The sequence below is a fragment of the Corylus avellana genome, chromosome 2, assembly GCF_965113065.1.
Source record: "Corylus avellana chromosome 2, dhCorAvel1.hap1.2, whole genome shotgun sequence".
Taxonomy (NCBI): Eukaryota; Viridiplantae; Streptophyta; class Magnoliopsida; order Fagales; family Betulaceae; genus Corylus; species Corylus avellana.
The window spans coordinates 2,993,515-3,065,234 of NC_142491.1; the positions used below are offsets into that span (position 1 = coordinate 2,993,515).

The 71,720-nt window shown below is 34.7% G+C and overlaps 5 protein-coding genes and 1 long non-coding RNA gene across 11 annotated transcripts in view; 5 read left to right on the forward strand and 1 right to left on the reverse strand.

Moving 5' to 3' along the window:
• Positions 1-548: 548 nt before the first annotated feature.
• MHK (Protein kinase superfamily protein) lies at positions 549-11,585 on the forward strand (the record flags this gene model as incomplete). Its single annotated transcript, XM_088513259.1, is given in 16 exon segments — positions 549-668; positions 1,990-2,058; positions 2,190-2,279; positions 4,187-4,325; positions 4,450-4,552; positions 4,719-4,771; positions 5,655-5,721; positions 7,469-7,580; positions 7,667-7,732; positions 7,859-7,927; positions 8,002-8,059; positions 8,183-8,287; positions 9,219-9,253; positions 9,358-9,403; positions 9,899-9,974; positions 11,230-11,585. Coding segments are annotated over 16 exon segments (1,377 nt in total), but the record flags the coding sequence as incomplete, so codon positions are not given.
• Positions 11,586-16,878: 5,293 nt separating this feature from the next.
• Positions 16,879-23,320, forward strand: LOC132192033 (myb-like protein X). 4 transcript variants are annotated; one of them, XM_059607229.2, is made up of 5 exons: positions 16,879-17,972; positions 18,139-18,439; positions 20,965-21,844; positions 22,189-22,923; positions 23,026-23,320. In XM_059607229.2, the coding sequence occupies exons 2-4, from the start codon at positions 18,362-18,364 to the stop codon at positions 22,761-22,763; spliced, it is 1,533 nt and encodes a 510-aa protein (XP_059463212.2). In that variant the 5' UTR covers positions 16,879-17,972; positions 18,139-18,361; the 3' UTR covers positions 22,764-22,923; positions 23,026-23,320. The 4 variants fall into 4 exon arrangements, with proteins under 4 accessions (XP_059463212.2, XP_059463204.2, XP_059463220.2 ...); XM_059607221.2 differs by having other exon boundaries at positions 16,879-17,800; positions 17,890-18,439; XM_059607237.2 differs by having other exon boundaries at positions 16,879-18,439; positions 22,189-22,836.
• A 2,316-nt stretch (positions 23,321-25,636) lies between these two features.
• LOC132168168 (P-loop containing nucleoside triphosphate hydrolases superfamily protein) lies at positions 25,637-33,954 on the forward strand. Of its 3 annotated transcripts, XM_059579278.2 has the most exons (10): positions 25,637-25,748; positions 25,915-25,984; positions 26,294-26,491; positions 27,295-27,476; positions 27,880-28,051; positions 28,145-28,356; positions 31,128-31,253; positions 31,362-31,465; positions 31,625-31,645; positions 33,622-33,954. In XM_059579278.2, the coding sequence occupies exons 1-10, from the start codon at positions 25,709-25,711 to the stop codon at positions 33,808-33,810; spliced, it is 1,314 nt and encodes a 437-aa protein (XP_059435261.2). In that variant the 5' UTR covers positions 25,637-25,708; the 3' UTR covers positions 33,811-33,954. The 3 variants fall into 3 exon arrangements, with proteins under 3 accessions (XP_059435261.2, XP_059435262.2, XP_059435263.2); XM_059579279.2 differs by lacking the exon at positions 31,625-31,645; XM_059579280.2 differs by lacking the exon at positions 33,622-33,954 and having other exon boundaries at positions 31,551-31,639.
• Positions 33,955-35,075: 1,121 nt separating this feature from the next.
• Positions 35,076-40,812, reverse strand: LOC132183164 (GTP cyclohydrolase I). The gene is given in 3 exon segments (XM_088513774.1): positions 35,076-35,463; positions 35,465-36,639; positions 39,978-40,812. Coding segments are annotated over 3 exon segments (1,407 nt in total). The 5' UTR covers positions 40,192-40,812; the 3' UTR covers positions 35,076-35,445.
• Positions 40,813-58,361: 17,549 nt separating this feature from the next.
• Positions 58,362-62,042, forward strand: LOC148587202 (uncharacterized). The gene is made up of 3 exons (XR_015911606.1): positions 58,362-58,445; positions 59,981-60,106; positions 61,843-62,042. It is a non-coding gene; the product is annotated as an uncharacterized LOC148587202 (long non-coding RNA).
• Positions 62,043-62,113: 71 nt separating this feature from the next.
• LOC132173957 (uncharacterized) overlaps positions 62,114-71,720 on the forward strand; it is an 18,480-nt gene continuing 8,873 nt past the window's right edge. The window contains exons 1-5 of the mRNA XM_088513533.1: positions 62,114-64,404; positions 65,411-65,979; positions 66,445-66,909; positions 68,391-68,933; positions 69,191-69,667. Of these exons, the coding sequence (XP_088369659.1) occupies positions 62,136-64,404; positions 65,411-65,979; positions 66,445-66,909; positions 68,391-68,933; positions 69,191-69,667 (4,323 nt within the window). The 5' untranslated portion in view covers positions 62,114-62,135. The remainder of the gene's footprint in view (positions 64,405-65,410; positions 65,980-66,444; positions 66,910-68,390; positions 68,934-69,190; positions 69,668-71,720) is intronic.

The window sequence follows — 71,720 nt, forward strand, 5'->3', positions numbered from 1 at the left end:
GATTTGTGGCTTTAGCTTATGCAGCACTTTCTCTTTTTTATTTTTTTCCTTTTTCGGGGATTGTTAGTTCTTAATATTTTGGTAGATATTATCTGCTTTCAATGTTGAGGGATTCTGAATGTTGAGAATCATACTAATTTTTTTTTTTTTTAATAATTTATTGCAGCTCAAGTGCCCCCCATTTTATTGATGGGATTTCATTGAAGTAAATGTAAATAAAATGGATTAACATTGGTGCAGACTAAGTGTTATGCTTTTGGTGGAGGTTGGGTGGAGGTTTGCAACATGTTGATAGATACTTCATTGATTTTTAGTCACTCCTACAATGAGAATTGGATTTTTGACGACATCAAATGTTTCATGCTATGTTTTGGAACTATAGAATCTCTACAAGCTATTTGCAGACACTGTGCTGTCAGTGCAGGCACCTCTGTATGGAGGTTGATTGAATTCCTTTGAAATAATTCTGATTATAATTTGCTGCAGCTTAATTATGGAAAGGTTAGTTTCTTGCTTAGCTTTGGATTGTGTATGATCACCAGGTTTTTTCCTCTTTCTGTGAGCCTATTGCTGTGTTTCTTATTTCCAGATATAAGATTTTGGAGGAGCTTGGAGATGGTACTTGTGGTTGTGTATATAAGGCCTGGGATAAGCTAACAAGCGAGATTGTAAGCTTCTCTTTACAAAGCAACCTTATGTCCTTAGTATATCTCCTAACTATATGTGTTTATTAATTTTTTTTTGCAATTGATTATCCTTCCTAAATTGTGTTAGAATATAAAATTTTTGTCATTCTTTTTTCTTGCATAAGCAAAAGGACTTCTGTAAAGTGGTACGTTGATTTTTAATAGGTGTCTTTCACATTTATTTGGGAAAAATATGGAATTCAGATCCTTCATTTTTTCCATTGACAAGTAATTAGAATAAAATTAGTCTGAGAATTTCCATTAGAAAAAATCTACAAAATTTGAACTATTAATGCTGAATGTACGTATTTTTTTACTTATTTAATCTTTAAATCTGTAAGAACTAGAAGACATATCATAAGTAGGCCACATATCAAACTTGGACCATTTTATGGCATCTTTATCATCTCTAAGCTTGCTATGGGAAGATGTTGATTGTGACTGGGTTTAACAAAGTTGTTGTTTTGCTCCTTGTGAACTTCTCTGATGTCTTGAAACTAGTTGATGAATGCTTGACGCTGAGAAATTTGTGTGGAGTGGCTTCCAATAAAAGATTGATCTAAAGAAGTTGAAAGAGGCACATCATAGTGATGGATTGGTATTGCATGTGTAAGAGGAGGAAACCATTGATCATCTCCTGTTGTACTGCAAAGTACTAGAGATTTGCGGGTATCGATTTTTTGTCTTTTTGGGATAGAGTGGGCTATATCCCAATGGGTAGTGGAACTGTTGGCTAGTTGGAGAGGTTAGTTTGGAAGCCACTAGACTATAGAAGTCTGGAGGATAGTTGTTTTGTCCTTAATGTTAGTATATTTGGAGAGAATGCAATTCTTGAAACTTTAAAGATTGGGGGAAATTGATGATAGAATTAAAAACTATTAAGTTCAAATCTCTTTATGTTTGGATGGTTGTTTATAATATTTTTCGCTTTCTAATTTTCTAAAATTTCTGGATTTGTGTTCTTTTTCTTCTCTCTAATTGGGCGTCTTTCTTGTATACTTCCTGTGTACTTGAGTTTCACTAGTTTGCGTTTTCTAATAAGATTGAATTACTTATAAAAAAAAAAACAAAGAAGTTGAAAGATCAAATCCACATTGTGCATTGGAAGGGATGGAAATCGTCGCTAGTTTTCGTGTTGCCTTTTCAAGTGCTGAACAATCAGTCTAAACTTTCTATTATTCTTTATCCCACATTCTCTAGTTTTCTTTTCTTAGAAAGTATTATTCCTTGGGGCCTTTTTTTTTTATTCATTTGGAAATCCTTCTATAGTTCTGTGGTTCTTTTCTGATATTTCTGATCTCAGGTTGCTGTCAAGAAATTGAAGAGAAAGTTTTATTTTTGGCAAGAACACACAAAGTTACGAGAACTTAAGGTATGAGCTGGTGGCAATTTGAATGGTAGCATATTGCATATTGTACATACATAGGTACATGCATTCATATGGATGTATATTGTGTGTCTGATTGTATCATTGATAGAAGTAGCTTTTTTGTTTTTTTGCAGGCACTTCGAAAACTGAATCATCCCAATATCATAAAGTTGAAGGAGGTTGTCAGGGAAAACAATGAATTGTTCTTCGTTTTTGAATATATGGTAAGAGAGTTTTTGTTGCTACTTTATACATTTTTTGATATGTGATTCTTATGCAGAAAACGACAAATTAACAATTGATGTTTGTATGTCATATCCCACTGACCGAAGGCAATGGTGCATTATATATATTTGCTATATTTTTATTCAAACATGTTTGTCACTCTAATCCTAGGGCTGTTAAGTGAGCGAAGCGTCTCGCGAGCAAGCTCGGGCTCGGCTCCCATAAGCTCGGCTCGTGCTCGACTCGAATATTAAATGAAGCACTTCATGAACACAAATCCTAGCTCGAATATTAAACGAAGCAAGCTCGGCTCGACTCGGCTAAGCTCGTGAACAGCTCGTATAAGCTCGAGTGTGTGTATATATATATATATAAACTAAGTAATACATAATTAATTATAAATCTCATAATTATTAAAACCTTAAAATTACATTTATATTTAACCATTAGAGAATGAAAAATTCTAGACCCTTCGTGATCAGAGAGAGAGAGAGAGCAATCATTAAAAAGACCTCGATTTAATTAGAGCATATTCAAACGAAAGGAAGAAGAATCAAGCAGAAACTATTGAGGAAGATTGCGAAAGGCATAAATTATTGAAGAATCAAACAGACCCAAATACTATCACTACCTGTCTGGTGAGTGAGAGTGAGAGAGTGGGAAACGAGAGTTTAGGTGGAAGATCCGTTGTGACTAGTGAGGGGAATTGAGAGAGAAACGTTAAAAAAATATTTTTTTGTAGGGGGCGTTGTCCCAATGCAGTTTGAATGCAACATGTTAACTTGTCCCACATTGTTAAGAAAACATCAATTTCCAAGTTTGCTTATCTATAAAAGAATGCATATCCTCTCTCTTTGAAACAAAATGTCTTGCTGTATTGATTCAGGCTCCATACTCGACTAGTCAGGCTAAACAAATGCTCATATGCAAACTAACTTCTTAAGCCGTTTAAGAGTACTTGAAGTTAAAAAAAAAAATTTAAACAAAAATATTAAATATAAGAGCCAGCTCGCGAGCTGGCTCGGCTCGACTTATTATTAGCTCGAGCTCGATTTTTTTGGCTCGCCCTTAAGCTCGACTCGAGCTCGAGCTCGAGTAAAATTTAAACGAGCCAAGCTTGAACAAGGGAAGCTCGCTCAAGCTCGGCTCGTTTACACCCCTATAGACTAATCCTAATTGATATGGTTCCTATTCCTGGTTACTTTCTAATAAAATAATCACATCCTCTCATATGAAAAACATAGCCATTATCTTTGGTAAAATCAAATCTTAGAGGAATGAAGGTTGAAAGTTGTAATCAATTGTTGGTAGTAACTTTTGTTGCACAGTTGAAAGTTGGATGCATTTAGGCTGATATGAAGATCTGGGGAAATGTTATAATTAATGATCTATGCTCACACAAAAAAGCTAAAATGAATAGTGAACTTATTTCACTTAAATCATCTGGTTGTATTATCAATTGCTAGATGGAAATTTGGTTTTAATTTAAATTTGCATTTTATTTAGTGTTGCCTTCTCATATCCTTTCTGAACCATCAGTTGCCTATTTAGAACCAAGGTTGTTTAAGGATAACATTCAAAAAAAAAAGAGCTAATGTTAAATCTTCTGAATAGGCAGTAGTAGGCACCACTTTTGGAAGGGTATTTTCTCACACTTTATGCCATGTTTTGGCTTAGGGTGCATTAAAGCATATTGTACTGTTTTATTATGGCTTTTCTCCTGTGAAAAGTTTTCTATCAGTACAAGTATAATATTGCAAATTATAATTGCTAGAAGTATGGTATCCTATGATTCTTCATGAAAATCAATATCATGCTCTGAATTCTAAGTTTTGATGAACCAGTGCTCAATTGAGTGCAATTATTCTCTCTACTAAATGCTTGATTCTGGACTTCGTGTCTTCAGGATTATAATCTGTATCAAATAATGAGAGACCGACAAAGGCCCTTTTCAGAAGAAGAGATCCAAAACTTTATGTCTCAAATGTTGCATGGACTTACTCACATGCACAGAAATGGATATTTTCATCGGGATCTAAAACCTGGTAATACATTTTCCTATTGTTGTTGCTCATACATCCTTGATTTGAGATTTGTATTTGCGTTTTCGTGAACTTTTACGATTTTATGTTATCAAGTAAATAATTAGAGACCATTTCTACCTTGAAGAAAATTTGCTGGTGACAAACGACTTTCTTAAAATTGGCGACTTTGGACTGGCTAGGGAAGTGTCATCATTGGGTCCTTATACTGAATATGTTTCCACACGGTGGTGAGTCATATCAAATTACCTAATCTTACCTATTCTGTCTGTTGGTGTGCACAGTTTTTGGGTGTGTTTGCATGCCTGAACATGTGCTCTGACTGATTACTCTGAAATTTGATCCTTTGAGTTAGTAACTATTCATATTTATGGTTTGTGCTTTTATATATGCTAGGTACCGGGCACCGGAAGTTCTGTTGCAGTCTTCATCCTACACTCCTGCAGTTGGTAAACATTTTTGAATTCCCTGCTCATTGCAAAGTTCTCTACTCCTCTTTGTTTCAAATTGCTAGCTGCTTTCTCTCTCTTAGACGCTGGGTATGGGTTAGATTGACTCGTTAAGCATATATTTTCCATTTGGCCAAACCTATATCCAAAATTGAATTACTTTGATAAGTCTCAACTATTTTCAATATTCTTATTAATTTCCAAAATTTAAACTCTAACAATGTCAACTTATAAACTAACAGTAACCATTTGAGCGATCATGACAAACATTAAGTGAAATTTTTTGTAGTTTTATTTAAATATGATGATACGTCTTAATTCGTCTCTCTCTCTCTCTCTCTCTCTCTCTCTCTCTCTTACAAAAAATAAAAAAGACAACGAAACAGAGTCAATGGGTTTATTGCTAAATCGTTATACCATGATCTTTTCACTTCACATATACTGAACAGACACTTCTTCCCCTAACATGTTTGTCTGAAAAGATGTTTGAGCCTTATTATCCCAAAACCCAGCATAAGTTTTCCCAATTTTACTTTCTTTTTCCCTTGCCCTTTTTGGCATTGAGGTGGAAGGATCATCGTGAGCATGATAACATCGATCTTTCCTGGAACCCTTAAATTGCTGTTGTTGATGCTTTTGTAAGAGTAATCCTTTGTGTGTGCATGTTTGTGTGTCTTTGTGTAAGAGAGAGAGAGAGAGAGAGCAAGGTAGTGTGGTAATTGATCCAATATTCCAGCCGCTTTGATGATTGTAGAATTTACTTGAGCAAGGTTGTTTTGTTGGGGCTCTACTAGACTTTCATTTGATATGTCAATTTTGAGTTTACTTATTCTTGGTTTGTTATCGTACTTGAGTGATGACTAACAAATATAGACATGTACAGACATGTGGGCAGCTGGGGTTATACTAGCTGAGCTTTTCACTTTATCCCCTATTTTCCCTGGTAAAAGGTGACTATTTCCCAAGTTTATCATCTTCTGTCTTCGTACTCTAAAGGAATGATTTCTTTATTGTATGTTAAGATTCAAATATCAGTAGACTATGTTCATGATTAATGTGATCAAATTTTGACAAGTTGTGGTTATGACTGGTGAAATAGTAACCATCAACCCATTGTTTTCAAATAACTAGTATAGGTGAAGTTAATAATGGGAGTGGTGAGGCTTGATTTTTATTATTTTGCTTTTATGGTGGTTTGCTCCAGTTTTCTGTATGAGTTATATGAAAGTTATGACCATTTCCATAACAAATGCTGATGCAGTTGATTCACCTCTCCGTGATAATGTTTCTATAGAAAAAAAATCGATCATCTCCTTTAATTTTCGTACTCAATTTGATATTGTGATTCATGAATTTAATACTTGGTCATTCCTGTCTATGGCTTTGACTGTATGTTCTTGTACACTTCTATTGAACAGCATGCTGTATTATTTAATGTTCTAATTGCTGCCTGCTGCAGGTTTGAGTCCATCTATGGTTGTCCCATCAAAAAGATGTCCATATGTTATTTCATGTAGACATTTTAGCTGAACTGCATACTGTTGGATAATATTTTCTAATATTGATGAAGTATAGAGAAGTCAGGAAGTTGTCTTGTAAGCTGTACGCTTAAAATATTCACAAGAATCATCACCTGAACATTTGTTTGTTGTTTTATCAAAATCTGTTTATCTTTTGCTCTTATATACATATGCAGCATATGAATTTAGCCTGATTATTTTTTTATAAAAGAGTAGATGCACTTCCCTTTTTTTCTTATACATGCAATGTTATTCAGCATTTAAATAGAAGTAGAAATATAAATATTTTGCTGCACTAATTTAAGCCAATTTTGGAAGATGTCTGCCTTTATGATTTGTTAAATTATTTGAACAGTTTAGATACACAAGTAATCCCAGATATATGTGAAAATGGGCAAGGCTCTAAAATTGTTGACGGGGCAGTGCCCAATCATTGTTTATCCCATATCTGTACATGCACAAACACAAACACAAACACACATGAATAAATTTATGCATGTACATCAAATATATATTGTGTTTCGTCTGGCTTTAGAGGGAATTGTATTTTCTAATTTTCTTTTGATGTCAATTCAGACTAAGGGTGTACAAGTGGTTGCGGTTAGCGGTTATTGATTAAAACCGCTAACCCCAACCGCCTACTCGTTCCGCTTAGGCGGTTAACGGTTATTCGAACCAATAACCTGTAGTTTTATAACTGCTTTTTTATATGGGCTTTTAGAGGTGTTTTGGGCCTTCATTATGCTTATTTTAAATAGTTTTTGGTCGAAGTGTTCCCAAAAACAATGAATATGATGAAACCCTATCCCTAACTCATGTTTAAAACGACATTGTTTTTGTGTTTAACACCAAAATGGCATCATTTTAATGTTATATTTTTAATATAAAATGTATATTTATATTATTATATATAAGGGTAGGCGGCTAGTGGTTATTAACTGCTTTTCCCTACCCTTAAAACCGATAACTGCCCCGCCATAGGTGGTTATTGGTTTTTTATAACCGCCTGCCAAAGCGGTTATGAGGTTAGCGGTTACGGGGTGGTTATAACCGCCTATAACCGCCTCGTTTGTACACCCCTAATTCAGATTATAAGAAGGTTATGGAACTGCCTGATGTACCATAGTAGTCTAAACTTTTACGTGTGATCTTATATAGTAGTTTCATGCATGGACAGTGAAATAGATCAATTGTGCAAGATTTGCAAAATACTTGGTGTGCCAGACTTGAATATTTTCCCCGAAGGGACGAACACCTCTCGATTACTCAGCATTTTTAGTTATGAAGAGGTAAGCTTTTGTTTGGAATGTTCAATTTTTTGTATGTTTGACTTTGCTATCATTATCATTTATTGATAATCAATTCTTTTTTGTAGATTTCGCCTGCAAACCTTGCTAATATCATCCCAAATGCTAGCTCAGAAGCTATCGACTTGATTTTGGTGGGTGTTGTTAATACAGCTTACAACTTTTTACCATCATCACTTCTCGACTCATTTTGAATTAATTAAAGAAGACTAGTAACATTATGATTTCATATCTGATACTTTCTTCTTGGCTGTCCATAGCGACTATGTTCATGGGACCCTTCAAGGAGGCCAGCTGCAGATGAATCATTAAAACATCCTTTTTTTCATGTAAGATGCAGTTTTCAAGTGTTGTTTTCTCTATCTCATCAAATTAGTTTAATGTACTAAGATGTACTTGACAGGTGGGTTGGGTTCCTTATCCACTTCGTGATCCACTTGAGCTGAAATTGAGCAACAAGGGTAAGGGCTATTTGTTTATTTATTCTTTTTAAATTTTTATAAAGCTCACTTCTGGTTTCCACAGTAGTTAATTCAATATTAGTATTTTTCCTTTAATTCTTTTTTTCCTGCACTATTCTTCAGGAGAAAAGACAAAACTAGAGTTAAATTTACAGGACTTTGGCCCTGAACCTGAGGACTGTTTTCTTGGTTTGACATTGGCTGTGAATCCCAGTGTTTCAAACTTAGGTAAATAGTGTTCTGCCTCTGGTATTTTGTAGTTTAGCAATTTGGTATGTCATTTAGCACTTTAATGGAAAGGAAAAACTTGTATTTTCTTCACTTCACAATCGCTCCACCTTTCACCGTTAAATACACATAACTATGAGTGCGATCAGATGTTCTGGTCAATGCCAAAATTTTGATCTAATTGACAGGGCTTTCCCTGCCTGCTTGGCCTTGCTGAAATGGTCCATCTTCTGTTTTTGGTTGTTTTGGCCAGATATTTTGTTCATCTAATCAGGCGAGTTTGGCCCTCCTTGTCCATGACCCTGTGTCATTTCAACACTTAATCCCGAATGTTGATATTGGCTGACCACTTGAAGTTTAATGTATGCCCTTTATGGGCTTAGAAATTTGTCAGATGCATGTCAGTATGGCCTTTTCACTGTATGGTGCAGTGCTAAAAAGTCTGGCTGCTAAATGGGAATATGGGGATACGAGTCTTGAGAGCGGCTACTTCATGCAAAATATCAAAGGGTAGGACTGTTTCCAGTCCCCCCTCCCAGGACCCCATTCAAGGGGTACCACCACTGGTTAATGACCCTTGATGGATTAGGAAATTTATTGAAAGAAGATAATAAGTGACCATTTTAAGAGTCCCATGGATTACTTTATATGTATTTTTTATGATAGCATATCATTTACATTTCTATGGCAGCAACCTATATTGCTTCTAGAATTAACCATCTTGTAGTATTGTATCCTGTTGGAGCAAAGTTCTTTTAGGTTCTATGAATGGCTGGTAGTCTTTCTGTAGAACATTTGGGCTTTTCCATGTGATCCCTTCTTTTTCTTGATTCTTTTTGTTTTTGGTCTTTCATTAAAACTTCACTTTTTCTCACTTGTTTCGGACGGGATGTATTTCACTTTTATCTGACAATGGTACCATTTCCTGCAGAGATGGTACATAATGTTTCTCAGGGTATGGGAGAGGTGAGTCAATAGTTCTACTGTTGAGCAGCATATTGTAGTTAAAGCATTATATCCCTCTGTTAGACACTCTACTGTATTTGATGTACATTTACTTTATTATGCAGAACATACTGTTTTGTTCTGGTTTGAATGATCATTCAGAACGGTCAGGTAAGGCTCTTCTATATAAGTGGACTCTGCCTTGAACGGCAAAAATATCTTTTCCCTTATACTCTTGCTTCCAATTGACAACATTGTTCCTGAAAATACTTTTTCTGCTTTGAGCATCCAATTATCTTGTGGAGTTTTTGTTTTGATGCTGGGTAAATTAGAAATTTCTCCTTAATTGATTGCTTCTCCCTGAAAACAAATAGAACCTAGTGTAGGAGGAATATGAATGCTGTAGGCATTAGCTAGAGCAACCTTAATATCGGATGCACAATAGTCATTAGGAGTAGCGTGGTACTTCAAACATTAAGCTGGTATTATCTATGGTTTCTCTTTCCTGGACCTTTGGACTTCTTCAAGGCAGAAAGAGCAAGTTTCATTAAAATTCTGGTTGTTGTACTCATTGATATAGTCCAATTGTTTCCTGGAAAAGACACTTGCCTTTTCAATTTTGTTTCATGTTTGCAACTAACGTGTCATGATTACTTTGTGTTCCAGTTTTTTGGCCACTAATTACGCCTGATCGAACTAGAATTCAACCCCCAGTTGAGTCTTCCTTGTCATTATCATTCAGGTTAGTTTATTTGCACCCAGAGTCATTTTTTTCCTGCTCATTGTGTAAATGTTGTATTTAGTGGCAACAGAGAGGGGTCTAAAGATACTCTCAATTTTTACTGTCCCTGCTGTTTTAATACTTTGATTGTTCTGTTTATGTAGTTTCTCTTTCAAGTCATGATAGTCTTCTGATATATTGTTATGCATGCCAAGTGTAGCGGATACTGTCAATTGAGAGCTTTAGCTATCTTTAATATTTTAACTTGATAGTTTAGTGGCATTTTGTCCTGGAAATTTCATTTTGAAATCACTTTTTCCCCTGGAAAATAATTTTGTTTGAGTTTGTGAATTCTTCTTTTCTTCCTGGATTTGATCGATTATTGAGAGCTCAAACCTGAGTATTTTCATTCAAATTTCAACCTTAACTGGTTATGAGGCCCACCTTGGATCCAAACTTCTCTTCTATGTTTGTTTGCATGCTGAACATAATTTCTTCGAATAAAACACAAAAATACAGGCATATGCCAAGTATATGTTTTAAGATGTCAGTAGTCAGTAGAGCTTGTGAGTGCGTGAGTGGCTGAGGGGTGTTTGCGTGTTTGTTTGTATATTTGTGTGTGTGCATGAATGGACACATGCACAAAATTTTTTCCTAGCATTGCTCGTATGCGTCACTGTGAATAAAATTACATTCATATATAATTTCCCAACATTGCTCTTGTGAAGTCTCTGAAATTAACTTGCACAGATGAAGATCCCTCCTGTCAACCTTTTTCTAAGAGAAAATTATTACTAGTCTTCTTTTTAACTGAGGGTGTTCTATATGCAATATTATTTGGTGCTTCATAAATTTCTGCAACTCAATTTTTCAAGGATCGTTAATTTTATAAACCCAGTTTTTCGAGGTTTTTAAATCCCAATTTCTTTTTTTTTTTTTTGGTATTTTTTTTATGTATGTCATATCATCAATGGTTCTTATGAATCCACTACTGGTGTTCGCATGAAGTCGCTAGCAGTTTTGACCGCCTTTGGAGGTTACTAACCATTGTCTGCTGTTGCTAATTTTCCATATGAGCCAAAAGCTGAAAATATTTTTCAACGGAAAACATTTTATGTTGAAACAAATGTCATAATAAGAGATATAGATTATATAAAATAATTGTCTGAGTTTTATTTATTTAGTTTTTTATATATATTGTGTATGGTTTCAGTAGTAGATACATAGATTAACATCATCTCTGCCTTTTCTTTTGAACCATTTTCCTCCTTCACAGTTCAATTCAACATCCATCACTGGGAGTCCCATAATGGGCAGGATTCTCCATTACATCTATGCAGCCTAATCTCTTAGATGGCCCATTTTTTTCCATCTCCTCCCCCTGCCAGCAAGGTCAATGCCTTTGGGTAATTGAGTTAATAACAAAATGGTATTTTCCTGTGTAAATTATTTATTTTCTTTGTGTAAATCTCTTTTCACTGTTATCGTTTCTGCCATTCACTTATGCTACTGTAGAGTGCACTTTCCGGAAAATAATACAGGAAGAAATTTTTGAAACATCCCTTAATGGATGGTTGGACTCAACTCACTGAAATTTCATGCATCTTCAATTGATATTCTGAAGGTAACATAGATGTATATTCTCTTTGTTCTGTTTTTCTTTTTTTCTTCTTTTTTCTTTTTTATTTATTTATTTTTTATTTTTATGTTCCCTTGTTGCTTGAGATGGTTCATGCTTGGGTTTAATTACTCTTCATGATGTGAGACTTGAAGAGATTTTTCTCTTTCGATCTTACCCAAATTGGAAATCATTGTCACTAGATGACACCTAACAGCATTTTATGGGATAAACGTTTCAACCATATCACCCCCCATAAGAAACAGTTGAATACTAGTTTTTAGAAGTTCTTCAAGAATTGCCTGTTTACCAAATGTCTTGTGTTTCCTTGTCCGACCACCTCTTATTTTCATTCAGTTAAACTCATGCTTCCATGATTTCAAAATGTACAATTTAAAAATATCAATTTGAAAACGTGCGATATGAAAAATTGATTTTTAAAAACATTGTCGAGTGTTTGGTAAAATTGTAGTTTGGTATTTAAAATCATATATATGTTCTTAAAAGCACACCCTCTTGTCTATTATTTTGAAAATGCAGATTTTTCTAGAGGGAAAACTTCATTTAACCTCCTTGAAGTCATCACTTTTGCAATGTCCTCTCTAAAGTTCAATTTCTCTCAATTTAGTGTATTCATTTTTCAATTATTTCTAATCTCACCCTTCCGTTAACTTTTTCCTTTTTTTTTCTTTTTTTTTTCAAATACCTCCATTTGTTTTAGGGAAAAAAAAAATATTTGCAAAGATTAAGGCGTTAGTCCGAATTTAATGGTATTTTCAAAAATACTCATGGCTCAATATTTGCAAAAGAATTTAAATATTTTTTCTAAAAAAGCGGGGCGGAGGAGGATAATTTGAAATTTTTGTTGGGATTTAATGGAAATTCCTAAAGGAAGGGGGATATTAAAAAAAAAAAATTAAAAGTTTGATATAGTAAATTGAGAGGTTTTGAATTTTATGAGTACATTGCAAAAGGGGTTACAATTTATGAGAGGTAAGTGAAGTTTCTTATTTTTCATTGTTTTGACATTGTAATTTTAAAAAAATTCATTTTCAAATAAGACATTTTTAGCTATTTGACTTTAAATCACACTTTTGAAATACGAAATTGCAATGCTAAACACATTCTTAAACTAGGTCTAATTTGCACAAAAATTCTGAGGAGAAGCACATGAAAAGGGAAAACTCAAAAATGCTTGTACTTCAATCTTGGAGAGAATTCTGTCAATCTTGTTTGTGTTTATATGACAGTGAACCCTAATGGCTTTAAAGATGGAAAGGCGATACACGAATAAATAATAAAGAAATTAAATGGCTATTCTTCAAGTGGGCTGGTTGGCCCATTCAACTGGGTGTAGTAGGCCGAACATGGCCGGACTCCCGTTTTAGGCACTAGAGCGGTAGAGCCCTGTCTGAACATTATGATGAATAAATAAATAATTTATCTTAAACATGATGTATTACTGGCTAATTCTGGGATAATTTTAAGTGTTATATTGCTATTTTTTTTATAAAAATTTTAAAAAAGAAGAAGAAAAAAAAAAAAGCTTAATGTTATACATTTGGGGCGTAGAATAACTATTCCATTAAGAAAATAAATAGTTATTAGTGAGAATAGAGGTGGGTGAAATTTAATAATTATTATTATCCTTCAATTTGGGGACAATGCATATGCTTTCACTATAATTTAACTAAAAAAATTATATATAAAAAAAAAAAAAAAAGACAATATTTATTATTTAAAAAAAAAAAAAAAAACTCAAATAATTTTATTTATACATAGGAATTCTGTTGGGGTGGTTGGCCATTCATACTAGAACTCGTGGTCGTGGGTGGACAAGACCACCCTCAACGAGCATCTAGGTTGGTCTTGGCTACCCTTAAATGCACTGAGAGTAATTGCACCATCTTCATAGTCTCTTGGGGTTCACCACAAGGGTTTTCGGGGTGGTGCAATCACCCCCGAGTTTTGTCAACCACCTACAAAATTTTTTACCTTTTTGTTTTATTTTATTTTGAAGCTCGAAAGAAAATAAAAAATAATGTAAAACACATTGTCTATTCATACTATTCCTATAGGATAGTTATTCCTATCATTTTTAGATGATTTAATGTAGATTCTAGGAACGAAACTGTCAACGAGAGGATGACTCTTTGTTTGCTTGAATTTTCTTGGCAAATCCTGATGGGAATTGAATCAATTGATGCATCGACGGTGTCTTCAAACCAATGTCAGAATCTGTCTTCAATTTGTCCAACCAAAGGAACCAAGAATCTTTAGACCACGAGCTATTGTTCACTACTCTACCATATATAGTCCACTTGCTTCTTGCCTTGAGAGCTTGATAAACAAGGTTTCTTCTTCTTCTTTTTTTTTTTTTAAGAGAGAGAGAAAGGTCTAAGATTCAACACCAGAGTTTCTAAAGTTTATTAAAAAGAAAAATAAAGAAGAAGAAGAAGAATGATGTTGCAGCACAATTTGGCACAAGAGGTATGATTTTCTGATAATTGTTTGTATAATTTATGAAGTAGGAAGAAATCATTTTTCAAATAAGGCCTTACAAAATTTTTAAATGATGTAAAAGTTCTATTAGCGAGACAATCCTACCTCTTTTGTATTTGATAGAAAAAGTATATTTATTTCTGTGGTGTTACAACTTATGATGATGCGTTTAGATTATATGTATTTTTGATGATGACTCGGATTAATTATGCCCTATGGCTAGTACTTAGGCTTTACTTATTATTGTACATGATCAACTTATTGTGGTACTTGTGTTCTAATCTTGTTATGAATTTTATGATTTGATGGTTTGATAGTTGTTTTGGTAAGATGATTATATAGTGTGTGGTTTCAAAAAAAAATATATATACATGTACACTTTTCGCTGCAATTATCTAGTGACGAGTTGTTAGTGATAACACCTCATATTATTTATAGTTAAATAATTTTGAGAGCGTTACAACATTGTGATAAACTTCTATTCTAAATGTAAAGAAATGTTAGCACTGGAATTGTTGACATTCAAAGTACAAAAGTGCTAAGAAGATGCAAAGACTATGGGTGTGCATAAAAGATATTATTACTTTGACCTTATTAAGACATTCACATTCTACTCAGCAAAGTCTAGTTAAAGAATCACCTTTTCCTATTCTCGTTACCAACTTTTTCAAATTACTTACATACTGATGCTACACTTCATTTTATTTATCGACTTTTATTGTTCTATTTGAATATTATTTCTTCAACAGTTATATTTTTAAAAAATTATCTTTTATTAACGGTCATATTTTTAAATTTGTCTTTTTTTAACAGCCATATTTTTCAAAATTCAACCTTTTGTAACATTCATATTTTTAAAAATTCGTCTATATATAACAATCATATTTTAAAAAAGCTCATCTTTTCCCAATGATCATATGCTTCCAATATAAATAAGACAATTTCTTCTTCAATTTTTATTCACCTAAACCCAAGTTTCTTTCCCATTCAATCTCCATCTTTTCTCTTATAACTTGCTTATTTTTTAGGGCTTGCTCTTTTTTTTTCTTCTTCTTTTTTCCCCCCGCAAAATGCTTCTTGTTTATGAGTTAGAGAAAATTATTGGTGTTATGGAAGAGGAAGAATCAACATCACATCGCCGTACTATTCAACGTCGCAGGTACACATGCGTAATCATTTGCAAGGCCAATAAAAGCTTTTTCTCGAGTATTTTGCTTAATAATTGGTATATCCTCCCAAAGTATTTTTTAGGAAGTTTTCAATAAGATGGTCTCTTTTTCTCTGTATTCAACCCCATGAATAATACTTTGTCCAAAAAATAGATAATGTTGGAAGACTTGGTTAATCTTTTCTTCAAAAAATATGACAAATTTTTAAAAATCTGATTGTTGGAAAAAGAATAAATAAAAATATTTAGATAAAATAGTGAAAATGAATAGTTAAAATAGATAATAAATTTTGAAAATAAGTAGGTAAAATTAAAATATTAGTAATTATTCTAATTAAAATAGTGTGGAAATTTGCTCAATGGGACTTGAATGCTAGCTATTGAAAGAAATATAAACAAATAGAAAATAAAGAGAATAGCGGAAATAAAAATAAAATAGAGACAAGTGATTTTACACGGTTCAGTCTATAGCCTACGTGCACAGTATAAAGCCGTAATGGATTCATTGTGCTCTTATTCAATTGATGAATTTATAATACAAAAGGTCCATATTAATAGAGATGTGGAGAGAATACAAAAAGGTATTGGAGATCAAATTAAATCAAATTTAAATGTTTTCAAATCTGAATTAATTTGATTATAATGAATGGTGAAAATTACATCTCATAAAATCATATCCAAAAATATATTCAAACCTTCCTCCTCAAACTAAAGGCAGAAGATTTTGGAAGCTTGACTTTAATTTTTCCATTTCATTGCGGTTGACAGTGCTAAAAATTATATCTCATAAAATCATATCTAAGAATATATTCTAACATTTGGTAGGGAGAAAATTTTTAACACAACTCACAAACCTGAAACGAACTCAACATGAAAGTAAAATGTTATAGTTAATGAGTCTAACCTGTCTAATTAAATAGGTTATGTTAAGATTTACTCATATAGTCAGTCTTATATCCATTTCTCGACATTACTCGAATCCAATACTTAATATAATGGCCAACAATTTTTGACATAATCTGCTAACTCGACATAAATTTAATATAAAATTAAAAGGTTAAGATTGAAGAATTTGATCCATTTAATTAAGGAAAAACTTCACTGAAGACCCCCGAACTTCTACCTATTTTGAAATACCCCATAAACTTCAAAATTCCTCAATTTAGTCCACTGAACTTTCAATTGCTCTCAATTTGAACCATTCCGTTAATTTTAACAATTAAAAATTCAAGAAAAAGGCCAAAATATCCCTGATTTTTGTTTTTTTTTTTTAAATAAAAAAACATTTTGAAAGTTGAAATTTTATACAAAAGTCAGGGTTATAAACGTCATATGACGTTTAAAATCTGACGAAGGGGCTCAAATTGAAAGCAATTGAAAGTTCAGAAGACTAAATTGAGAGATTTTAAAGTTTATGGGGTATTTCAAAATGGATAAAAATTCGGAAAATTTTAGTGAAGTTTCCACTTTAATTAAATGAACCGAATTGAATTAAGATTAAGTTATATAAACTTATACTCATTTCTTAACCCATCCAAAACTTGACACGCAAACACAAATAGCGGCCGGGAGCATAGCAAAAGGGGTAAAAGGAAGTAAATCCTTGCCCCCACATTGTTCCCTCGAATCGTCTGTCATTCACTCCCTGCTGTCTGGATTCTTCTCTTTTACTATGTTAATCATGTAACACGCTCTTCTCTCTCTCTCCCTCTCTCTCTCTCACATATAAATACCCTTGACGAAGCTTTATATTCTTCTCTTCCCTGTTTGGGGGGGTCTTATGTTTGAGAGACTGAGAACAACCAAGACAGAAGAGAGAGAGAGAGCCTCCTCACCCATACCCAATAACCATTGAAGATCTGAAATAAGTTACACTCAGAAACCATATTGAGGCACAGACTCAAGAGAGGTAGACAGGCACAGATAGAGACAGACACTTCGATTGAATCTCGCTTTTTTTTTTTCTTTTGTTTGAAATAAAGATTTGCTTGTCATTCTCCTTGGACAATGCCCACGTTGTACCCATCAATTTTGTAAAAGAAACCCACAAATTCTCCTTTCTGTTTTCTCTCTTTTTCCTTTAAATTTTCCTTCTTTTTCCACCCTCTAAAGAAAGCTCTTGAGCTTATATTTGCAAAAATTTGTTTTAAATTAATGGGTTTTTTTGGGGTTTAATTTCTTTGTATATTTGGGTTTGGGATATTGAAATTAGTTTTTTTTTAAAAAGAAAAAAGTGGGTTCTTGACATTCTTTGGTGGTAGTTTTTCTAGGGTTTGGTCAGATCGCCACTGGGAGAAACCCTAATTCTGATTTGTATAATATTAGGGTTATAAGCAGAGGACTAGAGTCTGTATATATAAGAAACTGGGATTTGGATTGTACAGCTAGATTTCAATTGTTCTTGGAAGTGGGAATTGTGGGTTCAGTAGCTTTTGTTCTGAGTTTTCGCATTGAATCTGCAAGATTGGATTTTGGGGAAAGCTTCTTATTAAGAACAAAGAGGAGCTCTGAGTAATATACTTAATGGTTTTGAGGCACTGAAAATTCATCTCTCTCAAGGTTGTGGTGTGTGTTGCATTTGTTGTATATAGGTTATCGATCTTTATAGTGAGGAAATGCTCCTGATACTGGCTTTTGCTGATGAGCAGGTGATCATTCTCTATTGGCCTTGTGGGAAAAACAGAGGGTCAGATTGCTTGCGAATCGCTAAATTTGTCGACAAACCGTTCAGGTGGACATATCTTGATCGAATATATTTGTCTGGCTACATAAATTCGAGCTAATTCAGTGTTTATTACGGTTGAATTGAGCATTGAGCCTTGTGGCTACTCTTGTTTTTTCGTCTTGAGTTTTGATTGTTTTGTGGAGTTCGTGAAGTTGTGTTGTTATTGGAGCAGATTTTGGATATTGGGTATCAGATATTTGTCTGAAGCGGTGATTTTGGAAGGTTATAGCCATGGGGGTGGTTTTTTTGACCCGCAAATGAGTACAGGGACATGGTGCATGGACGGGAACATAGTTTCTTGTTTGTTCCTTTGTTGGAACAACAGCACTTGAAACTGGGAGAAGCATTTTTGCCGGTGAAAGGATCCCACTTCTCTATATCAAGGATCACGTGCAATGTCTCGCTGCTTTCCATTTCCTCCCCCAGGATATGAGAAGAGAGCTAGAATTGATGATGCAGACCTACTAAAAAAGGTTTATATATAATTATTTATTTATTTATTAAAACTGCCGTTGTTAGCTTGAGTTAGGTTCATTGCTCACTGACTCTTGCATATCTGGCTTCTGTATTGAACTGTATAGTTGTATCAATTGCTTAAAATTTATACTCTTAAAAGCCTGCTATGGTTTTGAACTTTGACACAAGAAAAATGGAATTTCTATGAGTATAGTGGAGGAAGTTTTTGGGGGAATTATGGACCTGAAACTTTTCTCCAAGACAGAAGAAACCTTATTAGGGACACTCGAACAATGTGGAAGCAGACTAATTTAGGAATAACAATCCTGCTCAGTGAAGCATAAAGTACCAGGTGATCTACAATGACTTTAAGATTTACAAAGATATCCATCCTCTTTAGTTTTGCGTTGGCATTGAGATCATTTTTCTGTGACCAATTTTTTCCATAAGATTTTGGAAACCCTAGCGTTTCAGATAAGCTGGCCTTGATTGTACCATTTTTATTTTATTGCTCGACTAATTACTTCTCTAATGTTTATTCCTTCTTCTTGGACTGCATTATATGTTTGAAGTGCTTTTCTAAATAGGAACACAGGCATTGCTGCGGTTTATGTGTGCAGGTGCAGCACGCATATTGTTAGACACTCATCAAGTAGGTTTGTCCAGAGAAGGACAAGGAAAATGTATGTTTACTTTACCTAGGTTATGTCCCATCAAAAAAAGCCAAGAAAAAAAGGGGGTTCCTTAGGTTTCATTATTGATTTGATCAATGTTGAGTGTATGCTTCAAAATAGTTGATTACTTTCAAACCTAATTAGAAAAACCATTTGTTCAAGCCCTAGGATTTTGGAAGAGTAGCAACTTTGTTGAATTTGACACCTTCACACTCCTGCACACAGCATAGAGGCTCAAGTACATGTAATGCAATTAAGAGACACTTGAATCGCATTTGATACTGGCTCATGATAAACTTAACACTACTACATGTTCCTTTATTGCAAGCTGGTAATGTCTTCATGGGTTTGGCATAGACGTGTTGAGGAAATTCTGGGAGATCATTAATGTCAGAAAGTCATAGCCTGCAAGAGCACATAACCATTACCAAGACAAACATGATATGATTGGAACCAAATGAGGTTTGTGCATAATTTACTAGCCATCCTTTAGGCGGTCAGTGAGAGGTTTTAATTTGATTTTACTACACAATGGATGATCTATTGAAGAGTTAATAATAGTTTCCATATATGATACAATATTTGGTAACCTAAAATACGGATCTATCTGTTTTATTTCTGGAATTTGTTATAATGTCAAACTTGATGTATGTACTTCCAACTATGCAATATAAAGTCCCTTGTTTTGATCGAGTTCCAAAGTTTTAAAAATACAGTGTTATATTGATTTATTATGATATTTGTATGATGAAAAGCAGACCAATCTATATTCTAGTTGTCATAAGGCGTTTAAAATATCCCATTTAGAAAAACCAATTATACTGGTGTTGTGTACTCGGAAAAGAAAAGAATTTGTAGGAACTTTCATTCTGTAATTGTCTTTACATGACTTGCTTAAGGAGGAGGAGAAGGACAAGATAGGAAAGCTTTGAACCTGATGACCTTCAGCATTCTAGGAGTCTTACTTAGTAGAATTAACAAGAAAAAGAAAAAGAAAAAAAAGAGCAGTATTAGCAAAAGCTTTCCTGATAAAAAGCTTATGTATTGAGGGTGATTGTGATTTGAAGCCTTTGTGGGAAAACACGTTTGTACTGAGCATTCTCCTAAGTTTTGTTCACTGTATGATGTTTTCTTAAATTTATAACAACCTGCAGAACATTGCTCTCTAGTTGTTAGTGGACTCTAAAGGTCCAGAAATGATCTCAATTATACATAGGTCTGGATCTCAGTCGATAGCATTCTCTTCCATTATAGATCATAGGTTGATTGATTGAATGATGGCACTTGTTCGAGTGTTTTATGGTTTGTTCTTAAGAAAACGTTAGAGAGGCCAAATTTGCCCAACTTGATAGGCTTTTTATTCTTCTTTCTTCAATAAAAGAAAACCAAGTAGAAAAAGGGAATTCGTTAAGGGACAGATAAAGTGTCTTTTATGAGCAAAATGACCCAATCAAGTAGAGAAAGGGAATTCGTTAAGGGGCAGATGAAGTGTCTTTTATGAGCAAAGTGACCAAAGGCAATTTGTTTTGTAATTGACAAAACCATATCTGGTCATTGGAATTGGAAATTTATTGGTACTGCATAACCATGTCAATAAGATCCCTGTTGATATGCGACAAAAATTTTACATTGATTGTCAACTTGCCGCAACCCTCCTCCTTTATTTGGCCTTGGCCTCGGCCTTGGGACTGGTTATGCAGAAAAAAAAAATATGACACTAAAATATGACATAGTTGCAGCTACCCTTTGCATATAATCCTCATGGCTCTTTTTATGTGTTTTGTATCAATTTCTCATTTTGCTTTCGCAGTGCTAGCTTGTGTGGCGTTGTGACTTTTTTTGGGTCTCTAATTGTAATTCTGTTTCAGGAGAAGCAGAAGGAGAAAAGGAATAAAAAGGATAAGAAGGGCAAAGAAAAGAGAGAAGGTAAAGAAAAGAAGGACAAAGAGAGAAGTAAGGAAAAACATAGTGACAAGAAAGACCGAAAGGAAAAGCACAAAGACAAGGACAGGGATAGGGATAAAGAAAAAAAGGGGACCTCGGATGAGAAGAGAGTTGCAGGGCAGCCGGATAGCTATAAAGGAGAGAAGCTTGTTCCAAACAATCTTCAGAATGTTGAGGTTAAGGATGCTAAATATGTGCAGGAGTTGGCCAGGAGAATCAGGGATGAAGAAAGTGCTACTACAAGCCAAATGGTTCAGAAGATTACTGTTACTGGTCAAAGAGGATCTGAGTTTCTGGGTAGGGTGGTGGAGAGCAATCTTGCCAATCATTCTGGAGAACAAAGGAAAATTAAGGAAGCAAAAGACGATAGTAGGCAGATCAATGGACAAAGAAATACGAGAAGTTTGGAGAGTGCCATTGGTGGAAACTTCTCTGTTATGGATCACAGAAGAGTTGGACTTGCTTTGCCAGTGGAGAAAAATGTTGAGAAGCCAAAGGATGGGAAAGAGAAGAACAAGCACAAGGATAGTAATGGTAAGGGTGATAAACCTAAGGATAATGATCGAGAAAAGAAAAGCAAATCAAAGGTTAAAGATGAAGCTAAAGAAAAGAAAAAGGAGAAGAAAGCAAAGGAGATAAGTGAACATAGTAAACAGCAGCCTAGATTGCAAGAAAACGGCAAGGAGTCCCTTGACTCTAGCAATGCTAAGCAATTTTACCTTTCAGAGACGATCAATAACAGTACTTTTGGTGAGGGAAATCTTGGAAAACGTAAGGAGCTTCACAAAAATGGACCTCTACTTGGTGAGTCCTTCCTATATTGTACAATAATCACACTGCAGGACTTCTATTTTGTCTGGTGATTGGAACCACAAATTTTATTTTGTTTGTCCCCATGGATGGTAATAGAGGCTTTATACTACTTAGTTCGTCCAGTAAGAACCCATTTTTTGTGGCCTACTATTGTTGTATATCTCTAAAGCTAAAAAGACTTTTTAGCTAAACTTGATCTCCAGTTACTATGTTTGCTTTTCGGGCTGCTGGTCAGATGATGTTGTCAAGTACTTGTTTTTTGGTTGTTCCTTTTCTGGGAGATAAATTCTTTTGGTTGTAGATTTTAGCTTCTTACTCTTTTAAGTTTCTCACAGACAATGGAATTCGACCCCATAAGTTGCTGAGACCTGTTTCATCCTCTGAACGAGTCATGGAAAATGGAAGGAAATTGGAACCTTGCCAAACTGATATTCCGTCAACTTCTGGGAGACAGGGGGCTGCCAGTAATGGTATAGTGGGCATTAAGGAGCATAGGCCTAATGGTTTGGTGGAGCCTCAAAGACCCAATGCAGGCTCAATAAGGTCTTCATCTACTACCGTACAGGTCAATGAAAATGGTGAAGCATCTGCAAAACCACCTTTGGTAAGGCTTCAAAGACCGAATGCAAGGCCTTCCCCTACTACTTTACAAGTTAATGATAATGGCGAAGCTTTTTCAAAACCGCCACATCCCGATTCCAAATACCTGATTCAGATACTTTCTATACCAAAAGTGGAGGATTTGTCTGATATTGACGACCAAGAATGGCTGTTTAGCAGCAATTGTCTGCTGTCAAAGGAATCCAAGGCAGGTTCTCCTCAGGTTGAAGGGACACAACACGTGTGGGCGAAAGCCTTGCAGATAGAGTCTGCTGATGTTTATGCTCTGCCATATGTCGTTCCCTATTAATCAATAGATGTATAGAACTTACCCCTATATCATTCCCTAGTGAAGCTGTTACACCAATGTGCTTACCAAGGAGGTATTCCAGCATCTGGGTCCTGAGCCTATCAGTTTGTTGCTGTTTTGTTTTGTTTTTTTATTTTCTTCCCATATGGGTTCATTTAAGGTATAGATTGCACCGATTTCTATTGCATTTGGTAATGGTGTCTTGGCTATTCTTATACTGACATCAGTTCGTCACTAATAATTTTCTGTGGCATATTTTCAGGACCCTCTGTGTGGATTTGTGCTTATTTATGAGAATTGCATTCAGGTTTGTATGGAGGAAACCTTACCCAAGTGCACAGGATAGGAGAATATGTTAATTGGAAATGCCACGATGGGAGTTTTGTTAGCTTAGATCTTAGAAATCAAATACAAACGAGTACCATAGGGTTCCAAGGCCTGTTCACTCTTTTAACGATTTTTTTGATTTGTCTTATGGTGTCATTTGATCAAATGTAAGGATGACGATCATAAGTAAATTTGAAATAGAGAGCAAAAGAAAGAGACCATTTTGTTCATTTGACATTTTTTCTGTCTTATAGCGGAATTAAATCTAAACTGTTGAAACAAACAGCACCTTAGCCAAATCTATAACTGACAGTGGCTTAGATATTTCTTTCCCTTCGATGTTCTTGTTACTAGTTGAAGCTGCGCTGTATTTTTTGTGCAATTAATTGACTCAGAAAGACAATTTGGTGCATATATAGGATATGTTTGGAATTGTGTTTGAGAAATAGAGCTTTTAACTCAAAAAACGCTTTTCGGCAAAAGTTAATTTTTTAGCTTTTGCTAAAAGTACGTTTAAGTCATTTTTAGGTTTTTTGGACTTTTAAAAGTGCTTTCAATTTTTCAATTAAAATGGTTTTTTTTTTAAAAAAACGGACTTTTTAAGTGTTAAACGCATATGTATATCCAAATAGGCTCTTAGTGTTGCACATAAAGTGTAGGGCCACGTTTCACGTTTCTGTCATAGAGGATCATCCATGAATGCCACCTTTGAAGGTGTAGGCAACTGTTTATCTAGTGCCTCAAGGCAGGTGAAAACCGATCCAAGGCAACCTTCTCATTGTACATTGTGCACTATTGCCTTAACATCAAATAGAGGGTCCAATTAGACTCCCCTTTTTCTCCTCTCCCGCATCGATAAAAAAAAACAAAAAAAAAAAAATTATGTACTATTAGACCTACTCAAACTCAACCTACTAGAGGTAATGTACAAGATTCAAGTGTCAATACAATAACACACACTTGTAATTTAGTTTCATTTTTAATGAAGCCTTTATCTCACCCTTTTTTTTTTTTTTTAAGTATGTATTGGATACCAGATTTTTCTTATTGTTTTAGGAAAAAAAAAAAAAAAAATCCTCAGCATTCCATTAGTTTTGTTCTGATCAGTAACCAATCATTTTTTCAAAAAAAACTTTGGGCAATATTCCATTATCTTGATTGGATATTCTTTTCTCCCTTATCAACACATGATCCACTCGTAGCACCCTTACATTAAAATAATAATAATAATAATAATAATAAAAGTTGCGACATTAGAGCATTCCTAAGAGCATTTCCAATGAAATAGCCAAATGTTACTTTTATCTAGAATAGCTCTTCAAATGTTCAAAAAACCTCTCACATTGGATGAGCCAAAAATATATGTAAAATAGATATTTAATTAGAAGAGCTAAAAAAAAAGTTAAATGTAGCAGCACTTTTTAAGGGAGCCATTTTATTTTTTAGTGTTTCTCTCTCCTGCTTTATCTTTTTCCCAAATCTTTTCCCACTTATTTTTTAGAAATATAGCTAATCGGATGTGTAGACACTTAAAAATGGCTTAGGTAAACTAAATAAAAGTGAGTTTTGAAGAGTCATTTTACATAAAAATATAGCTCTTCCATTGGGAATGCTCTAATGGAGGAACCATATTTTTATGTAAAATGGCTCCTCATAACTCACTTTTATTTAGTTTAGAGCATTCCCAATGGAAGAGCCAAATGTTACTTTTATCTATAATAGCTCTTCAAATGTTCAAAAAACCTCCCACATTGGATGAGCCAAAAATATATGTAAAATAGATATTTGATTAGAAGAGCTAAAAAAAAGTTAAATGTAGCAGCACTTTTTAAGGGAGCTATTTTATTTTTTAGTGTTTCTCTCTCTTGCTTTATCATTTTCCCAAATCTTTTTTCACCTTTTTTTTAGAAATATAGCTAATCGGATGTGGAGACACTTAAAAATGGCTTAGTTAAACTAGATAAAAGTGAGTTTTGAAGAGTCATTTTACATAAAAATATGGCTCTTCCATTGGGAATGCTCTTAGTTAAGCTATTTTTAAATGTCTCTACATCCGATTAGCTATATTTCTATCTATTCTATTAAAATATTATTAAAAGTAAGAAAAGTTTTAGGAAGAAGAGAACATGTGAGAGGAAAAATGAAAAAAAAAATTGGGAAAAAGAGAATATGCAGAGAAAAAGTAGGAAATAATTTGAGAAAAAGATAAAACAAGTTAAAGAAACAATGAAAAATAAAATAGCTCCCTTGAAAAGTGCTGCTACATTTAGCTTTTCCAATCAAATATCTATTTTACATTTTTTTTTTTGTGGCTAATCCAATATGAGAAATTTTTTAAACATTTGAAGAGCTATTTTAAATAAAAGTAACATTTGACTTTTCCATAATACTCTTACAACACAATATATAACTACTCTCCATAAAACCTTAAACATGTCCAAAAAAGTCAATGTCGCCGCATGGCATGGAAGCACACGTGGCATTCAGTTGGCACATCACTAACCTTCGTCAACCACCTCTTCAATTCAACTCAGGTGTCTTAGCAGACAAGAAACAACTCAGAACTCAAATCAGATTCCTTTGTCACCATTTCTCCTCTCTCTCTCAAGCAAGCAAGCATGGGTGGTGATACGATCACCCCTCCCACTTCCACTACTGGTACACTTCTCTCTCTCTTTCTCTCTCGCGTTTGGTTTTCTGGGGAAAGTTTGAAACGCTTGAAAATGTTGCTTTTTCGCTCGGGTTTTCCCGGGAACCAAACAGGGTGTTTGACTCTGTAAGCCAATAGTGGGAATTTAACTAACCCCATTTGCTGATTATGCAGACGAGGACTTGTCCTCTCTGGAGGAGCAAGACTTCCCACAACTGCCACCCCAAACACCTACTTTTCTCGGGTATGTGATGAAAGAGATCATTTTCTTTTTCCTAATCCTCTGTTTGTGTGGGGAGAAAATAAATAAAATAGAATCCTCAGAAGTCAGAATCGTAGATTGTTGTTTCGGTTTATAGACAAGCTGACAAACTTACTGTGAATATAACTCATTTGGTTTCCTTAGGTTCATTTTGGGAGTTAATCTCTGAGTACTAAATTCTAAACTTTGATTGTTATTTTTTTTTACCTCACTTTCTTAATAAACCAAAGGGGTTTATTGGAAAATTGTGTTATGTTGGTGGAAGTCTGAATCTGATTTTCAATGGTTCAGGGATGAAGTTGAAGACAGTACCACCAAAGAAGACTTGGGGGAATTTGATGAATTGGGCAGTCGGTTTTCTTCAGCTGCTTTGGATTTTGAAGCCAATCGGAGGAGGAGACACAGTGCTTATAGAGAAGTCCTGCAGAGTTATGATGAATTGCGGATTCGTTGCGAGAATTTGAATGGGGCGAAGAGCAAAATCTTGAGGTACTAATATAATATGTTGTTAGATGAAGCATGTAAGTGAGAAGTTTGACCCATACTTTAGTTCCAAAGGAAACTTTTCTGGTTTCATTACTTGAATTTATTTTTTTCAATAGTATGTTTGAAATTGTTTAGTTTTCTTTAATGGTGGTCATGATCTAAAACTTAGTGTCACATCACACTCTCTTACAAATTTTGATGAACAAAAATAAATGTCTTGAGGTATGTTGTGAATATGAGGTTAAGCCTTGAATTTTCTTGTTCTTTGGAGTAAGAAGTTAATTATAATTACTTAGGCGCATGATGTAGGGCGCATGCCCCTATGTTCAAATGCACATGCACTCGCACTTGTGCGCGCGCGACGAATAGAAACAAAGAATATGTTAAATTATCAGTTATTCTTAAAGTTTAAACTGATAGGAAGAGATAAATTAATCATTACTCTATTTATAAAGAAAGAGTGAACGTTATAAGTCTTTTCTACTTTTACATTAACAACAGTAAAGTTAATTAATCATTTGTAACTCTTGTCTCAATAGAATAGACAGGGTGCACTTCTGTTTTTGCACGGTATGGTTGTGTGGTAAAAGAAACTAGAGAGGATAGAGAAAAATTACTAGTATTTATGGACTATAACTAGTTAATGGATAGGTGCAGTTTTCATTACTATAAACCATAAAACTAAACATTAAAAACTGTCATTACGCTGTAAATGTTATAACTGTCCTTAAAGGACTTTACTGTTCATCGTAGTAGAGACTGATATTATGTTTAGCCTGAAATGACCTGCTAGATGAACTTGACAGCTATGTCCCTGGAGCATGGATTGAGAAGGTGGGTGGCTTGCAATTGATTGATTATGATGTTCCAAAGACAACCTCGCTCATATTAGTTGGTCCAAAAGGATCTGGAAAAAGCAGTCTTGTAAATAGAATCTCCAGGGTGTTTGAAGAAGACAAGTTTGTATCGGAAAGAGCACAAGTATCATGTATGATTCTTTAGCATATCTGATATGAGTTTCAGATTTGAATCATGAAAGGATGCTGTCTATATATTTTCTTTGAATAAGGGGATGAACTTAGTGTTAAATCACCATTTATCCCCAAAGTTTAAGTTGATAGGAAATGTTGATTTTAATCATTTAATTAACATTTTAACACTCCTCCTCACATGTGGATCTAAACTCCTCTCTCAATAAGTGAAACCCAAATATTATTTAATTGAAATCTTAGGTAAATTACGAAGGCAGGATCTCTGTTTTGATACCATGTTAAATTATCACTTATTTCAAAAACTTAAGTTAATAGGAAATTGTGAATTTAATCATTTAATTAATATTCCAACACCTTATTTCTATAGTTTCAATCTCTTGGCGTGTCTTCTTGTGCCAGATACATCTGTTGGAGATGGGACCTACTTCCTTCAGGAATATATGATTCCAAAAAGCTCAATGTCATTTTGTCTTTATGACACACGCAGTTTGTCTAATGATTCATCTGAGAACACTGAAATACTAAAGCGTTGGCTGACAAAAGGTGTTCGTCATGGGGATGCTGTTATCAGGTCTGACTTTTGAAGTTCTTGTATCCTTACTTCCAGGGTTTATGTGTTTTTTTCAGTCATTGAATTACCTCACTTCTTTGAATTGCTTGTCAGGGGTTCTGATAGTCCAAGTTTAAGAATCAGTATGAAATGCAAGGCCCGCTGGAATGGTTTTCTGATGAGGGAGATCAGGAGGGTCAGTTTTGTCATATTTGTTGTTAATGCGATTTCAGTTTTGAAATCAATGGATAGTAATGATGATTCAGACATGAAGTATATCCAGACGATTGCTGAAGCATTTAGCTGCCCATACTTGTCATTCAAAGGTATTAGGACATGAACATCCTTGACTTCCTTTTTCCTGGTAACATCTTTTAGATTTCATGCAAGACTTTGGATTTCATAACTTCTCAGTCGCTTGTCTTTTCCTCTGTGTTTTAAAAATTAATAAATTTAGTACTAAGAGGAAAAAGAAAATACACTATGGGCCGGGGTGACTATAGTACTGCCAAAAGAAACATATATAGTAGAAGCAGGGAATTATATTTTACATCTCCTCTGAAAACAAAGACACTTAAATATCAGGTACTGAAAGATAAGAGTAACATCAAGCAACAATTATAAAACTAGCAAAAATCTTGCTAAAGCTCTTGTTGGAGGGATGCAGGCTCAAATAAGGTGCTGCAAAATTAAATCAGTTTTTACACAAGGAGCTAATTTCCACTTTGTTTTAATGTTTTTTTTACCCAATAGATTGTATTGTTGAATTCAGTTGATTTGCAATTTCTCTTGTTCAAAAGAAGGGTTAATTTCACGTTTTCTCACCGGTTGTATAGAGTGAGTTGGGCTTCCCAACCTGTGTGGTCTAAAAAGTGACACTTTACCTTAAAAAAAAAAAAAAAGGTGATACTTTATTCAACTGAAGTCTACTCTGTTAGTACTCGACGATAGCTGACTTCAAAAATTGCATGTGCATACATGTGCATCAAAAAAGTGACATGCTACCACATGTGATTGAGAAAAATAGCACCTTACCCGCCTTTGTTTTAGGAAAATGACACTTACCTATTAATATTTTATGCAACTATTGGTTGCTCCATTGTATTTAAAATATCAAATTAACTCCCAATGATGTAGGCTTTTATCAAATAGCTCCATAATTTTTAATTTTATCAAATAGCTCCAAGTAGATCGTTTCATCCATTTTTTTTAACAGAATGTTGTGAAATTCCAATTATGCCCCAAAGAAAAAAAAAAGTAGAAAAAAAGCAAATAAGTGCAAATAAGAGAAAAATGCAATCCAGTGGGCTGAGGTGCCATATGGGCAGTCGACCTTGCCTGTACTCCTCGTGAAGGGGGTGTGTCACCTCTCCTGCCTCCCCCTCCTACTTTCATTTTTTACTTCTTCTTCTTCCTTTTTATTTATTTATTTATTTTTTTTAATTTTTTTTATGTGCTTTGGGCAATTTTTGTCTTTGGAGGTATGATTGGAATTTCACAAGTATTCTCTTAGAAAAATGGATGGAAGGACTACTTGATGAGTCAAGACGTTGGGAGCTATTTGCTTAAATTGGAAACTTACGGAACTATTTGATAAGAGCCCAAAGCACAATGAGCTAGTTTAATATTCTACCTTATTTTAGTAGATGCTAATAGAACATATCTTAGGATAAAGTTTTCAAAACCAAAGGTTGACAAATCAAACTCAACCTTTACCATAGGTTGGGAAAATATGCTTTACCCTTAAAGAAATATTCTCCTGGGTCCTTTAGAGGCTTCAACACCAATTTCACTTGATTATGTGATGTTTTGAAATTTGGCCTGTTTCCTTGTAGTAAGAAGATAATAAAAATTTGAAGGCAAAACTGGTTGATTTGCTTACTACTTGTTACTGCTACCAAATTCTAAATCAGAGATGAACTTGGTCTTAAGAAATTTCTCACTTTGACAAGCCTTAATTTATTCACATAGTTGAGAGGCTGAGAATATAAAGGAGTAGTAGGATCTCATCTTTTATGGGCAACCTGGCCATTGGCAGATTATCTCAAAAGATGCTTCCAATGCCCTGAGTCACTACTGAGGCATTGGACAACTGTTTCTATAATTTTTTATGACATGTTTTTAAGGTTACTTGCAAGGATGCCTCGGGAGAAATAAAGACACTTGTTCTGATTCTGGGCTACTGGTTAAAGTGGTTGCTTTGGACTTCTTGTTTCCGGAGTTTTATCAAGTGTCAAGTGGTCCAAATGATTTTTGATAGTACTTTTTGTTCCTATCTCCCTCCATGAAACAGCGAGGGGCAATGTACATTATGTTTACACTTCAAATTCGCAAAGTATTTAAACAATCCTGGTCTTAGACTAAATGTGTTTTATGGATAATTAATGATACTTCCAGATGAGCCCTTTTATCTTTTTTTATAATTGCTTTTGTCTTCATTTTTCTTTTTTTACCTGCATAGTTGACCCCAACTGGTAGGAACTAAGGCTTGTGGGTTGTGGCTATCCAACAACCTTCAACATACACTGTCTTTATCCATGTAAAATCCTTAAATACATCTTTTGCTTTAGCAAAAAAAAAAAAAAAATCTAAAACATTTATAGTCTCGTACTGACAAATTGAATACCAGAACCAGCCTTCTTCACTCTTTTTTCAAGTGTACCAAACCTTCGATCTGCAGCAGTCACATTCAATAAGTGATTGTCTGGAGTCCAAGGTGACTCAACAAGGCTTCCCCCAACAATGTTCTTTGGTGGAGTTATGGCTGAGTACCTTTTTATCAGAAACTGTAATACTGTAGAGTTTTAGGGCGATGATAGGCCAAGATTGCTGCAGCAATAACCTGGTAAGGAAAAATATACCCTTTTTGGAAGCCTAAGACCAGTCCTATGGACCCTACAACAATCAAGAAGACATTTTTGGCCCCAAATAAAGTGTCTGGGTTAGGGTGTTGGTCTTTCAATAGTCGTAATATGGATCAGTTCCAGTTTGTGAACAGTGCAGTGCTTTCTGTGATCATTGTTGGAAATGAAATATAACATGTTTTTATGCATAATTGTTGGGTACTAATGGCTGGATGCTCCAATTTTCCTTACAGATGACAAGCCTGTTGTTGTTGTTACACATGGTGACCTACTTTCGCTTTCAGACCGTGCTCGGGTCCGTGTCCATTTGGGAGAGCTGCTGGGTATTCCACCTGCAAAACAGATTTTTGACATTCCAGGTGACAGTTTAAGTTATCTAGCTCCCATTTTTTTTTTTTTTTTTCTGCTTTCAGATAAGGTTTTTGATTAATAAATTTATGGTTTATCATTTCCCTTTCTTCTTGCAGAAAGCTGTGATCCAGTAACTGAGTTGACAATCATTGACATGTTACGCTTTTCCCTTGAGCACGCCGATAAAAATCTTCCTCGTAAGAGCTGGATAATGAACAAGGTGTGGTCTTTCTTGCTGTATTTATCTAAAGAGTTTCAATTCTCTTTTGCGTATTTTGAATTTTTTCTTACCTTCCAAGGAGCAGTATATATGATGTGACTTGAATTCATTGTTCTTCTACATCTTGGGGATGTATGACACTGCTATGAATATTAGCAGTCTCACAATCATTACATCAAGGTATAGTGGTTATAAGCACCTAATTCAATAAGTTTATGGAACTCCAGTATGTTTTCAATGACACTACAGTTTACAAGTCATTCTATACCCTAAGTCAACTTATTAAAATTCCGAAATTTCAAATATTTACAAAACAACAGCTTATCTATTTTTTTTTTTTTTTTCTCGCTATGTATTGTATTTCCACTCAATTTATGTGCACACTTCAGGCGGACTTCTGCTTTCTCTTGGTTCTTAAAGTAGTAGGCAGTATTGGCAGTGTAAAAACTCTCTCATTCTAGATTGCCATTTTGTTACTGATCAGTGAGTTTTTGAAGTTGTGTTGCAATTTAGAAGTGCTTCGTCGAGAAAGGTGAATAAGCAAGTCATTGGAGAACGATGTTTTATGAGTTGAAACTTACATTTAGCATGAAGAACTTAATTACTAGATGGTGAATAAGCAAAGAATGCTATTAATATAGTGATTTTGGTTGGGTCTCTTGTATACCTTTTTGGTTGGGTGTTTGGTTTGACTGGGTTTTTCTGGGTTTTTTGGTTTGTTAGGGTGTTTGGTTGGGTTCCTTTGTATACATTATTGTGTACTTTGATTTGTATACATTATTGTGTACTTAGAGGCACTTTGCGCTTTTTTCGATATATACTACATTACTTATCGAAAAAAAAAATATAGTGATTTTGGCCTTCCCTTATACTTGCCTGAATTCTGCGATGGATCTTACTGTGTTGATATATCGGTCTAAGTTATACATTCTGTGACATCCGACATGATATTCAAAGGGTCCTTATATGGTCCAGTAGTTTAATATGTACAGGGTTAAAACAAATCAAGCTGAGGCGAGCCAACTTTATGTTGGAAAAGGTTGCATGGTTGAATTTTAACTAAACTTAAACTTTTGGGTTAGCCTGCCTGAATGATGCACATGTAAAAGTTGTAGATACTACTTTTGAAGTAAATGGCAGGTGCAAGCTTTGTGGGTTAGCCTGCCAAGCTGATGCACCAGTAAAAATTGGAGATCCTTAAAGCTAAAGCTATTAAATGTAGGAGCAAGGGGACAGCATGGCAGTTTAGGTTTAGTTCATCTTAGTTGTGCTAAAGTGTATATTAAAGTTTCTAGATCTTTAATAATTTTTGTGTGTTGTGTGTAGGAGGGTGTGTGTCTAAGGGCCTGTTTGGGTGTGCGTTTGAGGAGCCTAAAAGTGCGTTTATCACTCAAAAAGTCAATTTGAAGAAAAAAGTACCCGTTTGATAAAAAAAATTGAAAATGTTTTTAAGGGTTCAAAAAGCCAAAAAAAGGCTAAAACGCACTTTTGGCAAAAGCTTCATTTTGAAGCTTTTTGACTTAAAAGCTCTATTTGTCAAACGCAATCCCAAACATGCTCTAAGAGTCTTGGTACAGTAGGGTATCAGTTATCAGTTAGCTGGGGTTTTAGAATGGTGTAGAACTGAAGATAACATTGCTATAATTATTTTTTTTAAAATTTGAGAAATTTTCAGTGACCTGTAGAGGCATGTGTAGAAAATCAGTCACTCTTGCTTTTGCTGATTCAGATCGAGAATTGTGGCATTTTCTATAGCTCCTAAATTTTTTCGAACAGATTGTGCTCTGAATTCTGAATTTTCAGTGGCTTTCATTAGATTGACTGGAACAAACATCTGGATGGATTTGGGACTGAAATTGCTTTCATTATGCTTTTAACAAGCTTCCAAAATTAGTTCCTTCTCTAGCATTAAGAAATAGTACATATTCCCTTTCGTGCATTGGATTTTCAGTAGAATCTCAATAAGCATCAGCTTAATTTTGTTATCATTGTTGGTTAATACCTGGTGATTTATCGGCCAATTGCATCAGAAGGGATTAAACTATTTCTTGTGAATCATGGAATACACAATACAAATACTCGCATGCGAAAAAGATTATGTTGTATTTTGTCCAGCTGGCTTCAGGAGAGATGCTGATTGTGTTAGGAATATGCAGGTTCATACAGCATTGCTGCGCGGATGTATATTGCTATTAATATCCCTGGGAATCGCCATCATCGTAGCTTACGTGTACCGTGTGCATATTCATCATGTCCGTCGTGCAAAGCCTCATGCAAAACCTCACATAGCTTTTACTCATCCTGAGATAGATTGGCAAGCAATTCGGCACATGTGGTTGGGCTAGAATGTGTAGCCCGAATCTCAGAGTTTGATGCCATGAAGGCCACTGAATATACAAACAAGAATTGTTATTGAATACTTGGGGTGTCTATATGTATATCTATGTATATGGTTTGGTCTATGGTTCTTATATATTCTATATTGTCTAGTACTCAGTTTTTGCAAATTGATCTTAATGATGGTATCAGTTAGGGGTGGGTATCGGTTCAGTTCGGTATAGCCATTTTCGGTCGGTTAACCGAAATTGTCAGCTTAAATCGGTTAATTCACCAATTTCATTTCGATAACAAATTATTTCGAAATTTTAATTTAATTTCGGTAATCGGTTAATCTCGGCAGGTTAATCGGTTAACCGTAAGCTTTTTTAATTGGACCAATGCTATTTTTAAATGGGTCAATAATTAGTTATCTTGGGGGCTCAAATTTTCTTTTTGGGACTAAAATAACTTATTGAACATAAGATGCAAACAATAAGCATATAAGATGCAAAAAACTTACCAAATACTTTCCACAAAACATCACTCCACAAAGTCCATCCTTCAAAGCCTTAATCCGTGTCAATTGTCAAATTTGGCGGTTCGATCCGGTTATGCGTATTCGGTTTGGTTCAATTAATTGACAACAAAAAGTTTATACTAATTAAGCGAACTGAACCAACGTTGGTATAAAAAATTCATAGAGATTTTCAACTCACACACTTTACTATTAATTTCGGTTCGGTGTAGGTGGTTAACTTGCCCACCCCTACTATCAGTAGGTCCTAGCTAATGATGATTGTGAATTTGTGGTGATAATCGCCAAGCAGAATGATAGCAATGCATTTTGAGAATGCTAAATATCTTCTGCATTTGAATTCGAGCTCTTCCACGACAAAAAAAGCACAGCTTGACCAGGGTAGGGTTTGTATTTTGTTTCTGTGGTGGTGCGTCCATACATTGGATGGAAGACAGCTGCCAAGAAATGTTAGTGGGTCAGGTTGTTGGCATGATATGGAATATTTTTTTTACATCGCGTCATCGCGTCAGATGGCGTAAAATGTGAATGAAGAATAACATTACTCTATTTGTAAATAGAACTGCCCATAAGTTGAATCTGAAAAATGTTGAATGGCATTTCAGCATCCGGACGGGTGCGGTTTTTTGGTCAGGAACATCAAACATCATGGGCAGTAACAGAGTAAGAAAACAATGTGCTTTTGGTCTAAAGTAAATATTGATTACTCGATGTACAGCAGAAAAAGCAGTAACAGAGTGAGAAATCTGAACACTAATATAAAAAATTCTTCTTTAATTATCAAACTGGTGTAAATCGATCGTGTTTGCTGGAAATAGTATAAAAAATTAATCATGGAAACAATGACATACCCTTGAAAATTTTCTTTTGAAGGGTTTATGCTACAAGCATTAATATGGGAAAAAAATAATTGAAATCCTAAGATTCTCACAAATCATGCAAATTCTCTGCACCAACTAACACAAAACTTGAGTGAGACACAGATTGTCTCCAAGTCATCTTTGAGAAGATCCATCAAAACTTATTCCTGTCATGACTGCTGCACCACTGCCAAGAAAGGCAAAGAAATTAGAGGATCTATACCTGAGACAAGAAACACATTTAGAGTTTGTATTGGAAAGAATCATCATCCTCCAGTAGTATTAAGTGTTTGGAATGCTCTGCAAAAACATAGCCCTTGCAGCCGGGTCAGTTGAAAATCGACCCAATACGGCAATTGTAGCCGTGCTACTTCCAATCTTCTCAATCCCTCTAGAGATCATACAGGTGTGGTTAGCCTCTACAACTACTATCACATCTCCACCTAACAGTGATGAAACAGTCTCTGCAATCTGCCTGGTGAGTCTTTCCTGAACTTGGAGCTTGCATCCATAAAAATGTACTATCGAGTGTAACAGGGATTTTCCAATAGGATTGAGTCCCTCGGTACAAAAGTATCCTACATGCACAACCCCATGAAAAGGAAGTAAATGATGCTCACATTGAGACCAGAATGACAAGTTCAGCTCAGAATGGATCTGCTTTTCGCTCGGGGTGACTTCCCCATTAGGTTTTAGAAGATCCATCCCACCACAAACAAAGCCATTCAGCTTCATCTCCAAATTATTGTTTTGGAAGTTCATCAGCCACTTCACAAAGCGACAAGGAGTTGCTAAGAGCTCTTTCCTTAATGGGTCCTCACCCAGAGACCTGAGAATTGAAGTTACCGCAGTGACCATTCCTGGATTGGCTGCTCTATTGTTGGAGGAAGTTTTCTCACTTGAAGAAGATTGGGATGGGCACCAACATTGATTGCTTGAGTCTCTTCTACGGGCTGTCTCCGCATTTATGCCTTTAAATTTTAGAAGACTCAAAAAATCACCCCACATTTCAGCATTATCATTTTCAAAAACCCCTGAACCTGAAGAAACCAGAACCTTTACCCATCCTTGGTGATTTGAGTCGAGAAAGGCAGATTCCAGGTTAGGGAAATGGATGTGCAAACATTGGAGAATGACAGCAACACCTGCCGGCTTGATACCATGGTGCAAAGCTGAACAAACTTCATTGGCCAGCCGCTGTGGATCTTGGAGTCGTTTTGCAAATACATCAGCTACTCGGGAAAGCTTACTTAAGCCTACAACTCGTAGACCTGAAGGCACATAACCTACATGACACTTCACCTGGAATGGAAGCAAGCATGACTCACAGTATGAGAAAAGATCAAGATCTCGAACAATCACGAGTCCACCTGCACCTCCAGCATGACCAACTCCATTATCCAGACCAGCTTCAGGGAATAAAGCACCTTGGACAATTTCCTTCACCGTTTGTCTATAACCTAAAAATAGTAACAATGATGTAGTTTTAAGTAATTCAAGTCACAGATTCATAACTAGTTCAACAAGATATTTTAGCTGACATCAATGTTGATATTGTGTTCTTTCTTTTTTACGTAGAGAAATTTTATCCATGTCTCAAATTTGCAGCAAAATAGCTTACTATTACCATTTTCATCACCAGAAACCTGCTTACTACCTAGGAGTTTAAGCAATGCCAGAGAGCCAAATATTAGAAGAGGATAGGAAAATAGCACATTAGTTTGGTTTCATTCATCCGCGAGAAAATAAAGTTGAACAATATGCAATCACTATTAAACAATGGATGACGCTTCCTGAAAGCCTCAGTCCCTTACAACTGCAAACCTAAAACAGATTTTTTAGCAATCTAAAAAAATTATTCACTAAAAATTATTTTCTAAAATGTAACTGGTATTAACCTTTATGCTATGAAAAAGAAATTTTATACAAATTGAACTGATTAACCTTCAGTGGCCCCATAAATGATCAGAATGAACAGAAATGATGAATATTGGTAATAAACTCGGATGCCCATGCAAAACCAGTAGGGACAGTGATGTCAGATAAAGAAGTTCATCGGACATTTCTACGATATTATTAAGTGAAAGCAGCCAGCCAGAAACATTTGTAACTCTTCTAGGAAGAGTAATGCTATTTAGCCTATCATACAATTGGGATTATGTGACATTAAAAATCAACCCTTGATTTTTTTTTTTTACAAGTATTAACCCAAAGGCTAATTTTCATTGCGATATCATCAAGTTGAATGTTAGTTGTATAACAGTACACTAAATAGTATTACTCTCAAGAAATACAGATACCAAAAGGATGTCTTAGCATTCTTCTTGTTATACCTATACATAGATCCGTCACATTACATAATTGAGAAATGCTACACGTCCCAAAATTTCTTCCCAAGTAATGTGTATAAATCTCATGAGATGGTGACACATCATTTGTGAATTAGCTTTTGAGAAGAAAATTTGGGATGTGTAGCACTTCTCTACATAATTATAGTCTTATACTTTGTGCATGTATGACAAAAGTTGCATCTTCTAGCTAGAAGAAAAAACAAAAAATAGAAATGTATTCAAATAGACGGATATGACTCAAATGCATAATGCAGCAGCAGGCATAAAAGGAATGGTGATGGGCTATCATACATTATGAAGCTCTCTCTCTCTCTCTCTCTCTCTCTCTCTCTCTGTGTGACATTGCTAGCATCAGGTAGAAGCAATATTCACACATTACCAGAATCCAATATAAACTTTAACTTGGTAGACATGGAATCTCAAGGAACAATGTAACTTTAATTATATAGATTACAAAGAGAGTCTTGAAGGAAAAGGTTTTTCAGAAATATAATCAATCTAGCCCGAAATAAGAACTGAGTGAACTTACTTTCTTATGTTATAGCTATCTATATATTGGGCAAACGGGGATCCTTGCTTTTAAACTAACCATCAAGTTGACAATGACAACTTTGTAGTTTAAGAAGGATGGCATGATCCCAATGCCCACTTTTCCAATGATAATCCAATCTACTAAACAACATTTCTACTATCTCCTTCCACTAAAATCAGGGAAGGAGATAGTAGAACAAAGGGTAAGGTTAAGCCCCAAACTCACTCAATGAAAAACCTAGTTCCAGAAGGTCCTACTTGATAGCAAAGTAGACACATCTGGTACGTCCAAATCCTGAATAGAACACTATTGTGCTCAGAAACACGTTTTATTGTAGTATCCTGAGAATTACAACCTTTGCAATCTACAGACAAGAGAAAACAACTTGGATGTCTAAGACTTATATAATGAGACAAAAACACTTCAAGAGACCCAAAATTCTCATACTGCCAGACAATTTAGTTGTAGAACTTTGACAAATAGAGTAGTAGACTATGAAGATGAGTGATATAAGGATATGCTTTTGCTAGGCTCAAAGTAAATGCCTTGATGGGCAGCCTCTAGAGCTCAAATCCCTGTAATTTACGAGTGTGTCAAGCAAGTGCGCCAAAATTTAGTACTTGCATAACCATGATAAATGCATTCAGACCTCTACTAACAGATTCTATTTAAACCACAAAACTGAGACTTAAGCCCTTTTCAAAATATTAAAACATCATTTTTCCATGCCATATCACATGCAATTAGCATTATATAATACTTCTGAGGTCCTAAAGAAACTTCTGCAATTGTTGTTGAGAAGGAATGGAACCAGATTTATAAGTTGAGAATCCTGCTATTCATCTTTAATTGCATAACAAGCAGGAATGGAACCAGTAGAAGTCTTGGGTGGTCCAGGGCGCCCCCAAAACTTTCAAAATCCCTTTTTATATTTATTTATATATTTTTATAGCAATCCCTTAACAGTTAGCATCAAAAAGATTATTAAGGAAAGGTACCACCGTTTACTAGGAAGTACAAATACAAGCATATCACCGTTTCTAGGTGGAAGAGGCATGGAAAAGATAGCAAAAGCTACCCAACCTACTAGATCCTATGCAAGTGACCCACCAACTACCATGTAAATCATAGGTTTCCCATCCAATAAACAAAGCACGACCATTCTAGGCAGGCATTTACAAAAGAAGTAACAAGAAAGCACTTTGTAGCACCAGTGCACCACTGAAATTCATAGAAGAACGCACAAGGACAGTAAAAATATCAAAAATGATATTACTTGCTCATGTGCTGGGTAGAATTAGTGAATGTATGTCAAATAGGGAGGTAACAAAGAGTATAACTTTGGATGGGATAGATTGGCGAAAAGAAAAGTACAAGTTTCTATCTAAGTAATAATTTTTTTTAAAAAAGAAATAGAATGAGGAAAAGAATACATGTGACACGCTGATTAGTTGATGAGGATCTCTAGAGCTGACTCCATTTTAATTGGGATTACGGCTTAGTTGATTTTAGTTGTATAGATGACAGCTCGTGAAGGACCACTAAACCAAGGGACATATGGACAAAAGGAACATATTTTTTGCACTCACTCACGAAAAATATGGCCGTTAGGAACATAAATCAAAAGGCATGTCTGTATTCGTTGAGGACTGCAACAAAAGCATGAAAAAGCATAGACTCCGATTATAAAATAGTCAATATTTTTCATTAACAAACAAAGACAGCAATTATTAATGTATCAACATGCAAAGTTTAAATTATTAACATTAAAATATTAAGATGTTGACCGTTGAGAATGTTTGATTAGTAAACACCAGCTTTCCAACTACCCAAAATCTAAAGAAAACTAAATATTATGTTATGAATATAGAGACAGTTAAACAAAGCTTAGGCAAAAAAAAAAAAAAATACCCACCTCTGGTTCCTTCTCGAAGGGCCTTGGCGACCCGAAGAGGGGTCTTCCGGAGACCTTCTCTGTTAATATCCTCCCCTAAACCATGCAATAGAACTTTCACAGCATCCTTAATGGCTACAGTCTCTGGCTCTTCCTCAAATCCTAGCTCAATGCAACCTAGTTTCACTCCATTCTCAAGTTCCTCATCCAAGTGTTCCTCATCCAAAGCGCCCATTGACAGACCACAAATCCCACAAATAACACCGACCCAGATACCAAACCTTCCTAAGAACCAAAAGCCCGCAATGAATCAGGATAAAGAAAATAAATAAATAAAAATCGGAGGCACCCAGATGAAGAACAAGAGCGAAAATAAGAACAGTCCCGAATTACCACATAAAATCAATAAATCAATCAGAAAGTTCAATCTTTGGGGCACCCAGATGAAGAAGAAGAAGAGCGAAGGAAAAGAATCAACCAAAAACCCAATAAGGAATCAATAAGAACATCCAAAACTTGAGCTACTCGTATCACAAAGAATCCAAACCAATCCCAAATAGGTAGGAGTCCCAGTATAGAATCAACACAAACATCCAAAATCTAAGCTACCCAGATGAAGAAGTAGAAGAAGACGCAAATGGGCCGCACGGATCAAACAAAAACAAGAAGAAGATGAGTATATATAAGAGGCCGAGGAGATGGATGTGTTCGTGAAGAGAAACGTAAGGTTACCGCTGATCTTTGGAATGTGTGGATTCTTAGGTTTCCCTCATCGAAATGTGGGCCCACTTGCACCCACAAGAAAGAAAGAAGACGAGGAGGAGGACGGGTGTGTTTTTTGTACTAGAGCGGAGGATCTGGGTCGGTACACTCACTTTTTGCTTTCCTTTGCCTGACTTCTCTTATTGAGAGGAGGACGTCAGCTGATGTGTCAATTCCAGTCAAATATATATTTTTTTTCATATTTTTTTATTTTATTTTACAAATAAACTATTAAATTTATTGATATATAGAGAATATGAGTGAAATATGAGCAAATTATTAACACCAATCATATTGAGAAGAGAGCTTCAAGTGACGTATCAGTCATTTGTGTCCGCGTGTTAAATTTGTGCCCAAATATAAATATAATATTACCTAGGTTTATCATAAATTGATCTATTAAATTAAATGAGTCGAACTCTCATCTACAACTTCTTAATTTTGTATTAATTTTGTGTTGGATTTATTGTTCTTCTAAAAAATTGTTGATTCTTACAATAGAGCATTATAAACATGATCACCAAATTTTACTTACGAAAATAACTAAAAATACATTTTTTATTTTATTTTAACTACTCATTTTTTTAGAGCACTTAGAAGCCTCATCATTTTAATAATGTACTTTCACTATTCAATTTAAATATATATATATTTTTTTAAGATTTGTTTATTATTTCTCTAACTTTTATATTTTTAAATATTTGTATTTTCAAAGATTTTCATATAAGGGGCGAGAGAAAACTGAGTTTAAGAGCATTTTTTATTCAATTGGTAAGTGAACGGTACTCATTATTTTTTTCCATCAAAGTAGTGAGGCGGAAGGAGAGGGTTTTAGGGCCTTTTCACCAAATTGCCTCATCATTTTAACCAAAATATGATTTTGGTGAGTATATCAATTTTTATTCAAATTATTTAATTAAATAAATCAAATTTCTGTATTTTTGAACTTATTAGTTTCATGTTAAACTCGTGTTTTAAATTGGCCAATTGTGTGAGTTAACACTCTTTAGCGACATGTGGAGGTGGGTGTACGTTTAGACTAAAGCTAAGGAGTGGGACCCAGCCACCAAAAAGATCGTTGAGGGGTTGGGGAGAGAATGGTACATACCACCAACCCCACCCAGGGGAATATGCTTAACCAGATGTATCGCACGCACATCGCAAATCTAAGAGCATTCTCAGTAATTTTTTGTTATTTTCTTTGTATTTAACTATATCAAAATATATTTCAATAGCTTTTCTTAATTATTCTTTATATTATTAAAATATTAATTTTTTTTAATTATATTATATATATGAGAGGAGAGATGAGAGAGAATTGTGAGAAGAGAGAGAATTATTTTTTTATATTTTAATAATCATAAGGATTGCAATAGTGAAACCTAAAATATTGGGTTCCACCGTAGCAATCCTAATATTTAAGGTTCATTTAGGGAGTTAAATGTATGATTTTTTTGTAATTTTTTGAACATATTCCCTAAACTTAGGGAACAGACTCCCTTATAGGGAATCTGCTGAGAATGCTTTAACTCGGATTGCTACTTTATACATACCGCTACCGTATGATCAAGGCCTTTTTTGTCCTTTTGCAATTTACAAAAAAATAAATAAATAAACCAAGGGAATTCTCATCTTATGCTTGCATAGTGTTTATAGATGTTCTTTATCTATTTATTTTTTTATAATTTAATAAGGAAATGGTTATAGAGAAAAATCATTTCTACTCTTAATCCAAAAGGCAGGAGGGAACGATCTTAAAAACGAAAAAAGAGTGGGCTTCCCAACAATAGACCCAAAACAAACTAAAGCAGTACAGAAATAATTACAAAATGTAGAAAATAGGACAAACAAGTGACCCGGTACTCTCAAGGAGCCGCGCAAAGTGGTTTTATAAGTAAAATGGGCACAGATTAAGGCGAATCTATCTGAACTCCCACTTGTAACCAGCAACAACTGCCAGAAGAAGGCTGAAGAGATAAAAGCACTATTAAAGTCCGTAACCAAGACGGTTGTAAAGAGAGGAACCAACACAAATTCAATTACAAAAGTTTCTGCTAAAAAAACAAATCAATAAAAAGGTAAGAGACAATAACCCACAAAACACAAAAGAAACAAAATACGAAAGTACATAAGAAATACAATAGGAAAACAATAAAAAGACCAGAAAACAGTAGCAATGGCCAGGGAGCAGAGTTTGGCGAACACTGACAGCGTGTGGCGCAGATGTACCGGAAGGTGAGATCCACGCGCCGGCACGTGGTGGTCAGATCTGGCTGGAGGAGGTGGCGTTGGGAAGCTGAGAGGCCGAGGAACGAGGTGGACTGACGCATGATGGTGGGAAACTGACCAAAGAGGTTAGATCTAATTTTGAGAAAACTAGATCTAAAAACCCAACCAGTTTCGAGGAGGTGAGCGACTCTGCACAATGGTGAACGAACGGCGACGAAATGAAGGAGGCCTGAGCTCCTGGTCTTGTCGGAGTGCACAACAACAAAAACAACAAAACTTGAAAATATAAACAAAGAACAAGGAGGAGAATGGAGAAAAAACTCTATATCTCCTCCCCAGAAAAACCTCACTAAGGAGGCGGCTACTCTCACTAGGGAGATTACATAAGAAAAAAAAACTTAGGTTTTTAAAATTTTTCTAGAGAGAGGTTAGAGCCTCCCTGCAAATGGCACTTGCCTTGTTTATAGATGTTCTTGATGTAGCACAGACAAGGGTGTTTTTTTTCCCTTGTTCACATGATTGGAATAAAGAAGAATAATGTTCAAAAGAACAGATTTCCTTTATGTTCGAATGGTCATGCCGATAGATAAAAAGATGGTACATAACATTACTTATTATGAAGATTGGATCTCAAAATTTTTGTTTCTGTAATATTATTTAACAGACTGCTACACAACTACATGGTTATTTTTTTCTTACATTTGTGGAGTCATCTTTTTCTACGTGGTCATTGCCAGGTGTCATCCTACGGTTTGACAAAATTTGACCGGGCTTGTCATTTGGTCACTAACTTTGGACAGTCATACCATACCTCCTGCTAGGTGTCATCTTCCAGTGTGGTTCGGTACTGGTGTCAAACTAAATGTCACCTGGCCTAATGGTAGAGCAAATGATTTGTCTTAGTAAGAGCAGAACTAAATTAACTAAATGTAATGATAATATATATTTTTTGGTTTTCTTTTTACTATATTTTTATTATAATATATAAGAGTATGGTAAGTACAATTCAAAATAGACATTATAACACAATATGTGTATCAAAAAAGCATATAGATCATACTTCATAAATATATGTCATACTTCATATATCAGTAAGTTAACATGGCAGTGATAAAATACAAAATAAAGAAAAAATACAAAATATGAAGTATCTAACATGATAAATGCTACATACTCTCAAGTACTTTTTCTCTAACGTGGCAATGACAATCACAATTTGATGCTACACGAAAATCACCATTGGAGCATCCATTGATGCAATTTTAAACAAGGAATGCTATGCATATTTCCAAGTTTTTACTCTCCGATATGGCAATGAAAATCACCATTAAAATCTTGCAGCAAAATATTATTATTATTATTATTATTATTATTTTCTAATAACATCTCACAATCTATATAATACCACAGAGCTGACAAAGGACACTTCAATTATTCTTAGCCATGTTTTGGCAAGAGGTTCAATTACCCCTTTCTGCTCTTTATGGAAAGAGGCAAGAATCCCTTGTTGTTGAGATTCGGTGTAAATATCCTGCTTAAAAAATCATAGATTAAAATGTAAAATCAAATGTAATGTTGATAAATCCAATGGAAATACATGGTAATTGTTAGGGATACTTTCTGTCTTTGGGCCAATTTGGGCCGATTATTAGCCTAAGATATACAGGCCAGCTGTGAGGGACTATGGGTCCAAGGCATTAAGCCCAAAATTTCCTGTCCACCAGGAAGACACACGCCCGGGTGAATATCTATATACCCGGGAGCCAGGATCCTTCTTAATACCCGGCTATGCCATTCATGGGATAGATATGTGGGACAGATAAAAAAAAAAAAAAAAAAAAAAAAAAAAGATATGTGGGACAGATTCGACAACTAGAAAGAGATCTGACAAAGGAATAAAGGGTATCCTTAGGGAGTTATTAAATTATATACTTCACCGGCCTAAGCGCCGGCCTAGGACGGACACGTGATAGAGGTTCCCTTTATTCCCTTTATCCTTAGGCTTATTTTAATAATCCTAGACTTGGTTGTATTAAGCATTAAACGGTAAAAAATGCTAAGAAACAAATTAGTTTTAGGTTTAGACTCCATTTGTTTTGGCGTAGAAATCGGAAAATGTTTTTAGAGAAATTAGTTTTCAAGAAAATGTTTTCTGCTGAAATTATTTTTGATGTTTGACGTGTGTAAAAAATTACAAATATATATTTTTATTAAACCATATTATTAACCTATAAAAATCAAATTTTATTGACAACATAAATAAATTAATATAATTTTTTTTCTCTGAAAATAACATTAAAATTTGAGTTTTGGTGAAGCTTAGGCGATGGTGTGCCAAGACCCCATCATTAATATTTTTTGCTCTCCCAATTGTCTACTGACCTCACTTGCTTTGAATCCTTGAAAGGGTCATACCCCAATGATCCAGACTTTGGGGCGTGTTATAAGGTAGCATTGGACTCACCCACTAAGTGCGATGGACAGTACACCATTATTGATGGTTTTCTTTTTAAAGGAGTACAACTTTGTCTCCCTCACACATCAGTCCGAGAATTTGTCATCCAGGAGCTCCACGCCAGGGGACTAGCTGGACGTTTTGGGCGTGATAAAACTATCGCCCTCGTGAAGGATCATTTTTATTGGTCTCACCCAAAGAGAGATGTTTTTACTGTTACCAAAAGGTGTCGTACGTGTCAACTCTCTAAAGGAACCCGCACAAACGTCGGATTATACAGCTCCCTTCCCTTCGGATCACCCATGGTGTGATATTAGTATCGATTTCGTCCTTGGCCTCCCACAAACAATACGTAATCATGACTTTATATTTGTTGTGGTGGATCAATTTTCCAAGATGGCACATTTTATTCCTTGTGCAAAAACTTATGATGCTTCCAAAGTCGCATTACTCTTTTTCTCGGTGGTCGTCCGTCTCCATGGATTACCCAAGACAATCGTTTCTAATCGTGATGCAAAATTCGTTAGTTACTTTTGGAAGACTCTATGGGCGAAGATAGGGACCAAATGGAAGTTTTCAAGTGCCTTCCACCCTCAGACGGATGGCCAGACTGAAGCTGTCAACCGTCACTACAAAAGAAATGACATTTTCTGACGTGTGCTACAGTATAAGTTTTTTGCCATGTCAGCAATTTTCTGACGTTTAAAATTTAAAACGTCAAGAATTTTTTTCCTAACGCGTGAATAGTAGCACGTCAGAATTTTCTGACGTGTTACGACAAACACGTCAGAAAAATCTGACGTGTAAAATACATGAACGTCGGGAAAATATTTTAGTTTTTTAAAAAATAAACATTGAGATAATTGCTGACGTGGCGGGACTTACCACGTCAGATTCTTGCTGACGTGGGGATGTGCCACGTCAGAAAAATTCTGACGTGGCACATCCCCACGTCAGAATATATATGTATAAATATATATATATATATTTATATAATTAATTTATATATAATTATATATATAAATTATAATTATAATTATAATTATATATTCTGATGTGGTAATGTGGCACGTCAGAAATTTTCTGACGTGGCACATCCCCACGTCAGAATATATATATATATATATATTCTGACGTGGTGATGTGGCACGTCAGAAATTTTCTGACGTGGCACATCCCCACGTCAGAATATATATGTATAAATATATATAAATATATATATATATTTATATATAATTATATATAAAATTATAATTATATGTATATATCATATATATATATATATATATATTTTTTTTCAGATAATTATAGGTATAATTATACCTAGTTATATAATTATATATATATATATATAATTCCTGACGGGCCATGTTTGGCACGTCAGGATTTACTGACGTGCCAAACACGGCACGTCAGGAAATGGTCTCCGTTTTCTGACGCACCAATTTGATGCGTCAAAAAAAAATAAAAAATAAAAAAAGTCCGCCCTTTTTTTTGAAATTTTTTTCTCTTCTTATTTTCCCTCCAACTTTTTTCCTCTTTTTATTCTTCCCTCTCATTCATTTTCCCTACACTCTCTCTCCTCTCTCCACGGCAGATGGAAAAAACACAAAAGAAGAAGAAGAAAAAGAAAGGGAGAAGAGAAGAAGAAGAGATCCAAGTAGAAGAAAAAAAGAAAGGGAGAAGAGAAGAAGAAGAGATCCAAGCAGAAGAAAAAAAGAAAAAGGAGAAGATCTAGAGTTCGATGAAGCAGAGAAAGAAAGGGATCGAGGACAGAAGCAGAAGAAAAAAAAAAAAAAAAAGAGAAGAGAAGAGAAGAGAAGAAGAAGAAGAGAAGATGGAGAAAAGTGAGACCTGGCCGGAGAAAAGAAGAGAGAGAAAGAAAAAATTGAGAAAAGAAGAAAGCCCACAGTGCAGAAACGAAAATTTTTTCTCCAAACTTTTTCTTGGACGAGCGGTACAGCAGAGAAATTCGTTTCTCTGCAACGTTTCTCAAGTGGTGCAGAGAAATTCGTTTCTCTGCACCGTTTCTCTGCACCATTTGATAAATTATAAAATAAAAAATAATTTAAATTAATAAAATTTTTAATTGAAAAAAAAAAGAATCCAGAAAAAAAAAAAATTAATTTTTTATTTAATTTTTTAATTTTCTGACTTGTCAGACAGTAAAACGTCAGAATTTTCTGACGTTCTACCCACTGACACGTCAGGAAATTTTTTTTCCTGACACCTACGTTTCTGAGAATCGACATTCGTCAGAAATGACCCGTCAGAAAAATTTTCTGACGCGTTAGACACTAGAAAACGTCAGAAATTTTCCGTCAAAAAAAAATTATTTTTTTTGTAGTGCGTAGTTTAGGCAATCTTCTGTGTTGTCTAGTAACCGACCATCAAACATCATGGGATCTACTTCTCCCTCATGCAGAATTCGCTTACAACAGCTCAGTTAATAGGAGCACAGGTCGTTCTCCTTTTGAGGTAGTCACAGGAATGACGTCACGTATTCCTCTTGACTTGTGTCCTCTTCCCAATCCTACATGTCATAGTGAAGCAACTGAAGACTTTTCCCACCATATCCAGCAACTCCACAACGAAGTCAAGCACAAACTCGCACCAAGTGCTAACACTTACAAATCAACAGTGGACCCCCATTGGCGACATGTGGAGTTTCAAATAGGGGATCTTGTCATGGTTCGCATCAGGCCCGAAAGGTTTCCCCGTGGAGCAGTTCAAAAACTTCATCATAGGTCCGCTGGGCCTTTTAAAATCCTCACCCAATTGGGTGAGGATTTTAAAAGTTAATGGGGGCAGCTCTTGATTGTGTCTTGACATGCTCCTTCCTTTTGTTGTGCCAAGTTGATATGGTAGTTTCCTATTGAAATGTGTAAAAGACATGTTTTGCATCGTGCCTTTATTGAAGTTATTCTCTGTGTTATTTATTTTATTTTATTTTGGGTTAAATGTCATTTTAGTGTAAATATACAATAAAGAGATAATTCTTTTATTCAAATAAATATTGTCATGTACATGGATATATATAAACAGAGTGTGTACAAAGTAGTCGTTGGTTTTCTAGAGAATTTCCTTGTACAGCTTGATATGTCTTTCCTTATTTTCACCCATGCTTTGATTGTATTTCCTTAAGTCTTGGTGTATGATATTTCTCTGATTGATTGGGCGTGTCTGATGGGATATTTCCTTCTTGATGCAGCACCATATCTTCATGAGCTGTAGAGGAGTGAGTCACGGCTGATTGGTTAACATTTAGTACTTGGGTTTTAACGCTCTTTTTTTTTTTTTTTTTTTTTTTTTTTCACTTAAGTTTTGTTTTCATCATATATGGTACCTTCGTTATCGGTAAATACAGAATTAGTACCTCTGTCTACATTCCGTCAATGAAACTAACAGATTTCCACATCAAACCAATCAGCCACATGTTAACCATTGAATCATTTCTAATTTAAATTTCTAATGGTTGATTTGTATGATAAAATTGAGAAAATACGGGAAAAATATTGACACATATCATTTCTCTTAATCTAAGAGTTAGTTGGGAGTGACATGTCAACCTTGTTGCCTTGTTGGATTAATGTTAGATATATAGACTTGTAGTATTTAAGCATTTCTTATATTTTAATGAGAATGTGTGGAGCCTAGAAAAAAATATATGAATGAATAGGTGTTGAAATTTTATCCTATGTTACACATTATATTTTTTCTCTAATAATTGAGAAAAGTTGTCTGTTTTATTTATTGCCCACGCTAACTTACTAAAAATATGTAGCGAGTTGTCGGCCAGCTTATTCTTTCTAGTTTTTCTTGGGCAAGGGCAAAACTTCACGTGCAAGGAAGATTTATTCCATGTTGTCCGTTGACATAACATCTATTATTCTACTTACCAAAAAAAAAAAAAAAAAAATTATATTTTTAATCCAAATTGACTGGTAAAGACAAACACAAAAGGCAAATTTTTGGTTTGGTCTTTGTGACCTAGTCATATAATTCCTCTTTCATGCCCATATGATGTAATATTCCATAGGATGTTCTTCGTAGATATTTTTTCTATTAGTCTATCTTTCTCTTCAAGGGAGAATTTCAGTTAAGTGGAGTGCAAAGATACAATATTAGCCCTATTGTCCGCTAACCTCTTGATAAAAAAAGAAAAAGAAAGTAGTTTAATAGTGTGAAGAATGGAATCTTTATTGTCTGGCGACCAGTTTTCTTGGCTTTTATTCCAAAAATTTATGAGGCATGTTACATAGAATTCTTTCAACTATCTTTCAATCATATCTTTTTACAAAACTAATAGATTTATTTTCTATTTACCTATACTATAGGAGGAGTAATGATATGAGGAGAATTAGAGTCTTTCTTGAGTCCTCCCAAATGTGACGTGACTTTTAAAATCACTATTGAATTTGAAATAATCATTATTAAATTTTGATCTATTGGTGATTTTAAATTTCACATCACATTTGTGAGGATTCAAGGAGGACTAGTCCTCCTAATCCTTATATCATTACTCATACCGATATAATCTCTCTTTTTTCTTCCTACTCCCCTCACCGACGGCCAGCCACTAACAACCATGAATGCCGAACACCACTAACGACGAGCCACCCACATCTCTGTCGACGAGCTACCTACCGTGAAAATCCTCAAAATCCATCTTTCATCTCCCCCACCAACGGTTGCCCACTGCTAAGCGCCAGTTACCTATCTTTAGTAAAAGATCTTGATTGGAATTTAACAAACAGATAACAAAGTATAGACCATATTGTTTTGTCCAATTCAGAATTTTAAGATGACCTACAATGTCTTGTATTATTTATTTTTTCTCTAGCTAGTTGAGTAAAGACTACCCTTTCGTTATAAACTACTCATCAAATCTGAAATTGAATAATTGGCATATCCTGGAGTCACTTTCTTTTAAAACAAAGACTTCAAAAAATGTTTCATTTTAAATTATTCAAAATGTAAGTTACGCAGCACAAGAGGATTTTAGATCTCGGGATTTTGATGGTGGGTAGCTCGTTGTTAGAGATGTGGGGTGGTTTGTCATTAGTGGTGCTCGGCATTCATGGTCCTTGGTGGCCGGCCATTGGTGAGGGGAGAGAGAGAGAGAGAGAGAGCTTATAACGTTCGTCTAAAATGGGAGAAGAAAGTAAGAGAGACAGAGAGTCCATCGTTCAAGCATTTTCTATCCTAAAATTTTAATTTTTTTTAAAGGTCCTTCGAACGTGGCACAATGGGATAATTCTAAAAGTCTCTTTTGTGTCATTCTTGTATCTCTCAAAAGATGAAGTGGCTTTTAAACTCACAATTTGATCAAAATCTAATAATGATCAATCATTATCCCATTGTATCTCCCAATGATGATTTTAAGAGTCATATCATTATTGGAGTGATACAAGATGGACTTGTAGTATTACTCCGCACAAGACCATATCAGACTTGGCTGATATTAATACAACCAGCGTCCGCCGTATAGACAAACTCGTATCAACTCTCCATAGGCTGCATGCTTTGTTTTTTCTTTGTTGCTTTATTTTCATTAAAAAAAATAAAAAAGAAGAAGAAGTTGTATAATCAATCTTCAATTCAATAAAATATTCTTCGTTTGTGCAATGACTATATATATATAAAAGTTTTGAGTTTCAATCATGTCTTCATCATTAACCTCTCATTTTAATTAAATATTTTACGTTTTGGGACTATTAATAAAGAGTTTGAGCTCATACGTTAAAAATATGATGTAATATAAATTAAATAATTAAATTTATTGATATAGTTTCCGTTATGGTGCAAATGCTTTCTTTGAGCTAGCTTGGTCTTTGCTCTTTGTCTATACGCTTTCAAAAATCTTTGCAAAATAATGAATAGTTAAGAGAACTCGTTGGGGGATGTTCCGCAATTCTCCCTTCCATGCGTAAGTTATATTATTTGAAAAAAGCTCGTCAAATATACGATAATTGAGTCTAAAGTTTATACATAGTATAGGAACTTACTTATAAACTAAATTGTTGTGTGCCCGATATGGTGAAGATTTCCTACCCCTATTTGACTCGGGATCTGCGATTTGACGCATGAGCGTGATTTGTGCAGGATCCGAGCCTTAACTATCATCCTATACTGGTTTGGGAAGATACCGTAATCCCAATCTTTTCGCCGTTACTACACTTCCAGCCAATCGGGGGATTTGATCCCAATCCAAAACTACCTTTCTTGGAAAAAACGCTTGCACCATTCCCTTATCCCGGGCCTTTAATTCCTGAGACGACCTTCATATCCCGGGAGGCATGTGCTCCCAAGAATCCTTCTACCAGCTAATTGGCCATTTGATTCTAAAATGTACGGCCCACTAGTACTCATGACCCCTTGGTTCTGCGGAATTACCCATGGGCCTATGTTGACAATTTTATCCCCCAACAAAATTTACACATTTTTATAAACTTAGACTTCTAAAATAAGTGATAATTTTTCGGGATAGTTTGTTGTGGTAAAAAAGTGAAAATGTAATATTAAAAAAAAAAAAAAAAAAAAAAAAAAAACAACAACAACAACATGAAAAGGTAATGTGAAAAATGAAAATATGAATGAGGTGAGACATGTCACATTGTTTTCCAATTCATATATATATATATATATATATATATATATATATATATATATATATATATATTAATGAACCTAGTGATTTAATCCGTAAAAACCCAAATCTTTCTCTTTTATCTCTAATTCATTTGTAATGACTCAGAGAAAAGCATTAGCCACATTGCGCTATCATCCCCGAAGGACTAGTCAATTTAGAGTTTTCTTAGAATTCATTATAAAGCCCAATTTCACCTAGTAATTAAGCAATGTGGGACTTAGCACCTATGATTATCTTTATAAACTACCCACTCTATGTGAGATTCTTCTCATCTTCTCAATATGAGACCGGAGTGTTACAACTTAAGTATATTAACTACTTTTTTCTTTTATATTTTCTCAATGTGGGACTCAACACAACAATCTAAGTGCAAGAGTTGGTGAAACTAGATAATGAATTACGTCAATTAGCAAGTTAGGTAGGTAATATGAGAGAGTTTATATGAGATCCTCTTGCTCGGGTAGATAGTTGGACAACCTAAAATTTATTTGAATAGGTAGGTTACATATACGCTCTCTTATAGCACTTAATCAAATTGCTAACATTTCGAAGAGGTAATTGTTAGAGCATTGCTAACAGCCTCAACAAATTTTACTTACAAAAATAATCAAAAGTACGTTTTTCTCTATTTTAATTACACATTTTTTTAAAGTATCTTCAACAACCTTACTATTTTAACAATCTACTTTTACTATTCCATTTAAATATTTCTTTTCAAATATTTGTTTTTCTTTAACTATTAAAGGAGGAAAGAGAAACATAAAAGAGAAAGGGAAAGAGAAACTATTTTTTTATTCAATTAGTAAGTGAATTCACTTACCATTTATTTTGGATTAAAATGGTGAGGTTAAAAGAAAAATTTTAACTACTTTCATCAAATTACCTCACTAAAATAACCAAAAACTAATTTTGGTGAGGTTGCAAAGAGTACTCTTATGGTTCCTGATATGTCGAAATGAACTAGTGTAAGTCAACTTATGTCCTATTCAAATTTTGATATATGTTAATGAGTAGGTGTGTGGAGCCTCGAAAAAATTAATGAGTAGTTGATGAAATTTTCTCGCATGTTACGAATTATATTTTTCTTGTAATAATTGAGCAAAGTTGGCTATTTTATTGATTGTGCACGTTATTCATTAAAAAAAAATATATATATTACACATATTTTTGCTCTCACATTCTCGAGTGTATATTTATTGACATGAGAGTAAAAATTATCATTAAATTTTGAATTAATTATTATTAGATTTTATATTTAACAATAATTTTCATGGCTACTTCTCAAATGCGCACTTGAGAATATGAGAATGTGAGTATATGTAGCATTTTTTTTTTTTTTAGAAAAAAAAAACAATTGTTGCAAGTTGTCAGCAGGCTTATTTCGTTATAGTTTTTCTAGGACAGGGGCATAACTTCACATGCACAAGAAATGTATTTAATGTTCTCTTTTACATAGTAATTCCAATAGTTAATTGTTATGGCTCCCATCCCACAAAATTATCTAGTGTAAGTCAAGTTAATGCCATGTTCTACTTTTGCAATATTTTAATGAGTAGGTGTACGGAGCCCAAAAAAACAAGGGAGTAGGTGTTGAAATTTTATCCAATGTTAAACATTAAAATTTTCGTCTAATAATTGAGCAACGTTGTCTGTTTTACTGATTGCGAAAGTTATCTAATAATAAAGAAAATGTAGCAAGTTGTCGGCCGGCTTATTTCTTTATAGTTTTCTAGGGCAAGGGCCTAAGTTCAGGTGCACAGAAGATGTATTCTATATTATCCTTTGTCATAACATCTATTATTATATCTGTTTTAATCAAAATTAAGTGATAAGGATAAGCACAATAATGCCAATTTTTTTTTTTTGTATAGAGTAATGATATACGAAGGATTAATATAATTTTCTTAGAGTTCTCTCAAATATGACGGAACTTTTAAAATTACAATTGAATTTTTTATACTCATTATAGAATTTTGATTTATTGGTAATTTGAAATGCCACATCACATGCATTTGAGAGGACTCTAGTCCTCCTTATATTATTACTCTTTGTATGATCTTTGCGACTTGGTCATATCTTCCTCTTTCATAAGGGAGAATATGAGTTCATGGAGAGCAAAGATACAATATTAAATAAGGGTGAAAAGTCGGTTACGGTTAACGGTTATTGGTTAAAGCCGCTAACCATAAGCGCCTAGGTGGTTAGTAAAATCCACTAACCGATTATGTGGTTAATTGATGGTTAGCGGTTAATAACCTTAATAAAAGCTACTCAATTTAAAAAAAAAAAAAAACTAAAACGACATCATTTCTAGATTTATATATATATAAGGTATTATCATATAACCATAAAAATGGTGTCATTTTGGGTTTTTTTTTTTTTTTTAATTAACTTTTAATTTTTTTAAAACTGTTAATCGTAACCGCCTAGGCAGTTAACGATTTTTTCTAACCGCTTTCAAAAGCAGTTAATTGTTAATGCGGTTAACAGGCGATTAATAACAGCCCACATTTTCACCCTTATTATTAATGGTCAATGTTAGCCCTATATTACGTTAACCGTTTGATTTTTCTCTTTAAAGTCGTTCATTAAGAGTGAATAGTAGAAGTTTGCATCTAATAGCTACATGTGTTTTCCCCTACCAAATTAGAAATTTTCATAACAAAAATTTGTAAGGTACTCATTTTGTCTTGTAAAAATTTGTTTCAGAATACATTGATACAATCTATGACGGATTTGGATTGGATGCGGTAAAAAAACTATATCATATATGTAACCATTCGGTCATATAATACTCGAATTTGAGGTCTACATCCGACTGTGGTCCTGCATGCTTGCAGATTGGCTAGTCGGTCATATAATAGTGTCTTGAAATTTTAAGGTGGTGGTGGGGTGGGGCATCATTGCTCGTTTGTTTATGTTTTTTCGTTCGTGATTTCCTTGTTTGGTTGTCGCGCTTCTCCCTTTGTGTTTTATTGTTCACACTCTAATCATTTTGTAAACTCTTGGAACCATCTTTGCTCTGCACTCTCAAGACAGATGAGTAAAACAGAGGTACGAGATTCTACTCGCCATGTCTTTTGCTTTGCTTTTCTTTGTTTTTTCCAATATATTTTAGTTACCAAATTTAATTCCTTTGCATTTCTCTACTGTTTGGTTTACTTTCACTTTGTTCTTGTTATTTTCTCTTGGTTTTAACTTTGTGCTTACTTCTTCACCTCAAAACAGAAACAACATAAAAAAGAAAAAAAGAAAATAAAGACACAATATGCTTGTTGACTTTAACTTGGTGGGATATATAACAACAAATAACATAAAACCAAAGTTTTCCAATTAGTTGTTTTTAGTCAAGGTTGTCTCTTTATTTTTTACTGGGTTGTCTCCTTTTAGTTGTTTTTAGCCCAATATTGTCTATTTGTCTTCTTGTTTTTTACCGGGTTATCTCTCATTATCTGTATTCAAAGTTGTCTTCTATTCTCCGAGGATGCTCCTTGTTTTATTACCAGCTTGTCTCTCGTTAATTGTTTTTATCCAAGTTTGTCTCCTTGTCTACAATGATGCTCCTTGTTTTTTACCGATTTGTCTCCGGTTAATTGTTTTAGCCCAAGATTGTCTCCTGTCAATTGCTTTTATCCAAGGTTGTCTACTTGTCTCCTTGTTTTTTATCGGGTTGTCTCACCCAAGATTGTCTCATTGTTTTTTACTTTGTTGTCTCCTGTTAATTGTTTTTATCTAAGGTTGTTTCATTGTTTTTTACTGGGTTGTCTCGTATTAATTGTTTTTAGCCCAAGGTTGTCTACTTATTTTTTACCGGGTTATCTAATTTTAATTTTTTTTACCCAAGGTGGTTGTCTCCTTGTTTTTTACTGGGTTGCCTCTCGTTAATTATTTTTACCCAAAGTTGTCTCCTTTTTTTTTTCTTTTTTTTTTTTTATCGGGTTGTCTCCAATTAATTGTTTTTACCCAAAATTGTCTCATTGTGTCCCTGGTTTTTACCCAGTTTTCTCCGTTAATTTTTTTTTTTTAGCTCAATGTTGTCTCGTCATCTCATTGTTTTTTATCTGGTTGTCTTCCGTTAATTGTTTTTATCCAAAGTTTTCTCTTTGTCTCCAATGACGCTCCTTGTATTTTACCGAGTTGTCTCTGGTTAATTTTTTTAGCCCAAGGTTGTCTCATTCTCTTCTTGTTTTTTATCGAACTGTCTCCCATTAATTGTTTTTATCCAAGGTTGTTTACTTGTCTTCTTGTTTTTTACCGGGTTGTCTCATTGTCTCCTTGTTTTTTACCGAGTTGTCTCTCGTTAATTATTTTTATCCAAGGTTGTCACATTGTTTTTAACCGCGTTGTCTCCTATTAATTGTTTTTAGCCCAAGGTTGTCTACTTGTCTCCTTGTTTTTTACCGGGTTATCTCATTTTAATTTCTTTTACCCAAGGTTGTCTCCTTGTTTTTTACTGGATTGGCTCTCGTTAATTATTTTTAACCAAAGTTGTCTCATTGTCTCCTTTTTTTTTTTTACCGGGTTGTCTTCGGTTAATTGTTTTTACCCAAAGATGTCTCATTGTGTCCCTATTTTTTACCGGGTTGTCTCCGTTAATTTTTTTTTAAGCCCAAGGTTGTCTCCTTTTCTCATTGTTTTTTATCCGGTTGTTTTTCGTTAATTGTTTTTATCCAAGATTTTCCTCTAGCCAATTGACCGGGGATAGGACCCTCCGATGTTCAAGTTCGTATTAATAAAGAACAATAACATAGTAAATGAAAATATAAGTGAAGAAGAGAAAATACATTGACATACTATTGATGGTATTTCTTTGGGTGCTGCTCTGCATTCCATGGTCTTGACAGTAATTTGTCATTCGCGACCTGTAGGTAATAAGTGCCTTGCCTGTGTCCTTAAGACCAATTGTCTAACTCGTGGTTTTGGCCCTACCCCCAAATGTTTCCGAAGTTTGATGATCGCAAGTTGTCGAGCTTTTGGATGCTCGGCGTTTGCCCTTCAAATCTTGGCCTTTTGAGTTGGTCCCAAGATTCTTCCTATCTCCGAAGGTGACTCATTGCCTTCTTTCTTTTTTTACTCCTCTTTTCGTTTTTTTCTTCCTCTTTTCTTTTCTTTCTTTCTTTCTTCTTTTCTTCTTTTCTTTCTTCTCTCCTGCGGCCAGCCTCTCTTCCACGTTCTTTTTTTTTTTTTTTTTTTTCCTCTTCTTCTTATTTTCGTTTCCTTCTTCTTTTCTTTCTTCTTTCCTGCGACGTTCAACCCATCTTTCAATTTTTTTTTTTCTTCTTTTCTTCCTTTTCTTCCTTTTCTTATCTCCTGCGGCGTCTAGCCCCTTTCTCTCTCTTTTTTTTTTTTTTTTTTTTTGGTCTTTTTCTTTGTCCCACACATAGGCAACTCCTCTTTAATTTTTTTGTCTTTTCTGCTTATTCTTCTTTCAAAAGCAAAACTTCACAACCATAAACCATATCTAAATTCTTGAAATCCCAATAACCAGTCTTAACCAAAAAGTCACGGAATTTGAATATAAATGGACAGCCACTACAAAAATAGCGATGAAAAGGAAAACTTAAAAAAGACTTATCTGACATGTCCAACGGAAGCAAAACCTGATTTGGTGTCTGTAAATAAGTATCTCGGACAATTGAATTTAGGTTTGTTGCTCATGAGTGTAGATTTGTGATGTATAACGTAGATCTGTACAGATTCGCTATCACGTGAACGCATGCATGATCACTGCCATCACGGATTTTGATTTATGGAGAATGAATAACCGTTCTCACATACGGCACCAAATTGTTAAAACAATTTTCTGTCTAATAGTTTCCGTTAGAACAATTTTCTGTCTAATAGTTTTCGATATGGTGTGAACTGTGCATTCTTCGAGGTGTTCTTGATCTTCAATACGTCCTTCGCGTTCCCACAATCTCTGCAATCTATAAGATTTCAGTTTGCCCAATGTAAAATAATTAAGCTCTATTCTGTATTCTTGAGTATAAAGAGAGCCTGAGAGTACGAGAAGATATCTTTGTAGCTTGTGTACGGGCTAATTTATAGGCTGAAGAGTTAAAGTAGACTTGAAATAGATCTTATCTCGATTTGGGATTTCTGAGAGCTAAAATTGGACTTGTGCTCTTACTTCAATTTAGACCTCGAATAAGACTTCTTTACTAAGATTCTCTCAATAGAACCTCACTTGGATTATATTTCCGCTACTTAATTAATAGCTTTATGGGTCTATCATTGGCCTTGATGCCAAAATTTAATGAGTTTGTAGTGCAATTTTATTCAAAACAGAGCTCTAATTGTTGTCTCTACACAGGTTACCCGTTAGTTCATATTCTTCTTGAGATTTGGACGAAGCTTTGCAAAGAGGCAATACTAGGTGGCGTTTTTACTGGTATTTGTTTTTTCTTCTCTTTTATAGTATTCAGCTATTCCTAATTCTTTTGCCACCTTGTTTTTTCCAACAACAAAAAAAAAAAGTGTTCGTAAATAAAGAAAAAAATTGAGCATTTAAGCCATATATGATTATTTCTATTCAAAATATTATATATATGATTACTTATGTTGCTGTTTATAAACGTTGATTAACTCTTATGGGGTTATAATTTAACCTGAAAATTTAGGTTCATGAATTATGTCAAAGTTTAAGACTATCGATTTATTCTTCAAAAGAAAATATGCTAGCATTTCAGAAAGTAATACACCGTTGAATTTTAATACCGAAACTTCAAATCTCAAAAACTGTCATCTTAAATCTCCAAGGGTTGAAGATGAAGAACATCATTCTAAATCTCTAATTGTGGAAACCCAAGATATTCATTTTAAATCTTTCCCACTTAATGCTAACAAAGTTGATGTTGCTTCTATAGAACGAGATTCAGGATTATGTCCTCCAATGTGAGATTATCCAGTCAATCAACGTGATGAAATAAGACAGGCTTGAAATTGACATTCTAGATTTGAGTGTTCGATATATTAAGGTTGATGTCATAATAATAGGAATCACATTACAGTGGAACATTATTATCATTTTCACATATTCAATGCTACTATAAACTTTTAATTGCAAGAGCACGATAGTAGGTTTAGTGAAAAGACGATGGAACTTTTGACACTTAACTCAGCTTTGGATCCAAAGGTGCTTATAAATCCTTTAAAATTGACGATATGTGTAGTCTTGCAAAGAAGTATTATTCTCTTGATTTTTTTGAGGAGGAGAAAATTAATTTGAGATATCAGTTAATGTATTTTGAATTTGATGTACTTAATGATCCAACATTACAAAAATTGTCTTCAATTATAGAATTATGTCAAGGATTGGCAATGACAGAAAAATCAAAGACATACTATCTTATTGATAGATTGATTCGTTTTGTTTTTACTCTTCCAGTATCTACAGTGACTATCGAACGAGCATTTTCAGTTATGAAAATTGTTAAAACAAGACTTCGCAATAAAATGGAGGATGATTTTATTTCAAACAGTTTAGTTCTCTATATTGAAAGAAAAATTGTTGAGGGCTTCAATTTAGATTTGATATTTGATGATTTTGTTTCTCTAAAAGACCATAAAGTGCAGTTCTAGACACTTTTTGTATTACTTTTTTTGTACTAGTACCGACATGTTACATTTCTAATATACCAATTTTAGCACATATCTATGAACTTTCACAGATATCTTTTTTGTGATACATATGTTGTGTGATAAATTACACAATTTTTATTTCAAATTATGTTTATCATATTTTTTGTTGGCCCCTTACAGTAATAATTATCTGGTTCCGCTACTAAATGATATAATGATGTTTTGGTGGGTCATAATTTCTCCATTATGTCTGCTTCTTTTGTCCATATGTTTATGTTTTTTTTTTCCTCCATGATGTTCTTGATGGGCTGATGTTCTTTTTCCTCCGTGTTTCATTGTTCACAGTTTTCACTCTCTGCTACACTCTAAAGTTTCTCTACCAAACTCTGATCTTGGATTTAATATTCACTCTTTCGTATAGAGACCATCTCTGCTCTTCACTCTCAAGACAGGGGTAAAAGTAAAACAGAGGTACGTGATTCTACTCACCATGTCTTTGCTTTGCTTTTGTTTTTTGTTTTTGAGTAGCACTTTTTCTGAATTAATTTTAGAAAAAAATGTTTGTCCCGAGCAGGGATGAAATCAGGATTTGAGACGAGGGAGGACAAAATTAAAAGTGAAAATCGTTATAGATATGAAGTTAATTTTGAGGGTCGTACTCATAAAAAACCATAAAATTTAGAAAAATTTGTTAGAATTTCAGAGATTTTAAAAAATTTTGTGAGGACCGAAGTCTGTTAGCAAAAAAAATTGAAACAAAAATGTTTTAATTTTAAAAGATGAGAATAATTTTGTTTCAATATCAACACTCTTTTGTCGAACTTGATCCTCCTATCCCTACCTTAAGACTTAATTTAGAATGTAATTTTTTTTGTTTATTGCTAATTTTGCGCTTTGATTTTTTTCCAAAATCATATGACAAATATCTGTCCATAAGAAAACTATATATATATATATATATATATATATATATATAAGGACATACAATTATTGGCCACTTTTAAGATTAGTCAATTAAAGGAAAATGTTAGGGAGTTAAATAAATGAACCTAAAAAAACTTTTAAACTGAAGTGACAGGCCATGAGTGGCAAAATAGAGAGAGATAATTGAATTTTTTTAATTTAAAACTCTTATCATGTTAGTTTGAAATTTTTTTTGAATTAATTTGTTTGGTTTCTTAACAATTATATGATTTGAAGAGAGTGAAAAGGTGGGGCCAAAGGGAAGAGGATGTTCAATCATGCAGGCCAGTCGACTATACAAAGTAGAAGAAGTAGGACCAAAAAGTCTTTGTATTTACAAAAAGTCTTCCTTTAATAAAGTTCTTTTTCTGTGAACCCACTCAAGACAAAGTAAAATTATTGGCTACTATACTAATACGATGAATCTGCCAACCAGAAAAAGAGTTTAAGACCATGCGAGAATCTTCCACCAGTTGTCCATACCTTAGACAATTTTATCATTCTAAAATGAGTGATGACAAACATCACGCCAGCCAGCTATGCACGCTCGATTGATTTAATATTTTAAAATATTAAAATATAATATTTTAATATTTTAATTAGAAAAAAAAAAAAAATTTAGTCGGGCGTGCATGACTGTTCATGCACACCTGACGTGATATGAATCATGACTCTTCTAAAATATATTAATTGGATACTATTTGTTTTATTTAAAATTAAGAGAATCATTTTTTCCAGTTTCGAGCAGTGAAATTCATTGTTTTAGCCACTTTGTTTTTGTTATTTTCTCTTGGTTTTAACTTTGGGCTTACTACTACACCCCAAAACACAAATAATATCAAAAGAAAAAAAGAAAACTTCAAAAAAAATCTCTAAATTATTATGTATTTTGAGAATACATTCTAAATTTTAAAAACTATTAATTTTACTTTCTAAACTTTCAATTTTATGCAATATACCCCGCGTCAATTGCTTTTATATATATATATATATATATATATATATATAAAAGCACATACAATTATTGGCCACTTGTTACACAATCTTATCCATGCATCTATCCCTATAATTGCTGAATCTTGTATGAGTTTGATTTGTGTTTTGGACTAAAACGAAAAAGATCACAATTTCTTTCATATATTGAAATTTTAATATTTTTAATTACCACCTCCCGTTTCCAATTTAAACACTTTGAATATTCATAATGACTCTTAACCGGAGGGCTGATGAAGTAATTAATGCAGGTGTGAAACTCAGGTTTTGTTCCATGTTCTACTTTTCCAATATGATGTGAAGATTCAAGATACGCAGGTTTGAAATGAAAGTCCTACTACTATACAAGTTGTTTGATTAAGATGATATGATTAAAGTAATTATTCTCATTGCAGTTTCTAGTTGTCTTTTTCTTGGTTTTTAGATTTCCATTACTTGAACCGAAAAAAAAGCCAAAAAAAAAAAAAAAGAAAAAGAAAAAAAAAAAAAAAAAGAAAAAAAAAAGAAAGGAGAAGGAAAAGGGGAAAAAAAGATTGAAACAAGAATGGAGGTTTTAAGTGCAGTTGTAACAAAAATTGCCGAGTTATTGGTTGCACCAATTGGACAATGGCTATGTTATTCATTTGACTACGACAACAACATTAAGACTATGGAGGACAAGTTACAGACGTTGCAGTCCAGAAGAGATAGCGTGCAACATTCCGTTGATTCTGCTAGAAGAAATGGTGAAGAAATTGAAGCTCTTGTTACAACGTGGTTGACAAAGGCGGATGAAACTATTGAAGAGGCCAGAGAAATTGTTCCAGTTGAAGAAAGAGCGCAGCCGAGGTGTTCTAATGGGGCATGCCTGAACTTGAAGCTGCGGCATCAGCTAAGTCGGAAAGCAAAGAAGATGGTGCAACTTATTGATCACGTACTGGAAAATGACAAATTTGAAAAAGTTTCCTACCGTCCTGCTCTAGAGGGGGAGGTGTCTAGGAGACAAATGGATTATATGGACTTTGTTTCAAGAATGTCAACTGACAAGGGACTTATGGAGGCATTGGGAGATGCTAATACCAACGTGATCGGCCTGTGGGGGATGGCTGGTGCGGGAAAGACTACACTGGTGAGAGAAGTTGCCAGGCAAGCCAAGGAAAAAATGTTATTCGATGAGGTGGCCATGGCATATGTGACGCAGAACCCAGATACTAGACGAATTCAAGGAGAAATCGCCGACATGCTAGATCTAAAGCTTGATGCGGAGACTGAAATAGGAAGAGCATATCGTTTGAGGCAGAGATTAACAAAACATAAGAAGACACTTGTTATCCTAGATGATATATGGATGAAATTGGATTTGGAGAAAATAGGAATTTCTACTACGGAATGCAAAGTGGTGCTGACATCTAGAGATAAAAATCTATTATCTTGCGAAATGGGCACCCAGAAGGATTTTGGGCTTGAAGAATTACCCGAAAATGAAGCATGGAATTTGTTTGAAATAAAGGCGGGTGATTGTGTTAAAGATCCTCATTTGAGATGTACAGCAACTGAGGTAGCTAAGGAGTGTGCAGGTCTGCCTGTTGCACTTGTAACAGTTTCTAAGGCATTAAAAAACAAGAGATTATGTGAATGGAAGAATGCCCTGGAGCAGCTAAGAAGACCCGCTCCTGGACACCTCACAAGAATGCAGTCAATTATATATTCTTCTATAGAGCTGAGTTATAGTCATCTTGAAAATGAGGAGGTTCAACATTTATTTTTGCTTTGTGCTGAAATGGATTACGCCATTAATTATCTGGACTTGTTGAAATATTGTTATGGTTTGGGTTCATTTCATGGCATTACTACTTTAGAAGAAGCCAGAAACAGATTATATAGCCACGTTCGTAATTTGAAAGACTCTTGTCTGTTGCTAGATTGTCCCCATGGTTCTGACCATTGTCATATGCATGATGTTGTTCGTGATGTTGCGACATTTATAGCGTCAAGGGATCATAATATGTTTGTAGTGAGAGAAAATAGTGGGCTAAAAAAATGGCCAGATGTAGATGCACTCAAAAGATGCAAGACATTCTCTATTCGTGGTGGAGATATCCATGAACTTCCTAACGAAATGGAATGTCCAGATTTAAGATATTTTTATGTGTATGGTAGGGATCAATCCTTGCAAATCCCAGAGACTTTCTTTAAAGGGATGGGAAAGGTCCAAGTTTTGGATTTGACTAAAATGAAACTTCCATCACTTCCTTCATCACTTAGTCTCCTTGGAAACCTGCAAACATTGTGCCTGGATCAATGTGTGTTGGAAGACATAGCTATAATTGGAGAGCTCAGGAATTTAGTAGTTCTTAGCCTATTCAGTTCTAACTTGTCACAATTACCCAGAGAAATAGGATTGTTAACTCATTTACGGTTGCTAGATCTGAGCAATTGTTCCAAACTTGAAGTGGTTCCACCTAATGTGCTATCAAGCTTGGTTGAATTAGAAGAGTTGTACATGGGAAACAGTTTTGTTCAATGGGAGACCGAAGGACCCAATTTTGAAAGAAATAATGCAAGCCTTGCTGAGCTGAAAGATTTGTCACAGTTGATCACTTTAGAGATACACATTACAGATGTCAGAAATCTGCCTAAAGATCTTTCATTTGAAAAGTTAGAAAGATATGCAATATCTATAGGAGATTATGTCTGGGACTCTTCTAAGAAGCGTGAAGCCTCAAAAACATTAAAACTCAAGTTAAATACGACCTTTCAATCAGAGGTTGAGATTAAAATGCTACTGAAGAGAACTGAAGCTCTTTATCTAGATGAGTTAAAGGGTGTTAAGAGTAGGGGTGTAAACGAGCCGAGCTTGAGCGAGCTTCCCTTGTTCAAGCTTGGCTCATTTAAATTTTACTCGAGCTCAAGGGCGAGCCAAAAAAATCGAGCTCGAGCTAATAATAAGTCGAGTCGAGCCAGCTCACGAGCTGGCTCTTATATTTAATGTTTTTGTTTTTAATTTTTTTTTTTTTAACTTCAAGTACTCTTAAATGGCTTAAAAAGTTAGTTTGCATATGAGTATTTGCTTAGCCTGACTAGTTGAGTATGAAGCCTGAGTTAATACAGCAAGGCATTTGGTTTCAAAGAGAGAGGATATGCATCCTTTTATAGATAAGCAAACTTGGAGATTGATGTTTTCTTAACAATGTGGGACAAGTTAACAGGTTACATTCAGACTGCATTGGGACAACGCCCCCTACAAAAAAATATTTTTTTAACGTCTCTCTCTCAATCCCCCTCACCAGTCATAACGAATCTTTCACCTGAACTCTCATTTCCAACTCTCTCACTCTCACTCACTAGACATGTAGTGATAGTGTTTGGGTCTATTTAATTCATCAATAGTTTATGCCTTTCGCAATCTCCCTCAATAGTTTCTGCTTGATTCTTCTTCTTTTCGTTTGGATCTGCTCTAATTGAATCGAGGTTTTTTTAATGATTGCTCTCTCTCTCTCTCTCATCACGAAGGGTCTAGAATTTTTCATTCTCTAACGCTTAAATATAAATGCAATTTTAAGGTTTTAATAATTATGAGATTTATAATTAATTATCTATTACTTAGTTTTTATATATATATATATATATATATATATATATATATATATACACACTCGAGCTTATACGAGCTGTTCACGAGCTTAGCCGAGTCAAGCCGAGCTTGTTTCGTTTAATATTCGAGCCAGGATTTGTGTTCATGAAGTGCTTCATTTAATATTCGAGTCGAGCACGAGCCGAGCTTATGCGAGCCGAGCCCGAGCTTGCTCGCGAGACGCTTCGCTCACTTAACAGCCCTAGTTAAGAGTCTTCTAAACGAATTAGATAGAGGAGGTTTCCAACAACTGAAGCATCTCCATATCCAAAACAATCAAGAGATTAAATATATCATTAACTTAAGGATTTCGGTTGTTGCCTTTCCTGCCTTGGAGACATTTTTTCTTGAAAACATGATGAGCTTGGAAGAAATATGTCATGGCCAACTTCCATTTACATCCTTCCGTAACTTGAGAATTGTAAAAGTGCAGCATTGTGATAAATTGAAATTTGTTTTCTCATCATCCATGGCTTGGGGCCTTAAACAACTCGAAGAATTGGAGGTAAGAGAATGCAGCATTATGGGCGCAATAGTCATGAGAGAAGAAGGCAGTATAGAAGACACAGATGCATTCTTGTTCCCTCAACTGCGTCGCTTGGCACTAAAGCATCTTCCAGAGCTCATAAGCTTCTTGAGCACACAAAAGCCATTCATAACTGATCCTAGAGAAATCATTTCGGATGGAAAGTTTGATTTTCACATGCCAATTCTACACGAACAGGTATATTACAGTACGATTCATCAAATAATGATTCCACACAATTGGCACAAGCTAAATATAGATGCATGTGTTGAGAACTCTGTGAATGGAAGGAGTATTGTTGCTCACCATTTATGTGAAAGGAAGGAGAATTGCTCCAAACTATTGTGTGTGTATATATATATATATATATTGTTGGTTATATTAGCTGAATGGAACTTTTCTTTTCCTTTTTTTTTTTTTTTTTTTTTTTTTTTTTTCTTGCAACCTCACTACACTTTACACCTCCCAACTTCACTACAACGTAATTGTATCTTTCCAATTGTAGCAATATTAATCCTGATGTTTTAGAATCATTGGAATAGTGATAATTCCTTACCATAGTTAATTGAAGTGAATGGCATATGCGACAAAAACATGACCTTATACTCGCCCAAAGAATGCACGAATACAATTATGCGTACCCTAGCTAGTGCATCTTATAGGTTGTTGAAAAGAAGAAATAACCCTTTCTAGTTGCAGGTTGTGTTCCCCATCGCAAGGTCCTCTTGCAGATTAGCAATCGCGCAAGCAACGTCGAGATTTGAAAATTTGTCATACTTAGAGGTGCAGGGCTCGAGTAACATAAAATATATACTGTCATTCTCTACTGCTAGATTTATGGTGCAACTCAGACATCTACATGTACTGGAATGTGAGCTTGTGGAAGAGATACTATTCACAGAAGAATTAGTGGTAGAAGAAATAACTCCAAAGACAGAGGTGCTCTTTTCTCGACTAGAATGCTTGTTTTTAAAAAAGCTTCCGAGCCTCGAAAGATTCTGCGTAGGAAGTAACATCGAATTTCCATCCTTAAAGAGCTTGAAGATAGAATGTTGCCCTAAATTAAAGACATTCATCTTCAAACCTGTCAGGTCAAGCATGACAGTCAACAAAGAACTCAAGGAAATGAATGCAGAGGAGAGGCCTCATTCTATTATGCAATCTTTCTTCAATGAAGAGGTAAATGTATTTAATTAATTAAAGAAAATAATATTAGACTTATTTAAACACCCCATTATTCGACTAAATATTTTTAATAAAACTCTAAATGACTATTGAGTTTGCATGCTAAATATTGTTGCTTAAAACTTGTCGTGTCTTGAGGTGGTGACTAGTGAGTGAGCAATAGACAGAATTCAAATTTACAATTATACTTTAAAACAACTAGCATGACAACTTTATGTATAGCTATATCAGTTCGTAGAACGTACATATAGCACTGTTACGAACTTAGAGTTAAATAATTGATACAGTTAAGACCAGACCTATATTAATAACCTAATTTATTAATAAAAATATTGTTCCTACTTCATGTTTTAAGATAATTTTTTCAGTTGTGATGATGTAGCTACTTGATTGTGTCCAAATGGTTATGAAATGACTGTTGTGTGTAAAATAATTTGAAAGCAATTGAATTTTGAGCTAAGGAATTACTCTTATATTCGATGATCGTAACAATGGTACAAGAAGAGTATATGTACTCTGTTTACATAATAAGTAAAGGGAAAGAATCAACTATTCTAAGCAAAAATAAATTACAGTGATACTATTACAATCTCATACGAATATGTGATTACATGAGAGATCCTATACACATGAAATTCTTTCCTTAGTGAGAGTATATTTGCATATCTCTGGATTCTTCAATATCCTTTCCTTCATCTGCTTCATTGACTGCTGGAGATATACAATCAATGGGATGCTTGGCAGCCACAGGATCTTTGTCTTGATGAGTGGGATTTGTGCATGCTAGCTCTTGAGAAGATTTGATCTGCATGGCTGTGTCCTCTTGGAGGGCTGTGATATGATGTTTAACAGTGTGTGCAAAGGCATTTTGTATGCCATTCGTTTGCTTATCCTGTTGAACTCCACATTATGGCCCTACGTAGTTGTTGCAAAGTACAAGATAAATACTACAACAAAATTGACTTTTAGCAACGAAAATAGTTGTCGTTTAAAGTTTTTAGCAACAAGAAGTTGCCAGATTATTGTGGAAAGCTTGTCTTCCATCGGTCGTGAATAACAAACTTTGTTAAAAACACATTTTAACAAGAAGAAAATAAGTTGTCGACAATCGTTGTCCCTTAGCAAGGACAATATGTTGTTACGGATTGTTACATTCAGTAACAATGACATGCATGTATTGTATGTTGCCATCTTGCTATCAAAGATCTCCCTCCTCCCCTCTTAATTTAACATCTTTTCTACTCTTGATAAACCACCGAATAAAACTCAAGAATGCTTACGAACAATAATAATAATCAAGAACAAAACATGTGCTGCAGTCATAGTGTGGTATCCGAATGAATGCATATTTTTGTTGACTCTTTTCTCTCATAGCATGCTATGTCCTTTTGTCAAATGAAAGAAGAAGAATATGCATACCCTAGTTTGTGCATTTTTTAGGTTGTTGAGGGATAAAGTATTAACTGACGCTGCAGGTTATGTTCCCCATCTTGGATACATTGAAGTTGTCATCAGTTAACTTGGCAGAGATAGAGCAGAACCAAAATCCGGCATGTTCCGTTTGTAGATTAAGAAACATGCAAGCAACGTCGAGATTTGAAAATTTGACATACTTGGAGGTGGAGGGCTCGGGTAACATAAAATATATATTGTCATTTTCTGCAGCTAGATTTATGGTGCAACTCAAACATCTTCACGTCCTGGAATGTGAGGATTTGGAAGAGATACTAGTCACAGAAGAATTAGGAGTAGTAGAAGAAATAACTCAAGAGGCAGAAGTGTTGTTTCCTCAACTAGAGTGCCTGTTTCTAAAAAAACTTCCAATCCTCAAAAGATTCTGTGTAGGACATAACATCGAATTTCCATCCTTAAAGAAATTGGGGATAGAACATTGCCCTAAATTAGAGACATTCATATCCAAACCTCTCAGTTCAGGCATGATGATCAGCAAAGAACTCAAGGAAATGAATGCAGAGGAGAGTCTTCATTCTGTTATGCATCCTTTCTTCAATGAAGAGGTAATTTTTTAATTTTTTATCATCCACCTCTTTCAGCTTTACACCTTTTAGATTCTAAATTTTAAAAATTTTCACCTTTACTTCATATATATATATATATATATATATATATATATATATATATATATATATATATATATATATATATCTTATCTTCCAGTATGTGAGTTGTTTAGCTATGCATATATATATATATCTTATCTTCCAGTATGTGAGTTGTTTAGCTATGCAATTAACATACGAGACGAACCCTACAGGTTGCCTTTCACAGTTTGGAACGATTGGTAATCTCCCACGTGGATTGCTTGAAAATCATATGGAAGAACCAATTCACAATAGATTCCTTTTGCAAGCTTCAATTTATAAAAGTTGAATTTTGTGAAAATCTCTTGAACATCTTTCACTCTAATATGCTGACAAGATTCCAGAGTCTTGAGACACTTGTCGTAGCTAATTGTGGGGTGGAAGAAATTGTTGCTAGGGAAAAAGGAGCGGAAGCGATAGCTAGGTTTGTGTTCCCTCAAATAACTCATCTACGTCTTGAACACCTACCAAGACTCAAGTGGTTTTACCCTGGAAAGCATGCTTCAGAATGGCCATTGCTAAAAACATTAACGGTGGAAGGATGCCAAAAAGTCGACCTATTTACTTCTGAACTTTTGAGCTTTGAAGAAACACTTCAAGAGAGCGAAGTTGAGATCTCCATTAAACAACCCCTTTTCTTGGTTGATGAGGTAAGAGCCTTAACTAATCTCATAAGATGTCCACATTCAAGCCGAAGTGTAGAATTGATATGGTTTTTAAATTAATTGAACTTAATTTTCATTGTGCTATCTAGAATTTTATGTCCGAGACAAATATATATATATATCATAACAAAGGAAATGAACAGGAAAAAAAAAATCATAAAAAGGAAAAAGAAGCTAAGCCACCTAGAAGTGTGATATGGCTTATCTCTTTGGTATGATTTTAAACATGATTCTACTAGAGTAGATACCTTTTTTTTTTTTTTTTTTTTCCTGAACACTGGAGTAGATACCCTAACTAGTTTTGGAAGCAGCTTATATAAATTGTCAATTTTGTGACAATTAACTATAATCAATGCATCTTTAATTATTTTCATAATGCCACCTTTCGCAGAATATTCAGAATCTAACGAATCCAATGCGTCTAAAGATATTAGATTTTTTTTTTCTAAGGTCTTGAATATATTTAACACAAGTGTCATTAAATCCCATTAAATATAAGCACTTTTATGGTACCTATTTCAGTAGCCTTACATATAGTGTCATTGGCCATTAGAAGAATACTAGTATTATAGGATTTAAATATACCAAACCAATATTTGTTCGAATAAATATGGTAAGTGTAAGTGGAATTCAAAATTTAAGAATTTATTAGAGAATCTATAAATTTACATCAACTTTGGTTTCATCAAAATTTTCTTTGGCAAACTAATCAAATTTGCTAAATATTTCTAGTTCTTTTAATCCTCCAAGTCTTGTTTTAGTACCTTCTGAAATCTTATGTAGTGGCATATCTTTTTACAATAGGAGCACAACCACCTCCATTGGAGGTGAGGGGCGCAATTATCTTCGTCTTGGTTAGGGGTGGCCAGACAGCCATTATTACTACCCAAGGGTGGTCGCAACTACTTCGACTAAATAAGGATTGCCATGCAAACACCTTTGCATCGCACAACCACCACAACAGCCTATGGGTACGTAGCTGTATGGCCACCTTAACCAGATCAGGTGGCTATATAGCCACTTATCTTCTTCATAGGAGTGGCCACACAACAACCTTAACATATATATATTTTTTTGAATTAAAAAGTCAGCTCCACACATGTTTGTTATGACATCTTAGAAAGTTAGTCCCACAATAAGAAGATAAAAGAGAGCCCCTACTATTAGGTCCATCCTTAAAACCCCATTTTTGCAGCCTCCAATAAGCATTTGACACCTCACTTAAACACACCAAAATATACTAAGATTAAAACACCAGATTACATCACCTTCTAACCCTTTAACCCATGAACCACCCCACCCCTCAAACGCCGCCATTGGAATATGGAGGCACTGTCGGAATCCATGGCGCGAGTCTCGGCCAAAGACCCGCCGTGGGTTTGGCCTTGACCCATGTGGGTCATGCCTTGACCCACGGCTGGGTCTGGCCGCGACCCAGCGTGGGTCAGCAAACCCATGAGGATCTGGTCGCGACCCGCTTGGGTCACTGCGACCTAGTGCCAGGGTCTGGCCAGATCCACGTGGGTCACAGCTAGAAACCCACACGGGTCACTGCGACCTCTCCCGCTTCTTCCCCATCATCGCTAGCATCAACCTCTCTCGCTTCCTCCCCATCATCGCTAGTGTCAACCTTTCCCGCCTCCTCCCATCATCGCTGGCGTTAGACAATACTGGCAGCAATCATGAAGATGAGATCAAATATTTTTAATGGGTTTTACATGAGATGATCCCGTGTGTTTCATGTATATCCTATGTAATATTTTTGTGTTATGTGTTAGTTTATTGGGTGCTGTAAAGTGGGGGTTTTACACTACGTTCGAATGCAAGGTTTTCTCTTACCCATATTGATTGAGTGGATTAGAAATTTAGTTATAGGTGCTAAGTCTCACATTGGTTCTTTATTTGGTAAGATTGGACTTTATAAGTGATTTTAGGAAATTCCAATTATAGCTTGATTAGTCATTTTGGAGTAATAGCCTAGAAATGGCTAGTGGAGGTTTTTCATGGATCATTATAAATGATATAAAAGCAACCTAGT

Coding starts and splice junctions, on each gene's coding strand:
- LOC132192033 (XM_059607237.2), top strand. CDS start 18,362: ATGTCTCGCTGCTTTCCATTTCCTCCCCCAGGATATGAGAAGAGAGCT. Junction 18,440..20,964: donor ATGCAGACCTACTAAAAAAG/GTTTATATATAA, acceptor ATTCTGTTTCAG/GAGAAGCAGAAGGAGAAAAG. Junction 21,845..22,188: donor CAAAAATGGACCTCTACTTG/GTGAGTCCTTCC, acceptor AGTTTCTCACAG/ACAATGGAATTCGACCCCAT.
- LOC132168168 (XM_059579278.2), top strand. CDS start 25,709: ATGGGTGGTGATACGATCACCCCTCCCACTTCCACTACTG. Junction 28,052..28,144: donor CATGGGGATGCTGTTATCAG/GTCTGACTTTTG, acceptor ATTGCTTGTCAG/GGGTTCTGATAGTCCAAGTT. Junction 31,254..31,361: donor ACAGATTTTTGACATTCCAG/GTGACAGTTTAA, acceptor TTCTTCTTGCAG/AAAGCTGTGATCCAGTAACT.